Genomic DNA, 72,089 nt, shown 5'->3' with positions numbered 1-72,089 from the left:
TGGGAAAGAAATGAGAGATACCATCACCTCAGGTTCCCTCTCTTGCCTAGATAAGGCATCAACTACTAGGTTCTCCTTACTCTTTTTGTACTCAACTACGAAGTCGTACCCCATGTGCTTAGCAATCCATTTCTGCTGCATAACTGTCCCAACTCTCTGGTCAAGCAAGAACTTCAAACTTTGGTGATCCGTTTTGATAACAAATGGTTGGCCTAGAAGGTAATGGCGCCACTTTTGAACAGTAGAAACCAATGCCAAAAACTCTTTTTCATATGTAGAGAGTCGTAGGGATCTCCCTTTCAAATCCTGACTAAAAAATGAGAGGAGTCTCCCTTCTTGCATAAGTACTATACCAATGGCCTCACCCAAAGCGTCACACTCGATGATAAAGGGTTTTTGAAAGTTTGGTAGGGCTTGAACTGGAGGTTCAGTCATGATTGTTTTGAGCTTATCAAAGGCTGCCTGAGCTTCCACATCCCACGTGAAACTGTCTTTTTTTAGTAAATTGGTTAGTGTTGCAGCTATAGCTCCATAGCCTCTCACAAATCTCTGGTAGTAACCTGTGAGGCCTCAAATGCCTCTCAAGGCTTTAAGGGACTTAGGTGGTGGCCAGCTCAACATAGCCTTTATCTTCTCAGGATCTGCCCGTACTCCCTGGCCATAAATTAAATGTTCCAAGTATGCAATTTCTAAGCAACCAAAATCACATTTATTCAACTTAGCATAAAGTTGGTTGTCCCTTAGAATGTCAAAAGTGAGCTGTAGGTGGTGTAGGTGGGATTCCTCATCCCTGCTATAGATCAAAATGTCATAAAAAAACGAAAATAAACTTCCGTAAATGAGGTTTAAAAACCTGGTTCATTAAACTCTAGAAGGTTGATGGTGCGTTGGTTAAGACGAACGGCATAACCAAAAATTCGTAGTGCCCCTCGTGTGTACGAAATCCGGTTTTAGGGATGTCTTCAAGTTTCACCCTTATTTGATGATATCCCGACCTTAAGTCAAGTTTAGAAAACACTTTGCCCCCATGTAATTCATCCATTAATTCCTCCACCACCGGAATTGGATATATATCCTTTACTGTGACATGATTGAGGGCACGATAGTCTACACATAAACGCCATGTGCCATCAGCCTTCCTTACCAACAAAACAGGTGAGGAATAAGGACTTTGACTAGGTCTGATCACACCTGATTCCAGTAGCTCATTTATGATCTTTTCGATTTCATCTTTCTAAAAATAGGGGTAGCAACAGGGCCTAACAAAAATTGGTTGGGTTCCTAGTTGATATTGTGGTCGTGAGATCTAGTTGGAGGAAGGCCAGAAGGGAAGGCAAAGATGTCAAAGTGCAGGTCAAGTAGGTTCTATATAGGCTTAGGGATGATGGTAGATGGTTTGGTTTAAGGGATTTGTTCAATGAGCTGCAGTAGTACCCCTTTGCTTTCCAAAGCAGTAACTCTATTAAATGGCCCTTCTTCCATTAAAGTGTTGCCTCGCAGCCCCTTTAAAACAAACACAGTATCCTGGTATGTAAACCACATTGTGAGGTTGTGGAAATTCCATATGATCGACCCTAGCTCCAGTAACCACTAAACACCAATCAGAACATCGTACCCTTCCAGCATTAGCAAGTACATGTCAGTAGAAAATTTCATGTTTTGGACAACCATTGGTACATTTTTAATTCTGCCCTCATTTTGAACTTTGTCACCATTTGCAACTTTCACTCTAAACTTATCATCAGTCAGCACATGTAAGGATATTTTGGATAGTATAAAAGGATCTAGGAAGTTTTGAGTTCTTCCTGAATCAATGAGAATAGTGACTAGTTGGTTACCAATTCTGCCCACAACTCACATAGTCTTAGGGTTCAAGGACCCGATAATAGTATGCAAAGTAATATCTAGATTTTCACCAGTAACTGAAATTTGTTGTGTGTCAAGCTAGCCCCCTTCCTTATCAGTGCTCGTATCAATTACTTCGTAATTCTCATTTATCTCCTCAATTAAATATAGCTTTGGGCTTGAACACTTATGACCTAGGGCCTATTTAGAGTCACAAGAATAACACAGGCCTTTATCACTGCGCTCTCTCATCTCTTGTGGGCTAAGTTTATGGACTGAGACTATGGCTTTGGGTTGGTTTGGGAGGGTATTTGTGGTAGGAGGCTGTGGATAGGATTTAATGTAGGTTGAATCGTGGGTCTGTGTGGTTGTGCAGTAGGGATGGCTACGGTATGGAGGCTTTTCTGGAGACAAATCTTTTCCTCTTAAATTTTTGCAAGTGATCCATAAGTTGTGAATAGATCAGTGGGGGTAAACATTTTAATTGTTAACTTTATATCATCCCTAAGGCCATTGATAAAGCAGCTAAGCTTGTAATTCTCAGATAATCCACACAGCCTGTTGGATAAGGCTTCAAAATCAGCTTTGTAATCTTCAACACTACCATTCTGTCTCAACTTAGCCAATTGTTCCATAGGATCATCATAAGTGGTTGGGCCAAATATGACTATTAATGCATTAACAAAAGCATCCTAAGTAATTAATCCCCCAGATTGTTCCAAGTCCTGGAACCAAACTAGTGTCTTCCCTTCCATGTGTAATGAAACTAAACACAGTTTATTCTGAGGAGGAATATTATGATTTACCTTAAATAGCCAACCACGGGGGTTGTCCCCGTGAAAAACTGGAAAGTCCAAACAAATGGATCTGGGATGTATGTCTGAACCATGGGTTACGAGTTGGTCATTACTGAGTTCCTGCTGGTCATTGTGTTGTTGGTGACTAGAAGAATCTCCTGACAAAGTTGTTTTAAAATTATGCATGTCTGTTACCATCGCGGAAAATTGCTTCATCATCGTCTCCATTTGGCGTCTCATAGGCAACATTTCCACTCCGATTGTATTAAATTGGCTGTCAATGTTTTTGATAAGTTGGTCTGTAGTTTTTTCCTGAGCATTGAGTCCTTCTTGGAGATCTTTCATGCGGGTGTTTTCAGCCATGATAACAGGGCAGGAAAGGGGCTCTGGATACCACTTGTAATAGATCAAACTAGAAAGTAATGGAAAACAACAAATCTGATGGAAAAATTCATATGTATTCAGTAGAAAGGATAATGCTCTCTTCGAGGGAAAGCTCCACCATAGATGAAACAGAATAACAAATTGAATATCCGGTTCTTGATGCTTCCTTAGACGGTTACTACGCTAGATATAGTAGTGCTATTGTAAAGACATAATTGACCCTTATATTACTCTGTTACAAACTAAAAGAAATACAAGAGCATTCAAAAATAAAAGAATATAAGTAAATCATGGATCAAGCCCTGGGCCCATTCGAAGCCCACATAAGTCACATTCATTCTTCACTAGTCTTATCCCTTGCTTAAGGCTCACTGTCCTCACGTCGGCCCACTCCAAACTGTATCTTAACGCTTAGGAGAAAACCTTCGACCGAATCTTAAGGCTGCCGACATCTCTCACTCAACACTTCGACAATGCAGTTCTTTGCCTTTCCATTCGGCGTGTAACATTGACAAGGAACGCGTACATACGTGCATTAATTACATGATAAGCAAATAATTAATTAGGCACGTAGCTGTCCGTGGGTTGCAATATGCCAGGATAATTAATTAGGCACGTGGAAGGTGGGTTGCAATATGCCAGGCCACTCATGTAATTAATCCACGTACGTACGCGTCCCTTGATGCCATGGCGACGAATTATCAAACAGGTGCTATGCATGCAAAACTAGCGACCCATTTAACGCCACATCTCATGTACATTCGGACGAATGATTGATATAATATTAGCACTTCAATTCATAAGCTGAACTGAGATGTATTCTGACTTTCTTGGCCCCTTGTCTACGACTTTCCGTTCGTCTTAAATGCATGCGCCCCATGCATGATTTATTTTTCTGAGAATGTGGCCCGTGGGGTGGAAAAAATGTCTTGGCCATCATCCCAGCCAGCTCCCAGGTTTTTTGCTAAATGACCCACGTAAAAAGTTTCCGTCTAGAGTTTCATTAATTTTCATGAATTTAACTGGGGAAGAAAGTTTTACCGAGAGTCGTTGGATTTTTTTTTTTTTTTTTTTTAGCAAGGTTTTTCTTTGTAAAATTATGTTTATAAGTTGATACAAAAAACACATATATCATCTACGCCATGACTTACCTCTTACAAATTAAATCATACCATATTCAGCATACACCTCTGATCATATATATATACATATACATACATATATATATAATATATATATATGTATAATATATATATGTACATATATAATTTGCAAGTAAGAGATGCAAGGATTCTTGTTTGGGTGGCACTACAGCGCGCAGTACTACACTATCGAAAATTTCTCCCGAGATGTGTATTTCTTTTTTATTTTATGTATTTTTTTAATTATCTTAAACATTTTAAAAAAATTATAACATCACTATAAAAATAGTTTGTTAATTACTAAATAAAAAAATATTGCCGGATCCATTACGTACGGAATCCCGATCATTTTCCTTTTTGTTTCTTCGTCGTCCCACAATAATGAAACGAGCAATGTGAGCATGATCTCGACACTCATGCATGGGATAAATGTATAATAGGTGGTGTACCTCTAGCTTGGGAGAAACCTACAATAGTTACTTGCTTATATTTTCTTTTTAACAACCTTGTGAATACTTCCTCTATCAGTATGAATAAATATGGCGAAAGGGGATCATCTTGTCGAAGTCCTCTCTCCCCCTTAAAAAAGCCTTTAATAGTTCCATTCAGGAAGATGGAATACCACTTCGACATGATACATGTCTTGATCAACCCACAAACCTCTTCCAAAAAGCCAAAGGAAGCCAGATCATGCAGCAAGAAATTCCAATTCATGCGGCCATACGCTTTAGACATGTCTATCTTCAACATCACATTTCCCACGTTCATTTTTTTTATGGATGGATTGGGTCATTTCTTGAGTCAAGCTGATGTTTTGAAAGATACTCCTCTTGGGAATGTTCCGGAGATATCAACCTTGGCAATAGATGTGTAAGCCGTGCTACTATAATTTTTGGGCATATTTTATAGATCACGGAATATGGGCTTAAATTTATCAAACCCAGTAGGCTGCTGTATTTTGGGGATCAGGGCCACATAAGACGCCGTATAAAACCGTGAGAGCTGCTTTTCTTCGAAGAATTCTTTTACAATTCCCATCACATCACCTTGAATAAATTCCTAGCAATTTCTGAAAAATCTTGAACCAAATCCGTCCAACCCCGGACTACTCTCCACTCGAATAATGAAGAGAGCCAACCGAATATCTTCTACTGTGGGGCACTTAGAGATCTTTTTATTTTCTTCTTCCGTAATAACGTTTACTACAAGCAAACTCAAGTCTGGTAAACCCCCCAACACCACCACCCCCCCAACCGGGCGCCGGCATCTATGACCCAACAACTCTTGGAAGTATTGAACAGCTCCCTCATGAACTGCTTCAGGAGATTCGAATGAAGTGCCATCAGCTTTAAGCATTTGGTTAACTTGATTTTGCTGCCTTATCGTCAGAACCGAGTGTTATTATCCCTTCTCTTAGCCATTTGACTTGGCCTTCTACGCAAGCATGGACTCCTCTCTATTCTTCCATTTATCCATCTCAATTTTTTAGATGAGCAGATCATGTTCTACCATTTCCTCATATCCCTTCTGTAGGTGAGTATCTAGAGCTTCAATCCTCTGTTCTAACCCTCGGATCATTATTTCCACACGCCCAAATTTTTCCTTGTTCCACGTTTTGAGGACATGTTTAATGCGCTTCAGTTTAAAAGCCAGGTTCTCCAAACCTCTACCACGCCCCTCCTCCTCCCAGCTCCTTTTGACTAACAGAAAAAATTCTTGGTGCTCACCCACATTTGTTGGAAACGAAACGGGGATGACCCATACCTTTGGAAATTATGGACACAAGAGACTATCATTGGCGAGTGATCCGAAGTATTGTGCCCCAAATAAGTCAATGAAGTTAGTGGGAGCAATTCTAAGAACTCTGTGTTGATAAACCCTCTGTCTAGCTGAGCCCAACTCCTTGCTAATCCATCTTGTCTGTTGCACCAAGTTAGCCTTTTTCCTTGAGAATTAATTTCGAGTAGCCCACACCCATTGATCCGATTGTTAAATTCCTCCATTGCTATCATAGGGCGAGGAGCGCCCCAAACCCCCCCCCCCCCCCCCCCCCCCCCATGAGGTGAGTTTGTCTGCACCTCCTCTTCTAAGTCCCTCCATAGCTATCTTCATAGCCTGTAATTACATTTGTCATATACAAATGTAATTAGAGACTCCGTGCTCCCTTTCAACATTTTAACCGTAATAAATTGAACACTCATGCTAACAACACTCACTTTTACACTTTTATCCCAGAACAGCCAAAGTTTCCCAGCCTTAATTTGGTTAGTCCCCCCAATTTTAGAGCTCAAGCTAATTAATAGGTTTGGGTCCATAGTGTTGCATTAACCGCGCACTTGCACCTTTATTATATTTCTAATATGCAACTTTGATTCTTTATTACTCGCAAGTGTATATTTAATATATGACTTTGTACCTTTTTTAATTTGTAGTGTATGACTTTATACTTTTACGTAGAAGAAGGGCAATCTTTTTCATTAGTCAATCTAACCAGATAACTTGATTCTCAATGCCCCTTTTCTATGGCAATGCGCAAATTTTCATTGCTAATTCTTGGGTTCTCATTGCAAGACAAACGTACTTGAGAATCTGGTATGTTCTGGAACTACCTGGTGCCGACAAATAGTGAAGGCCGTGGCTGGAAAGGTGACTTGAGACGAGTACTTTATTATGTCTTCATCAAGCTTAATTACAGATTAACGATTAGCGTATATGAAAAATTCAAGAAAAGAGATGGGCACACTGTCATACAATATTTATTAATCATTTAATATCATCATTATGTGGATAGTAATCAATACTACAAGACCCATTCAAGTGCATTTTTTGTTGTGAAAAATGATTCAAGTAATGTAAAACAAGAAATCAATCACATAACACAAAAATTTACGTGATTCGGCAACTTGCTCAAGTCCACGGAGATGCAGAAGATTTTATTATCATGAGGAATGATAAAATACACTTTGGAGCAAAATACACTATCCCATACCGCCCATTTTGTTCATTAATTATATATTTATATGGTTGTACGGCGGAAATCCTAATTTCACAATTATTGGATTATTCGCTTGAACAAAGTATCGTGCGAGCCTCAAGTGAACTCTCTATCTAATGTCCTCCAGAGCAACATGTCAAACGAGTGTCAAAAAAACCCTCTACCTGAGCAGCTGAGCTTCACTCGAGCGACCTGTAGTGCGAGCGCGGAGCGAACTTTCTGTCTGAAGTTTTTCGAGTCACAAACAGGGTCAAAAAAAATTTTCGGGAAAGACCCCCACTAGGCTTGTCCATGTTCGCTTTGCTTTGGGCCTATCGACCACAACCTAATTGAAAATCTACCAAAAAAATCATAACGAATCCATGTCGTTTCATCAAATCAGGTAGCCACAAAAATAAACTACGCTTCACAAACCAAACAATTCTCCCACTTGGAGACTGGTATTTCCAACATATCACCAATGCCTCCCAAAAAACGGATTGCCTCCAAAAAAACCGATATCCTCCACCTTTGCAACTCATAGCCCCTATCTTCAAGGTAGAAGACCAACTAAAGTTGTTCACAACTTCAACTTCTCAAGTGTAACACTATTTTTAAACATATCAGCAGGGTTTTTGCTTCCATAGATATTCTCAAGTACCAATTGACCATCATCAACTAAGGATCGAATAAGATGATACTTGTTCTGAATATGCTTGGTCATCGAATGAAATGTAGGATTCTTGGCAATAAATATGGCACTCTAATTGTCACTGTAGAGAGTGACATTCTCATTCTTCTTGCCCAACTCTTCCAAGAAATTCTGTAACCAAATCATTTCATTTGAACCTTCCAAAACAACAACATTCTCAACCTCTATTGTAGAAAATGCAACTGTGTTTTATAAGTTTGAGCCCCAAGATACAGTAGTACCACCCAGACTGTATACAATGCCCATGGTACTTTTTTGGTAGTCAATGTCACCAGTTAAGCCACCATCAATATAACCCTATAGTTAGGGGTTGTAACGAAGCCGACGAAACTGACCGTCACCGATCAGAACAAGCCGACGGAGTCCTAATTGGCCAAAACCGATGGAGAACTGGTCGGTTGATGGTAGAAGATGTTAGAAACCAACATTAACCGGTTCGATTCTAGTTTGAACCAACCAGCGAACTGACCGATATAATATATATTATTTTTTATTTTTATATAACATGATGCTGTTTAACTTAAGTGAGTTAAACAACGCCGTTTTTTAACCATGTTTTAGAAAAAAAAAATTAATATGAAATGATGTTGTTTGGTTTAATACACCAAACAAAATCTTTTGAATTAGGGTTTAATAACTCTAAGGCCCTCCCCTCCTTTTTCTTTATCTCAATTCTCTTTCTCTCTCCTTTCTCATGCATCGTGCCACAACCGCACTGTCGTATCCTCTCTCTCTCGCACGCAACTCAGCCTACCCCCTTAGCCAGCTAGAGGCATCCATTCTGATTGGCCAAAACAAAGCTCTCTCACTCATCCCCTTTGTTACCGCTTATTTGATAGAATCCTGTGATTTGTCTAATGTCTCTCATCTCTTGGATTCCATTCACCACACCTCCATTCCACCAGTGGTGGCCTATATTTGTTGTGAGGTTGTCGATTGAAGTCTCTTTGACTAAGAGGTAACAAGTTTAGCGTGCTGTTTTTTTTCCCCCATTATAAAGTCTAACAAAATGCTCGATTTTGACATAGTTTTCATGTTTGATAATTAATTTTCCTATTATTTGATGTTTAACTCATTTATTTGTGTATGTACAAGCTTTTTAAAACTTTTGGAGCAAATTCTTGGTATTGTCATGGACTCAAGAGTAATCCGAGAGCCATTTTCCACTATGAGTGTGCTACATGTCCAATTTAATATTTTTTTTGCATGAAAAAAATTATTTTCGTTAATTTATTATGTTCTAATTGTATTGTAAAATTATTTTGATATAAATTGTGTAAAGATGAGTGAACTAAAATCTAGATTAGAGTCTTAGACTTGTAATGTTTGTCATGTTGCAAACTAGTTGCTATGTAATTGTGTTATGCACATTTTTGTATTGTTTTTCTTTATTTTTTAAATTTTTTGTATTTTGTAATAATTATGTATTTCACATCTTAGATGGATTCTTCAAAAACTTCAATTGATGTTGATTTAAACAAACCAACCATTAAGTTGGGAGATGATTTGAGAGGGAACAAAACATCAAGACCCTCTAGTACCCCCACCAATGGCACTTGTACGCTTTTATAATTTAATTATAGTATTTTCATCATCCCAATTCACAAATATTTAATGTTTTACTCTTATTAACGTTTCTATGTAGAGTTGGGCGCACAATCAAACGTTACAACTATTGAAGATTGAAAGCTGAAGTAGCAAACATGAAGATCACAAGTGACAAGAACGGTTGCCATTTTATTTATTGTATTTTTTTTTAATTGCATTGTTGCTTATAACACATTGTGTTTGTTTGTAATGTGTATTAAACATCTGGTGGGGCTGTTTTAATTTTCTTAATTATCTAATAATTAGAATAGTAATATATACTTACGCCATCACTATTTTACTATTGCTAATTTATTTATTTATTAAGCTAACATTACAAATGACATTAAAATTAAATTTAAATTTAAATATTTAAAATGGACTTTAACATCTTACTACATCAAATTTGGGTTTTAAAGCAACCCAAAAAAAGACCCAAAATGATCTAGAAATAGGGTAAAACAAACCCCAAAAAGGCCCAAACCGATCTCCAAATTGCTGAACCGGCCGAAAACTAGTCTAGTCGATTTTCCCCCACTCCATCGACTGGTTTTGGCGATATAAAAGTGTCAGTCACTCGGATTTTGGGCCAAAACTAAACCAACAAGTTTTGTTTCCACCCTTACCTAGAGTTTTAGATTTGCTCCAGTGAAACACAATACATGTTTCTGAGGGTGGTGACTCCAATCACCCCCAAGTTAAGTATCACCCCAAAACAGAATGATTGAAACCCCAAAATAGAATGGGGTTTTCCGGATTGAAATCCTAAACTTCCATGCACATTACACAATTTTTTTACACACAACAAACAAACAAATCTCCACAGCACACAATTCACAATCTCATCCTCAAACTCCTCAACTCAATCACATACTCCATAACTCAACAAAACTCAAAAAACAAAACAAAACAAAAATATTTGACTAGGGATCGATGGGATACATACCTTCGATCCTTCACTACGACGAAGCTAGCTTCAAGCAGTGACGGAGATGGCGATGGTCACAACATGCAAGTGTGAGTGAGAGAGAGAGAAAGAGTAGATCTAAGACTGAGAGAGTGAGACAAAGATGAGAGAGATCGAGGAACTTGAGAGTGAGAGTCTAAGGGAGGTTGGGAGGGATTCACAAGGGGATTGTTTTACATAATAAACAAAACGATGTCGTTTTGTAAACCCCAAAACGATGTTGTTTTGTTATATATAGGTTATATATATATATATAACTCTGCCCACCCCCCGCCCCATCTAGGGGCATCAGATGCTGGAGGAGTAGCGGGGTGTGGGGCCCCGTTGCCCAAACCTAGTACTGAGAGCCTCCAATAAATTGGGTTAGGGAAGGTCTCCATAAGTCTAGTGCTCTACCGCCCTTCAAAAAACTAACATTTTTCTATTTCCTCACAATACAACTCTCACACGTGTCTAGATCAACTGATTTCAACTCCGGTAGCTTACCCTTTGATAGTAATTCATTCATTCTTTTTTGACTCATATGGCCAAGCCCGCAGTGCCACAATTCTATGGTGATCTCTACTGCAGCAATAGCAATTATGTCACTCAATCTTGATGTCATGTACAAAGTACTAGTCTTCTTTCCACAAGCTAACACCATCGCTTCTCTTGTGACCTTTTAATTGTCATCCAAGAAAACCATTCAATGACTGCAATCGTCGAGTTGTCCTATAGAGATCAGATTTTTATTCAGCTCAAGAATGTGTATAACTTAATGCAAAGTCCACACATTCTTGTTTGGGAATACGATATCCATGTCTCCGACTCCTATTGCATCCAATGCCATTCCTTGAATCAAGTACACCTTCCCGAAGTCACCAGGAATGTAGTTCTGAATGACTTATCGGTGTGAAGAGGGGTGAAAAGAAGACCCAAAATCTAATACCCAACTGTAAATGTAACGCCCCGTCCCCGAGGGTCCGGAGAGTTAACTCATATAACCTGATAATCAACAAATTTATAGACTCCAAAATATAACGTCATCAGAATACTACAAAGTCTCTTAATAAAATCCGCCACTTCTCAAAAATCTTCTATGAGTAATCCACTATGCTTAAAAATCATCTCACCGATACTCTATAATTCTGATCCTTAGCTGGTCTGTTAAAAAATCATCTGAAAAATGAATGGAGATAAAGGGTGAGTTATCAACAACTCAGTAAGCAGAGGACATATACTAGTGTGTAAACATGAGCATTTTCACAGAGTTCAGAATGCAGAAACAAAACATTTCAGTATCAATATGCAAATCTCAAACAAATACGTTTTATCAGAAAATCAGAGCGATTTCTCAAATATTTCATATTCAGAAACCAACTTTTCATGTTCAAAGACTCCTTTGGCACAACATGACTGAACAACTTCGTCTTATCATATCATATCAGAACAGAGACCATGTTTAACCCCCGTGATAGGGTTGTGCATCCTGCGGAAAGCCAAGCAGAACATAAATCACCGTGTTACCAAAGCGATTGTACTTAGAACAGAAAACCACTATTATATCCCGTGGCGGGCCAGAGGTCACTATTATCTCCCGTGACAGGGCCAGAGGTCACTATTATATCCAGTGACAGGGCCACATATCAGAGCAAAACAGAATCAGAATCACCATATCAGAGTCAGAAAGTCATGCCAAAGGTTTTTCAGATGCCACATCATAACAGAGTACAAAACAGAACAGAATCAGATCACAAAACATACTTTATGCACAAAATTTCATATTCGCTCTCTTTTTCAAAGTTCAGAAACAGAATATCAGAAATAAGCTCATGTCTACACCAGTCATGACAGAAAATACTTTCTTCTTAAACAGAATCTTATGAGTAATGCAGAACAAATATCTGAGGTTGTTTTCAGATTTCTTTTCATAACCAAACATGCACATTTTCCAAGAAGGACCTTAGTTCATTTTATTTTAATGTAAAGTCTAGCATAGGAACCCCGCTTACCTAGACTTCTTAGCTTTTCAGAACTTTCCTCAAAAATACCAAACAAATATTAATCGTCACCTATAAAATAATCACGTAACTTCCATAAATTTCCAATCAACCACGTATTTCGATATTAAAACTTAAAAATGCTAAAAGAACCTATTTTAAGAACCTCAAAACCTAAAATTCTCATAATACCTAAAATACCAACATTTTCTAAGACCAACAATATTCACTTAATCGAAAATTGTACTGGAGAAGAAAATTTATCGAAAAAGTATTATGATACTTATAGAACTCAATAAAAATTAATATTCAAAATATCTAAAATACCAACAATATTTTATAAATAAAAAGAATACATTGATTACTAAACTTTTCCTAAAATAATTCATGAAAAACTCACCTCTTATGAAAAATAGATTTACTTACTTTAACTAACAATATTATCAAAATACAATATAATATTTATTAAAACTTAAAACAAAATCCTAATTAAATATAAACTCAACACACAAAAATTTCTTCTCAGCCGAAACTCAAACCGTGAACTTTCCTAATATATATTAGGTTAAAACTAGCAAGTGCCCAAGTTAAAACTATACTTATAAATACACACACACACACACACACACACACACACACACACACACACATATATATATATATATATAAGCACCCTATACGTAAAACAGACGATAAAGAAACAACAAAATAAATGAAAAACATGCAGCGGCGGCAGGGACTCACCGAGATGGTGAAGTGCGACGGTGCTGCATGCGACGGGAGGTGGTGCACTCGGTGGCTATGCACTGGACGAGAAAGAGAGAGAGAGATGCACGGTGAGAGAGAGCTTACGGGAGAGTAAACCAACGTGAGAGACAGAAAACAGAGAGGGAGATACCGTGCAGCGAGGCAGCAAGAGGCGGACTTGGGGTGACGGAAAACTTCACCGGCGGTTTCTGGAGCCGCAACGTGAAGAAGCTCACGGTGGTTAAAGGTTGCAATGGCTCACGGTAGGAGGAGAACCGTCCTCTGTTTCGGGAGTGAAAAATAGAGGCTGCGGGATGGCTATCGAAGGCTACGGGTTCACGGCTGGGTCACGGTGGCGGCGCATGGCAGCGTTGAGGAGGAGCAAGCGGCGACTTGACTTCCTTGGGAGGCTGCGGGGTAACTCAAGTTCACGCAGGCAGTAACTGGTTTGTGGTGGATTCTAGGTGCCTTCCGACTTGGTGCAGAGAAGATAAAAGAAAAAAAATAAAAATAAAATAAAGGTAGAGAGCATCGATCTACACGGTGAAGTTTATTGAGAAACCAAAACGCACGGGAAAAAGGGTGGTTACACGCATGGGGCAGCGGTTACATGCAGTTGCCGTGCTTGATGCGGGGAACTTCTTGTACGTGGGCATGAGGAACGGATGAGTGAGAGTTGGGAGTAAATAAAAAAATATATATGTATATTGACTGCGAGCTCTATGCTAGACCCGGGTGTCACAGTAAACTAGATTGTGAATAGCAAGAAGCAATGCACCCTATACTTCTTAAGTCATCACGTTTGCACCGTTATTCTCCATCTTCTTGGGATTTTCACAATTCCTTTTAATATGACTAGTTTTACCAAAATTTCAGCAAGTCTCTTGCAACCCAAACCTTGGCTTGCACTTGCCCCTATTTCTTGATTTTGATCTGCATCTATTTGAGTCCCTATCATGTGCTCTACCCTGAGCATCAACATTCAATTCGGAATTTGACCTCGAATTCTCTCTAGAATCCCTCCTGCGCACCTCCTCAACCATAATCAGATCTCGAATATAGTTGCATTTTAGTTTCATCTTCCCAGTAGAATTACTGACACCCATGAGATGGCCTCCCAACTATTTGGTAATGATGCCAACATGATCAATGCCCAAATCTAATCATCAAACTCAATTTCGATTGACGACAATTAGTTGGCGATAGTATTGTACTCATTCAAATGTTGAGCAAGTACCTACTACCATCTTCAGATTAAATAGTTTTTTCATCATATGCACATTATTATTCGTCTATGTGCGCTTTTTCATATATGCTAGACAAAGCCGTCAAGATCTCTCTCTGTTGTGATATTCTCCTTGATAATACCATGTGCAACTGATTTTGATAGGGTCAGCCAGATAACCCTAAAACCTATCGATCTAACGGGTTTCAATCAGCATCCTTCATGTTATCTGACTTATTTCCCAATAGTGGAAGATGTAGTCTATTCCAATAGAGGTAGTCCTTTATTTGTACCCTCTAGTACCTTTTGATGGGAACCTTTACTTCTTCTCTTGTCATCGTTCTCCCTTAGACCCGAACATATGCTTTGATACCCATTGTTATGAAAAATGATGACAGAAGAGTAAACAAAACAAGAAATCAATCACACAACACAAAGAATTACGTAGTTCGACAATGTGCCTTCATCCACAAAGCTAAAGATGATTTTAGTATCTTGAGGAATAACAAAATATACTTTGTCATATTGTTCCTTAATTATATATTTATAAAGTTATACGGTGGAAATCTTAATTTCATAATTATTAGATTATTCGCTTGAGCAAACTCTCTGCCTAAATTTGCTTAATCAACCTATATCGCAAAATTCTGTCCGGCATTTCTCAAGTCACAAACCAATTAAATTATCAGGTCGGAGTCTCAAATGGAGTCACCACAAAAATAAACCAACTCCACAAACCCACTTTGACACGACTGACTTGGATCCGAACAAAGCTGAACCAATTAAATTAGATACCGCCTACACCAGTAAGTCGCACCGACTCCAAAATGGACGGAGTCAAAAGCTGAAAGCAGCTGCAACATTGAACGGTTAAAGGATCCTCAAATATTAAATCACATAAAACTTCACAACCGTGTCAAAGTAAAACCAAAGTTAATACCTTCACCGGAGCCAAATCGTTCGCAAAATCGACTCCAAAATGGGTGAAGTCAGAGGTTCAAAGCGGCGTTGAAGAGTTTAGACCGGTTCCTAATTATTCTTCTTCGTTGGTGTGTGGATTTTTATTTCAGAACTCGTGACCTTGATTGCTCCCCCATTCTTTTCCTTTTTTAACTTCCTAGCTCCCGATGTTGATCCAGTTTTCAAGAAGAAATAGGAGTAAATATGGCTGCATCCGAGGGAGAAGGAAGCAGTACATCTCGCTCTCTCCAAGACACACCCGTCTGGGCTCTAGCCACCGTTTGCTTTGTCTTCATCTCCATCTCTATCTTTATGGAGCACTTGATCCATCTCCTTTCCAACGTAAGTAAACATACAAGAAAATGATGAAAATAAAGATAAGCTTTCACCTCGATCGGAAGTAGTAGTAGCAGTACTACTACTACTGTGTAGCTGCCGTATGGTCTGCAATAATTTGATGGAGGAACTAATTTTCTTACTTTTTGATGCTCAAAGAAACCATTTTTTAACGAGCGGGAAAAGCCCTTTACAAATACTAACTCATGAACGGCAGCTACTTGATGTTTGCCGTAAAGAAAGCTACTTTAAATTATGTTCTTAATTATGAAAATTTTTACAAATCCCAGCCTGTATTGGGTTTCTAATTGGTGCAGTGGCTCAGAAGTCACCGAAAAACTGCTTTGTTCGAGGCTCTGGAGAAGCTTAAATCTGGTAGGTTTTAGAATTGTAACAATTTATATGCTAATTGGAAACGGATCAGGTAAACGTTTGTGTTGACTAATTTGTATGTGGTGTCCTTGCAGTGTTGATTCTCTTGGGTTTCATGTCTCTCATATTAGCAGGAACTCAAAGATACATTTCCAAAATCTGTATACCGATTACAGTTGCAGATACCATGCTTCCTTGCCGTGTAAGAGTAACAACCAAAACTACCAAAGCACTAGGATTAATTGCTCATATATGGACTGGAACATCTGAATATTACTTGCCAGGAAAAGATGATCTTGAGAATGTTTCGTGGCAACCTGAAAGAAGATTGGCAGCAGCTGAAACCAGTACTTCTTCTGAATATTGTGATTCCAAGGTACGATATATAATATTGATCTTAATTAATTATTGATTTGGAAAAGAGGAAGCTCTCTGTCTCTCTCTCTCTCTCCCCATTTATCTGAATATTTCTTTAATTCGATTTATTTGCAGGGAAAGACATCATTTATATCACCAGAAGGGATTCTTCAGCTCAACAACTTCATATTTGTGTTAGCAGTTATGCAGATTGTCTATAGTGTTCTCACCATGGCTTTAGGAAGGGCAAAGGTACGTACGTATGCCCACTTGCTTTATAAATCTTCTCATATTAAGACAAGATTAGATTTGTATGCAAAATATTAGACATTCTGATCATTTCTACAGGATTATTAGAAATCCATGTATTACATCTTCCTATATTTTTCCCTAAAAGTTTTAAAATAATAAACATCATGTGCCGGCCGGCCACCACACAATACGCCGGGAGTGATCCGATCACTCCGGCACGAATCATGAGTGGTCTTTGCCACACCCAACGACCAAACAGTTCCTAACCAAACTATGCCTCATCAGAATATGAATATTAAGCCTATATATAGTTGAGTTTTTTGTCATAGCATTAATGGATTATCCTGCTAATAACATATAATAAGGACAAAGCAAGGCTATAGATCAATTTTGTTTGCCTTCTACGGTACGCAACACATTCAATACTTACCAAACCTAAAAAAGTTAGAGGTTTAATTGAGAAATAATATTTACCGTCATAGAGTATACAAGTGCGGCACACTTTTTTTGAACAAAATAAACAAATATAAGATCTGTATGAAAAAATTAACTTCTTAGTGGTGAACCGTACAGAAATACTCGACACTTGCACAACTCATAATTGTATCTAGCATTATTCAGATTAATTAGAAGAACATATGTAGTCGTTCATTATTTATATGAGAGTTTTGAATACCATCGACTTATAATAACTGCATAATTCAGGGTTCGAACTCATAAGTACTGATCCCAATTGTGGAGTACTTCATTGCCCCCGAAGACTGGGGTGGAGTACCATTTGGCGTGAAGTCAATATTGAGAGGCATTAGGTTTATTTATTTTAAACACAACGAATACTAGCTAGCAACCTCTCCCAATTAATCTATCTAGCTCTTGATTGTTCTTTGATTTTTTTCTCTTTAATTGCGACCGGATGTGGCCATGATGATGAATATTATTTGCATATGATCATTAGATGAGGCGCTGGGAAGCTTGGGAAAGAGAAACTGAGACAATCGAATATCAAGTGGCTAATGGTGAGATTAATCTCCTTGCAAACTTGTTTATTGAGCAAAAAAAACATCACTAGTTCTTTAATTCATAAAAAATAAATAAAAAAATAAAAAATTGTTAGCTGTTCTAAAAATATTTTAAAAATTAGTCTTCCCAAGAAATCGGGGTCTTCTTTAATTTATTAGCTTCTGCGTTAAGTCATTTTTCTGTGTCTGGTTGACCTTGACGGGAAATATAGCTTTCCGAGTCTCCAGCTTGTTATCCTTAGGCATGTTCTATCTGGTAAATATGAGAATTCTCGAATTTTTTTAAAATTTCTCATGATACGCATTTTAATTTTAAATTTTGAAAGTTTTCATCTAATCATAGTCAAACGTCACAAAAATCAATACGATTTTTATAAACTTCCAAATAAAAATTATATTCATACAACATTTTAACTTTATCTATTTATTTTGACAAATTTCAATACAATATTACTTATTTTAAAAAATATATTTTTATTCAATTTTTCCTCTCTCATTTTTCAAAACCCAGTAAATTAACATCTTCACTCAAACTATTTCACTTTGAGATATTTTAAACATTCAAACATGCCAAATTTACTAAAATTTAGACAGAATATCACAAGATCAGTACCATCATCTTCTTGTTCACTTTTTTTTTTTTTTTTTTTTTTTAATTTCCTAAACGTATACCTAGCTAGGTGGGTGCTCTTTGTTTATCTTCCATTTGATCTTTAACCCCAAATTAAATAAGGTCTCTGCTTTTTGTTTTCTTCCATTTCCCAATATTAGAGGGGGTGGAAACCTGGAAACCAACCAGTACGATTAATTTGTTTTTAAAAGCACAAAGCTTTAAATTATTAAAGCCTTTCGGTGAGCTGTAATTAAAGTTTGGCATTTTTATAATCGTATCTAGATGATCAGTGGCTAACGATATATCAACGACTAACCTCGACTTTTAGCTAAAGCTAGCAGAAGGTGGGGCATGCATCCCCATGATCCACTTGATTAGTCTTTTAAAGAATATGGGTTTAAATATGATTTTAATCCTTCCTTGAGTCATTATAATTAGAGTCCATCGAATAATTATAAAAGGCAAGATCTTCTTTTTTAAAAATAACGTACTGATAGTCTATTTTTGACCTTCCAATACTGTATTTTAGATGTGATTTATAAGTTTTTAATATGAGATTTGCTACTCATCATCTGATCACACACTATATACCGGCCCACACTTATTTTTTTTCATGTTAAACTAATTGAGTTATTGATCTGCTCATCATTCATATATTACAAACTTGTTAAGGAAAGAAAAATTAAAAATAAAAATAAAAAATTATGTGTGGTGTGTAATGTAAGCGGCCTGATGATAAATAGAATTTTTCTTCTAATATTGACGAATGAAATGCTTTGGTTGTGTTAGGATTCTAGTCATGAGATATAAAATTAGAGATTTTATATAAGTTTATATCTTATAATTAGAATCCTAACAAGTTTCTTGTTTAGGAAATAGAATATTCTAAACATGATTTTATCGCCAATTATCTCTCCATCATGTTTGCCTTATTACTCCTACGAGTTGAAAAATGATATATATAAATTGATCAAAATGTAAAAAGCCTCTCTAAAAATAAAAATAAAAATGAATCTCATCATAATTAAAAAGTGCAAAAAATTTACTTTTTAATAATAGAATTTATTTTTTTATAAAAAATTATACAACACTTGTTTATTTGAGAGTTTTTCTATAATTTATGGTGTTCAATGCTTTAAAATTTGATTTTTTTTTTTTTTGAATTTGTCTGACATCATGAGTACTGTCTATTTAGATCCTAATCGATTTAGATATACAAGACAAACGACGTTCGTGCGCCGACATATGAATTCTTTTACAAGAACATCCCTTCATCTTTGGATCGTAAGTAGTAATTATTCCTTTTCTTTCTTTTTATCAAATATGCTATATATTAATTTAGAGCATAGATATAGCAGAGTTACTTTTTTTTTCTTAAATTTTTATAGTGTCCATCATATATATTAATTATTGATGTTCAGGCACTTAAAATGTATTAAAATATAAAATAAAAGAACATTAATATTTATTTTTCTAATTCTGATCATACCGTCGTTTGCTCAAATTTGAATTGGAACAGAAATGCTTCTTCCGACAATTCTTCAATTCAGTGGCCAAAGTTGACTACCTAACTCTACGCCATGGTTTTATCTCAGTTAGTTTCTCCATCTTTTTTCTAAATTTCAACTCCTGTTGTTCAGATATTTGAGAAGTTGACGTAATATTAGGTATAATTTTGAGGTATATAAGTCTCGAATTAGTCTTTTTATGAAAAATATTAGGGTAATTGGAGCGTAAAGAAATGCTGCAGATATAAATTATAGATTACACAAAAGTAAACTGATCATAAAATAACGTGATTTTATGTGACTTGCTAGATCATTTACTTTATGATCATAAAAATAACTTAATTTACATTCTAATGTATCAGTATATCAAATCACGTTATTTTGTAGTTTTATTTTAAATAATCCCTTTACAGTAAAGTAGTGTTTCTCAAAACTTTATAAATAGTTTTCCAATTAAGAATATATAACTCAGTTCCACTGATTTTATAGGCCCATATGTCAACAAATAATTCCTTCGACTTCCAAAAGTACATACAACGTTCGCTGGACGAGGATTTCAAAGCTGTGGTTGGCATCAGGTTAATTGTTAATTTAATTATACTCCTATTCCATGAATATCTGATCATCTGTCTTTGCCCAATTTGGTTGATCCATGTTTTTGTTTATATCAAACGGTCTTCGGTCTATGATGCTAGCTAGACGTTTTGTAATTGGCAGTTATATATCACATAAAATTACTTAATAATCTCAATATTAAGCTGAGAAATGTTTAAGCCACAAAAAGATTTTACAAAAAAAAAAATTACAAATTGACGTGACTTGATGTGGTAAGTCAGATTGTAAAATATATTACTTCTATCTTAAAATAGATCTAACACATGAAACCAAGTACGTTAATTGTGAGTTTATTTTTGTTAAAATATCTTTGTAACTATAGAAGTTCTCTTAAGCATTGGTCACTCCTAATTCTTCCAGAATTTGTTAGAATTAAAATGAAAGAAAATGAACCGCTTATTAATGAATTACGATTTCAAGAAGAATGTGACAAAATTATGCTATGGTGATATAAATACTACTTCATGAAATTCTCTGTGCTGACCCCATGTAACCAATAGGATGCTAAAAATATATTAGTATGGAAAATGCTACTCTTTCTGCTGGGACATCCGATCCCGCTGGGATTTATTATTATTATTATTATTATTACGTAGTAATTAAGAAAGTGTTTAAAAAAATATTTAAAAGTGTTAAAAAAAATACATGTAAAAGAAATCAAAAAAATATATATATCCAAAATACACTGGCAGGATCCCTCAGTGCGGGAGCTCCCAACAGTAGCTGTCACTACAAGAAAACTGTTTATTTCTAATATTATATCAAAATGATGATGATCAATAATAAGATGATGAATAATGTATTTCTTCATTGTATGAGATCCAATTATAAGCTCATGATCATATTTTCACACTTTTGGACAGCCCTTCCATGTGGTTTATTGTCGTCGTCTTCATCCTTCTCGACGTGCATGGTGAGCAAAATGCCCTCTTTCTACTATATATATATGTGGAGAAAGAATGTTTTCGAATTTTTGTCCAAATTTAAAGGTCTCAAGTGAAAAAAGGATAAATACATGAAGAAATAAATCCTTCAACATTTATTATTAGTACCCTACGAATTTTTCAAACAGCACTAAATGTTCAATATGTTGTAAGATCATCAACTTCATGTATATATCAATTTATCCAGCATTATTAACTAATTAATGATATTTATGATCATCTTAATCAGGTTGGCATATGTATCTGTGGTTATCATTTCTCCCATTAATTGTACGTATTCAAAGTTAATTTAATATATATAATTACATGCAGATTAATTAGTAGTAATAGTCGACGATTTTGATATATTTATTATATTAATGTGCAGTTAGTGCTACTTCTTGGAACCAAACTGGAAGTAATTGTAGCAAGAATGGCTCTTCAACTCAAAGATCAGAACAGCGTAATCAAAGGAACACCTGTGGTGCAACTCAAGGACAGTCATTTCTGGTTCAATCGACCCAAATTCTTCTTGAACGTTCTGCATTTTACTTTGTTTACGGTAAAAATATTATATATCTGGCCTAGTACTCATCAATTACTTCCAAAAACAGAAAAAGATTCATCTTTAGTACTATGGATAATTGCACGATCCATTAGAATTAATGACTGTTTAAGTACTAATTGATCTATATTTGATTTAATTTCTTAACTATTTCCAGAATGCATTTGAGCTTGCTTTCTTCGTTTGGGTCACGGTATGCTTAATTGGCAGCTTAATTCCATTTGATCATGATCATGCTTTAAACTCAATGCAGTCGAGTGATTGTGCATGTGTGCATTTATTTGTTAACCAGTTCGATCATTCATGTTTGTTTAATCACTTTCTAATTTTCAGTGGCAATATGGGATCAAGTCTTGCTACCATGAAAATATCGAAATCATCGTTGTTCGGGTAGCATTAGCGTACGCGGGTTCGCTCTTTCTTCTTTTTATTTTTCTTCTTCTGTCTAATTAATATGTGATCTTATTTTGTCATGATCACCACCACCCAAGATTCATTCCCAAAGACAATACCATGTATATTAATTCAAGATTTATTGATCAAGATGCATCAATCCGTATACATATTATTAATCAAGTTTAAGAAAATGTTTATGTTCTGCATTTTATATTGTCATCTCTAGTCACACCACACCGACTGATGTGGCACATGATTTTCTGTTACTTTTTATTGAAATGGTTAGCTTATGAAATTAGTACTTTAACTTTATTTCATATATTACTCTCTGATCACTTATTAGCAATTATATATATGCGAGCCTTCATGCTACTTGAAATTAATGTGTTCACTAAAAGCTAGTTGTTTTGAATAATCTCTTCAGGGTGACAGTTCAAGTGTTGTGCAGTTATATTACTCTTCCCTCTACGCTCTTGTAACCCAGGTACATGGTGTGAAATGACCAAATAGATACTATATATACATATATATATATATACATATATATATATATATATATATATACATATATATCCATTTCAAGTGAAATATCATGGATGGCATGCATATTGCACATAGATTGCATCTTAAAGATAACATAATTATATATAAGTTGTCGTTGTACATGGTTATGCATAGATGGGATCACAATTCAAGAGCAGAGTCGGCCTAGAAGGCCAAACGGTGCATGCAATAAATCAATGGTATGTTGAAGCAAGGGAAAGGAGGAAAAAGAGGCAGGATGTTTCTGTACGATCAGGATCAAGCAGTAACAGAACCCTGGATTCGTTGGATTTGCCTTCTCATCATCATCACCGAGTGCTAACAATCTCTAACGAGGGCGAGATCGAAGCTCATGTTTCCAACGAATTAGCTGATGAAATTGTTGAAGAACAATATGATCAAGGAGTTCATGACCAAGATCATGATGAGGAAGGACTTGACCAAGCCATGGATTCAACGTCTGAAATTGTGCAGATCGAAATGTCAGAAGCTAGCATCTCTAACTCAAAAATATTAGAGAGTACTGGCATGATCTCATAGATATGAATTCTCTCATTGTATAGCTTTCGTTTTTTTTTTTTTTTTTTTTTGAAATATACCTCCTGTTATCATTTCATTCATAGTTCAATTGGTTACAAAGTTTATCATGTATAACTTTCTGTATACACTCTGGTGGAACACATTCCATCCACACAATTTCATTATCAAAAATTAAACCCAACTTTGCTAAACTATGTGCAAGTTCATTCCCTTCTCTGCGTACAAACTGTAAGCTCCATCCTCTACAAGCTTCTATTGCAGACCTCAGATCCCCACCAGTTGCCCTTTCCATGAATCATCATCTGAATCAGCATTCATTGCATCCACCACCACCTTAGCATCCCCTCAAAACAGGCATTACTAAATCCTAATTCTCTACAGAAATCCACAGCTCTCCATAAGGCATAGCACTCGGCTACAAAGGGGGAATTTACAAAAAAATTTTGTACACTCAAGGATGCTAAAACATCCCCTCTAAAATCCCTAATCACCGCACTAATTCCCATCTTTTGAGCTTGAAGATCCATAGCAGCATCGAAGTTTACTTTCACAGAGTTCACATCAGGCACTTCCATTTTTACTTTTGCAATGCATGTTCTGATCCTCTTCCTTCATTTCCTCCCTTCTTGTGCACTTCATGGAAGTCACTCAGGTTGACTAGTTCTCTTTGAACAACACAATCTGGACTTGAGAAGTTGCTGTCAAAGACCACTGAGTTTCTCCTTCCCCAAATTGAGTGCATGATTGCCACCACTTTTTCAACATCATCTTTTGCTAACTCACTAATTAGCCTTAACCACAGTTCGACAAAGTCTTCTATGCATGAATTCCACTTTTGAACAGGACCCCTTTACTGTCCACACATCCAAGGAAGCTGGACAGTTCCATAGTACATGGCCTACTGATTCCTCCTGCTACAGGCATATTGGACACATAGCCTCTTTTAGCACCTTTCTGCTTTTCAGATTCTCCCTGGTGGGAGGATGTTGTTCAAGGCCCTCCATATCATATGCTTCCATTCTCCTAGGACATGTAAGGCCCACAGCTGCTTCCATTTTTCCTTCCAATCCCTTACAGTAGATGATTGATTCCCATTCATTTCTCTATTTTTCTGATTTTCTGCATGATAAGTGTTCCTTACAGAGAACTTTCCATCTCTAGATAGCCCCAAAAGTGCTTTTCCTCTGCTCTAGTTTTACTAATAGGGATGGTACATATAGTATCTGCCTTTTCTGAACAAAAAACTTCCCTAATCAAGTCAACTTTTCATTCTCTTTTTTCTTCATCTATCAGATCACTTACTCGAGCATCAACACTCAACACCTTTACAGGAGACTGAATTGAGAAAGTTGTAGCTAATAGCTATATAATAGCTATATAATTAAGCCATTGTAATTATACTAAGTACTTAGTATGTACCTAGTATAATGGAATAAATATATTTACAAATAATATACTAAATATATTAATTAAAAGTATTATAATACTATTATTAGTTTTATTTTTATACTTTTGTATTTTGTAATATTAGTATTATTATATACTACTATTAGTAATATAATTATAAATATATTAATATAATTACCATTCGAACAGATATTTATCCAGTTAGAACGAGACGCCACGATCATTATAGACGTAGTTTGAATACAATTCCACAAAACACCCTCATTCGAATCAGCAACCGCCGAGAGCCTCCGAGTTCGCCCATATCTCCGCCGCGAAAACTGCCACTCAACCGCCGTAGCAACCCCACATTTGAACTTCTAAGAGGTATGGGTCAACTCTCCACATCTATTGTTTAGTTTTTTGCACGAATGGGTTGTGTTTGGGGGGTATGGATTTCGAATCCTAAATCCACCCATTTTGGTTTATTCGGTAGAAATAACATCAAAATAATCGGTAAATATGATTGGGCTTCACTCCTTAATCGTTTCTACCGATTAAAACAAAGGATAACATCTAGATAGGAAGTTTTTCAGTTCGGGGCTGAGTCGACTCAGCCATGGATGTTTGGCTTCTTCCCATTCTAATTAACTCTAGTCCGTTCAAACGCTTAGTTGTCAAACAACATTATATCTGTTTGAAAAAAATAAATTCGTTCGAATGAACAAAGATTTCTGGTTCGAATGAACAGAACAGTCCATTCGAATAGATTTGACTAGTTCGAACAGAATATGTTCCGTTCGAACGAATTATTTCAATTCATTTCAATATACTATAATTCTTCAATAATTTAATTTAAATATTATGGTTAATTATATTCTTACTTTCCTTATAGTTAAACAGTATATCAATGGCATCCAGTAGAAGAAAACGTGCGAAAGATCAGTCCAACCAAAGTAGTGGAGCAGTTCATGCTCAGGAGACAAGGCCTATACTTGTCGAGCATCCAGTCATTTTGTCTGACTTCTCCGATCTTTCATGGGAGGGATGGAGCATACATTCCATCTTCACCAAGCAGAGATGGAAACCGATCTGTGAGCAGCGGGGGACTGCATATCCATAGATGGTCGGTCAGTTCTACCATGCCATGGGAGAACTTAGCGCTGATGCTTTGTTCTACACCCTATCGGTCCGAGAAGTGAGTATTAATTTCTCTCCCATCATAATTGCTGAGTTCCTTGACATCACGTGTGTGGCTGACGCATATCCTGCAGCGGCTACACGGGGACCAGCGACTGCACCATCTGATTCCGACACACCGGCCGCATTCTCCACGCTAGCCCCTAATGTAGATTCGGATGCTAGTTTAGATGGTAGTGAAGATGAGGATCTACCTGATGATGGTCTCACAGACGATCATGTGTGTTAGCTAGTGCGAGACCCATCGGCTCCTCCATATGATGGGAGCAAGGTGATCCGATAGCCAATTGTATAGCGTTTTTTTGAATGCTTAATTTGATTGTTGGCTATAACATCGATCCGAAAAAATACAAGACTGATTTCGGGATCGATTGAACCAGATTTTTGCTGCAGATAGCATGAAGGATCCCATTGATCTGGTATCATATTTATTCCTCCGCATTCGATCGGAGTCACGATTTTCTAGTGGAGGTAGTCTACCATTTACACTGCTGATATCTAATCTCCTACTTCCGATTGAGGGTTACAGTGTTGGCTACTGAGCGGAGGTCGCCACAGATGGAGCCCCTTAACAAGATCACATTCAGCAAGAGCAAAGGACACTTGCGGAAGACTGCACCAGAACTGCGTAGTGATCCTCCCACAGATCCAGCTTCTAGTAGTGCTACTGCTGTTGAGAGATAACCTCATGGGGCTACTTTGGATCAGGTACGAACTATGTTTGTAGAGTTCGTTGAGCCAATATGGAGAAGCTTAGGGATCTGGAATGATTTATTAAAATGCTACAAGAGGATGTTGATCTACTAAGGACCCAATGATCATTTTAGTATTATTTTACTTTTTTATGTTGTATTAAACATTATATATTTGATATGTAATTAATGTATGGTTTTTATTTTTCGTATTTACTACTTTGTTTATTTTTTTTCATTTTACTTGCTATTCATAATAATATAAAAAAAGATACTATCTTTAAATTTATATTAATATAAAAGAAATCACTATAAAGTTTTGAAGTTAATTACATAAAATTAATTTATGAATTTATAAATATTTTAACTCACTGCAAATCATAATATATAATATATACACATTTTCATATTTTGAAAATGATAACAAATTAATGGGAAAAATATTTATTACTTTAATGGAAAAAATATATGCACAAATCTATACTAATAAAAAAATTAATTAAAAAAATTTCCGTTCGAACAAATAAATTTAAGTTCAAACGGTTATTAACTTTCCTTTAGAAAAATAAATTAATATCCCGCCAATATTAATAAATTATATACTGTTCGAACAGACATTAATTCCATGTTCGAATCTATTTTGTTCCGTTCAAACGGTTTTCTTTTTTTGAGACGATTTTGTTCGTCACAATATCTTGTTCAAATGGATAGTTTTCCGTTACTTTTAGGGACAAAATTTAATTCGTTCCTAACAAATTCCGTCCCTAAAGTCAAATTTCTTGTAGTGTGTATATATGATCACAGGTTTATGTGAATATAGTATGATTTAATTTGTAAGAGGTAAGTGATGTAGATGATATATGTGTTTTTCGTACCAACTTATAAACGTAATTCTTTTAAAAAAAATTAAACAAAGAAAAACTGGCTAAAAAAAAAAAAATCCAACGACTCTCGGTAAAACTTTCTTCCCCAGTTAAATTCATGAAAATTAATGAAACTCTAGACGGAAACTTTTTACGTAGGTCATTTAGCAAAAAACCTGGGAGCTGGCTGGGATGATGGCCAAGACATTTTTTCCCCCCACGAGCCACATTCTCAGGAAAATAAATCATGCATGGGCGCATGCATTTAAGACGAACGGAAAGTCGTTAGACAAGGGGCCAAGAAAGTCAGAATACATCTCAGTTCAGCTTATGAATTGAAATGCTAATATTATATCAATCATTCGTCTGATTGTGCATGAGATGTGGCGTTTAATGGGTCGCTAGTTTTGCATGCATAGCACCTGTTCGATAATTCGTCACCATGGCATCCTTGACTGTAATAGATCAAACTAGAAAGTAATGGAAAACAACAAATCTGATGGAAAAATTCATATTTATTCAGTAGAAAGGATAATGCTCTCTTCTAGGGAAAGCTCCTCCATAGATGAAACAGAATAACAAATTGAATACCAGGTTCTGGATGCTTCCTTAGACGGTTGCTACGCTAGATATAGTAGTGTTATTGTAAAGATAGAATTGACCCTTACATTACTCAGTTACAGACTAAAGGAAATAAAGAGCATACGGAAATAAAAGAGTATAAGTAAATCATGGATCAAGCCCTGGGCCATTCGAAGCCCACATAAGTCACGTTCATCCTTCACTGGCCTTACCCCTTACTTAAGGCCCATTGTCCTCACGTCGGCCCACTCCAACCCATGTCTTGACCTAAGGAGAAAACCTTCTAGAAGGACAAAACCCTAAGGCTGCCGACATCTCTATCTCACACTTCGACATGATGTTCTTCCCCTTTCCATTCAGCGTGTAACAACTCTCCTCCCCATCAAAACACCTTGCCCACAAGGTGTGGGTAATCGATGCAAAGTTGCATGTATGGTTCCCAGGAAGCCTCATCTTGAGTCTGACCATTCCAGCGAACCAAAAGCTCGACCATTGGTAAGTTTTGAACCTTCTTCAATCTAACGGTTGATAACTTCTTTTGGTTCTGGTTTCAAGATCCATCTTTGTCAGTGGATGGAAGGTGGGAATGATACTAACTTGTTTCCTAACTTCTTTTTCAATTCAGAGACATGGAAGGCATCTTGCAGTTGGGCCTATGGGGTAATTGAAACGGTAAGCTACTTTCCCGATTTGTTGCACCACCTAAAAAGGCCCATAAAAACGCGGTGAAGCTTCAGGTTTTGATGACGGTGAAGTGATGATTGTCTGTATGGTTGGAGTTTTAGGTAAGCCTAGTCGCCGATATAAAAATGTTGTTCCTTTCTATCTTTGTTTGCGTATTTCTTCATTCTCTCTTGGGATCTGACCAAATTTTGTTTCAATAGGGCCCAAAGTTGGTCTCTTTCACGCAAGGTAGTCTCAACCTCCTTTAATCTCGTTGTGCCTATTGTGTAGCTTGTTAGCTTAGGCGGTGCATAATAATATAGGGCCTGGAAAGGTGTTATTTTACTCAAGGCATGCTGGCTCGAGTTATAGCACCATTTTGCCAAGGCCACCCACTTAGACCACCCCTTAGATCAATCACAGACATAAGATATCAAGTAGTTTCTCCACCCGTTTGTTAACAGCTTTCAGTTTGCCAATCTATTTGCGGATGGTAAGTCGTGCTGAATGCTAACTTAACCTTTGTAAGGACAGTAGTTCTTGCTAGAATCTGCTAGCAAAAGTTGGGTGTTGGTCTAAGGTGATTGAGTTGGGCATCCCATGAAGTTTAAAAATGTGTTTGAGGAAGAGGTGGACGATAATTTTAGTACTATATGGATGGGAAATTGGTATAAAATTGGAGTATGTAGTGACCTATCAACTACTACCCAAAGGGCATTAAAACACCTGAGTTGGGCAAGCCTTCAATAAATCCATGGTTTTGAAGGAACTAGAAGGGGTTGCAGAAGCCCACTGATAAGTGTGTTATCCACCTTGACAGTTTGGCAAATATCGCACCCTTTCAAGAATTTCTCACATCAGATTTCTGTCCAAGCCAGTAAAAATCCCTCTTAACCCTATACAGGGTTTTGTCAAAGCCCAAGTGGCCCTAGGGGGCTGCCGTGTAATAAATCAGTAGCTTCTGTATGAAGGAGGAGTTGGCAGGGATGTCAATCTGCCTTATAAAATAGATGTCACTCTTCACTGTGTAAAGGGGCTGCAGCTACCCTGGCTTGTGTTTCTCCCAAAGAGCCTTATTCTGTCATCACTAGTGTATAAGGCCTTTATCTCAGTCATCCATTCCTAGTATGGGAAAGAAATGAGAGATACCATCACCTCAGGTTTCCTCTCTTGCCTAGATAAGCATCAACTACTAGGTTCTCCTTACTCTTTTTGTACTCACTACGAAGTCGTACCCATGTGCTTAGCAATCCATTTCTGCTGCATAACTGTCCAACTCTCTGGTCAAGCAAGAACTTCAAACTTTTGGTGATCCGTTTTGATAACAAATGGTTGGCCTAGAAGGTAATGGCGCACTTTTGAACAGTAGAAACCAATGCAAAACTCTTTTTCATATGTAGAGAGTCGTAGGGATCTCCCTTTCAAATCCTGACTAAAAATGAGAGGAGTCTCCTTCTTGCATAAGTACTATACCAATGGCCTCACCCAAAGCGTCACACTCGATGATAAAGGGTTTTTGAAAGTTTGGTAGGGTTGAACTGGAGGTTCAGTCATGATTGTTTTGAGCTTATCAAAGGCTGCCTGAGCTTCCACATCCCACGTGAAACTGTCTTTTTTTAGTAAATTGGTTAGTGTTGCAGCTATAGCTCCATAGCCTCTCACAAATCTCTGGTAGTAACCTGTGAGGCCTCAAATGCCTCTCAAGGCTTTAGGGACTTAGGTGGTGGCCAGCTCAACATAGCTTTATCTTCTCAGGATCTGCCCGTACTCCCTGGCCATAAATTAAATGTTCCAAGTATGCAATTTCTAAGCAACCAAAATCACATTTATTCAACTTAGCATAAAGTTGGTTGTCCCTTAGAATGTCAAAAGTGAGCTGTAGGTGGTGTAGGTGGGATTCCTCATCCCTGCTATAGATCAAATGTCATAAAAAAACGAAAATAAACTTCCGTAAATGAGGTTTAAAAACTGGTTCATTAAACTCTAGAAGGTTGATGGTGCGTTGGTTAAGACGAACGGCATAACCAAAATTCGTAGTGCCCTCGTGTGTACGAAATCCGGTTTTAGGGATGTCTTCAGTTTCACCCTTATTTGATGATATCCCGACCTTAAGTCAAGTTTGAAAACACTTTGGCCCCCATGTAATTCATCATTAATTCCTCCACCACGGAATTGGATATATATCCTTTACTGTGACATGATTGAGGGCACGATAGTCTACACATAAACGCCATGTGCCATCAGCCTTCCTTACCAACAAAACAGGTGAGGATAAGGACTTTGACTAGGTCTGATCACACCTGATTCAGTAGCTCATTTATGATCTTTTCGATTTCATCTTTCTAAAATAGGGGGTAGCAACAGGGCCTAACAAAATTGGTTGGGTTCCTAGTTGATATTGTGGTCGTGAGATCTAGTTGGAGAAGGCCAGAAGGAAGGCAAAGATGTCAAAGTGCAGGTCAAGTAGGTTCTATATAGGCTTAGGATGATGGTAGATGGTTTGGTTTAAGGGATTTGTTCAATGAGCTGCAGTAGTACCCTTTGCTTTCCAAAGCAGTAACTCTATTAAATGGCCCTTCTTCCATTAAAGTGTTGCCTCGCAGCCCCTTTAAAAACAACACAGTATCCTGGTATGTAAACCACATGTGAGTTGTGGAAATTCCATATGATCGACCCTAGCTCCAGTAACCACTAAACACCAATCAGAACATCGTACCCTTCCAGCATTAGCAAGTACATGTCAGTAGAAAATTTCATGTTTTGGACAACCATTGGTACATTTTAATTCTGCCCTCATTTTGAACTTTGTCACCATTTGCAACTTTCACTCTAAACTTATCATCAGTCAGCACATGTAAGGATATTTTGGATAGTATAAAAGGATCTAGGAAGTTTTGAGTTTCTTCCTGAATCAATGAGAATAGTGACTAGTTGGTTACCAATTCTGCCACAACTCACTAGTCTTAGGGTTCAAGGACCCGATAATAGTATGCAAAGTAATATCTAGATTTTCACCAGTAACTGAAATTTGTTGTGTGTCAAGCTAGCCCCCTTCCTTATCAGTGCTCGTATCAATTACTTCGTAATTCTCATTTATCTCCTCAATTAAATATAGCTTGGGCTTGAACACTTATGACCTAGGGCCTATTTAGAGTCACAAGAATAAACAGGCCTTTATCATGCGCTCTCTCATCTCTTGTGGGCTAAGTTTATGGACTGAGACTATGGCTTTGGGTGGTTTGGGAGGGTATTTGTGGTAGGAGGCTGTGGATAGGATTTAATGTAGGTTGAATCGTGGGTCTGTGTGTGTGCAGTAGGGATGGCTACGGTATGGAGGCTTTTCTGGAGACAAATCTTTTCTCTTAAATTTTTGCAAAGTGATCCATAAGTTGTGAATAGATCAGTGGGGTAAACATTTTAATTGTTAACTTTATATCATCCTAAGGCCATTGATAAAGCAGCTAAGCTTGTAATTCTCAGATAATCCACACAGCCTGTTGGATAGGCTTCAAAATCAGCTTTGTAATCTTCAACACTACCATTCTGTCTCAACTTAGCCAATTGTTCCATAGGATCATCAAGTGGTTGGGCAAATATGACTATTATGCATTAACAAAGCATCCTAAGTAATTAATCCCCAGATTGTTCCAAGTCCTGGAACCAAACTAGTGTTTCCTTCCATGTGTAATGAAACTAAACACAGTTTATTCTGAGGAGAATATTTATGATTTACCTTAAATAGCCAACCACGGGGGTTGTCCCGTGAAAAACTGGAAGTCCAAACAATGGATCTGGGATGTATGTCTGAACCATGGGTTACGAGTTGGTCCATTACTGAGTTCCTGCTGGTCATTGTGTTTGTTTGTGACTAGAAGAATCTCCTGACAAAGTTGTTTTAAAATTATGCATGTCTGTTACCATCGCGGAAAATTGCTTCATCATCGTCTCCATTTGGCGTCTCATAGGCAACATTTCACTCCGATTGTATTAAATTGGCTGTCAATGTTTTTGATAGTTGGTCTGTAGTTTTTTCCTGAGCATTGAGTCCTTCTTGGAGATCTTTCATGCGGGTGTTTCAGCCATGATAACAGGGCAGGAAAGGGGCTCTGGATACCACTTGTAATAGATCAAACTAGAAAGTAATGGAAAACAACAAATCTGATGGAAAAATTCATATGTATTCAGTAGAAAGGATAATGCTCTCTTCGAGGGAAAGCTCCACCATAGATGAAACAGATAACAAATTGAATATCCGGTTCTTGATGCTTCCTTAGACGGTTACTACGCTAGATATAGTAGTGCTATGTAAGACATAATTGACCCTTATATTACTCTGTTACAAACTAAGAAATACAAGAGCATTCAAAAATAAAGAATATAAGTAATATTGGATCAAGCCTGGGCCCATTCGAAGCCCACATAAGTCACATTCATTCTTCACTAGTCTTATCCCTTGCTTAAGGCTCCTGTCCTCACGTCGGCCACTCCAAACTGTATCTTAACGCTTAGGAGAAAACCTTCGACCGAATCTTAAGGCTGCCGACATCTCTCACTCACACTTCGACAATGCAGTTCTTTGCCTTTCCATTCGGCGTGTACATTGACAAGGACGCGTACATACGTGCATTAATTACATGATAAGCAAATAATTAATTAGGCACGTAGCTGTCCGTGGGTTGCAATATGCCAGGATAATTAATTAGGCACGTGGAAGGTGGGTTGCAATATGCCAGGCCACTCATGTAATTAATCCACGTACGTACGCGTCCCTTGATTGCCATGGCGACGAATTATCAAACAGGTGCTATGCATGCAAAACTAGCGACCCATTTAACGCACATCTCATGTACATTCGGACGAATGATTGATATAATATTAGCACTTCAATTCATAAGCTGAACTGAGATGTATTCTGACTTTCTTGGCCCTTGTCTACGACTTTCCGTTCGTCTTAAATGCATGCGCCCCATGCATGATTTATTTTTCTGAGAATGTGGCCCGTGGGTGGAAAAAATGTCTTGGCCATCATCCCAGCCAGCTCCCAGTTTTTTGCTAAATGACCAGTAAAAAGTTTCCGTCTAGAGTTTCATTAATTTTCATGAATTTAACTGGGGAAGAAAGTTTTACCGAGAGTCGTTGGATTTTTTTTTTTTTTTTTTTAGCAAGGTTTTTCTTTGTAAATTATGTTTATAAGTTGATACAAAAACACATATATCATCTACGCCATGACTTACCTCTTACAAATTAAATCATACCATATTCAGCATACACCTCTGATCATATATATATACATATACATACATATATATATAATATATATATATGTATAATATATATATGTACATATATAATTTGCAAGTAAGAGATGCAAGGATTCTTGTTTGGGTGGCACTACAGCGCGCAGTACTACACTATCGAAAATTTCTCCCGAGATGTGTATTTCTTTTTTATTTTATGTATTTTTTTAATTATCTTAACATTTTAAAAAATTATAACATCACTATAAAAATAGTTTGTTAATTACTAAATAAAAAAATATTGCCGGATCCATTACGTACGGATTCCCGATCATTTTTCCTTTTTGTTTCTTCGTCGTCCCACAATAATGAAACGAGCAATGTGAGCATGATCTCGACACTCATGCATGGGATAAATGTATAATAGGTGGTGTACCTCTAGCTTGGGAGAACCTACAATAGTTACTTGCTTATATTTTCTTTTTAACAACTTGTGATACTTCCTCTATCAGTATGAATAAATATGGCGAAAGGGGATCATCTTGTCGAAGTCCTCTCTCCCCCTTAAAAAGCCTTTAATAGTTCCATTCAGGAAGATGGAATACCACTTCGACATGATACATGTCTTGATCAACCACAAACCTCTTCCAAAAAGCCAAAGGAAGCCAGATCATGCAGCAAGAAATTCCAATTCATGCGGCATACGCTTTAGACATGTCTATCTTCAACATCACATTTCCCAGTTCATTTTTTTATGGATGGATGGGTCATTCTTGAGTCAAGCTGATGTTTTGAAAGATACTCTCTTGGGAATGTTCCGGAGATATCAACCTTGGCAATAGATGTGTAAGCCGTGCTAACTATAATTTTTGGGCATATTTTATAGATCACGGAATATGGGCTTAAATTTATCAACCCAGTAGGCTGCTGTATTTTGGGGATCAGGGCCAATAAGACGCCGTATAAACCGTGAGAGCTGCTTTTCTTCGAGAATTCTTTTACAATTCCATCACATCACCTTGAATAAATTCCTAGCAATTTCTGAAAATCTTGAACCAAATCCGTCCAACCCCGGACTACTCTCCACTCGAATAATGAAGAGAGCCAACCGAATATCTTCTACTGTGGGCACTTAGAGATCTTTTTATTTTCTTCTTCCGTAATAACGTTTACTACAAGCAAACTCAAGTCTGGTAAACCCCCCAACACCACCACCCCCCCAACCGGGCGCCGGCATCTATGACCAACAACTCTTGGAAGTATTGACAGCTCCCTCATGAACTGCTTCAGGAGATTCGAATGAAGTGCCATCAGCTTTAAGCATTTGGTTAACTTGATTTTGCTGCTTATCGTCAGAACCGAGTGTTATTATCCCTTCTCTTAGCCATTTGACTTGGCCTTGCTACGCAAGCATGGACTCTCTCTATTCTTCCATTTATCCATCTCATTTTTTAGATGAGCAGATCATGTTCTACCATTTCCTCATATCCCTTCTGTGGTGAGTATCTAGAGCTTCAATCTCTGTTCTAACCCTCGATCATTATTTCCACACGCCCAAATTTTTTCCTTGTTCCACGTTTTGAGGACATGTTTAATGCGCTTTCAGTTTAAAAGCCAGGTTCTCCAAACCTCTACCACGCCCCTCCTCCTCCCAGCTCTTTTGACTAACAGAAAAAATTCTTGGTGCTCACCCACATTTGTTGGAAACGAAACGGGGATGACCATACCTTTGGAAATTATGGACACAAGAGACTATCATTGGCGAGTGATCCGAAGTATTGTGCCCCAAATAAGTCAATGAAGTTAGTGGGAGCAATTCTAAGAACTCTGTGTTGATAAACCCTCTGTCTAGCTGAGCCAACTCCTTGCTATCATCTTGTCTGTTGCACCAAGTTAGCCTTTTTCCTTGAGAATTAATTTCGAGTAGCCACACCCATTGATCCGATTGTTAAATTCCTCCATTGCTATCATAGGGCGAGGAGCGCCCAAACCCCCCCCCCCCCCCCCCCCCCCCATGAGGTGAGTTTGTCTGCACCTCCTCTTCTAAGTCCCTCCATAGCTATCTTCATAGCTGTAATTACATTTGTCATATACAAATGTAATTAGAGACTCCGTGCTCCCTTTCAACATTTTAACCGTAATAAATTGAACACTCATGCTAACAACACTCACTTTTACACTTTTATCCCAGAACAGCCAAAAGTTTCCAGCCTTAATTTGGTTAGTCCCCCCAATTTTAGAGCTCAAGCTAATTAATAGGTTTGGGTCCATAGTGTTGCATTAACCGCGCACTTGCACCTTTATTATATTTCTAATATGCAACTTTGATTCTTTATTACTCGCAAGTGTTATTTAATATATGACTTTGTACCTTTTTTAATTTGTAGTGTATGACTTTATACTTTTACGTAGAAGAAGGGCAATCTTTTTCATTAGTCAATCTAACCAGATAACTTGATTCTCAATGCCCTTTTCTATGGCAATGCGCAAATTTTCATTGCTAATTCTTGGGTTCTCATTGCAAGACAAACGTACTTGAGAATCTGGTATGTTCTGGAACTACTGGTGCCGACAAATAGTGAAGGCCGTGGCTGGAAAGGTGACTTGAGACGAGTACTTTATTATGTCTTCATCAAGCTTAATTACAGATTAACGATTAGCGTATATGAAAAATTCAAGAAAGAGATGGGCACACTGTCATACAATATTTATTAATCATTTAATATCATCATTATGTGGATAGTAATCAATACTACAGACCATTCAAGTGCATTTTTTGTTGTGAAAAATGATTCAAGTAATGTAAAACAAGAAATCATCACATAACACAAAAATTTACGTGATTCGGCAACTTGCTCAAGTCCACGGAGATGCAGAAGATTTTATTATCATGAGGAATGATAAAATACACTTTGGAGCAAATACACTATCCATACCGCCCATTTTGTTCATTAATTATATATTTATATGGTTGTACGGCGGAAATCCTAATTTCACAATTATTGGATTATTCGCTTGAACAAAGTATCGTGCGAGCCTCAAGTGAACTCTCTATCTAATGTCCTCCAGAGCAACATGTCAAACGAGTGTCAAAAAAACCCTCTACCTGAGCAGCTGAGCTTCACTCGAGCGACCTGTAGTGCGAGCGCGGAGCGAACTTTCTGTCTGAAGTTTTTCGAGTCACAAACAGGGTCAAAAAAATTTTCGGGAAAGACCCCACTAGGCTTGTCCATGTTCGCTTTGCTTTGGGCCTATCGACCACAACTAATTGAAAATCTACCAAAAAAATCATAACGAATCCATGTCGTTTCATCAAATCAGGTAGCCACAAAAATAACTACGCTTCACAAACCAAACAATTCTCCCACTTGGAGACTGGTATTTCAACATATCACAATGCCTCCCAAAAAACGGATTGCCTCAAAAAACGATATCCTCCCTTTGCAACTCATAGCCCTATCTTCAAGGTAGAAGACCAACTAAAGTTGTTCACAACTTCAACTTCTCAAGTGTAACACTATTTTTAAACATATCAGCAGGGTTTTTGCTTCCATAGATATTCTCAAGTACCAATTGACCATCATCAACTAAGGATCGAATAAGATGATACTTGTTCTGAATATGCTTGGTCATCGAATGAAATGTAGGATTCTTGGCAATAATATGGCACTCTAATTGTCACTGTAGAGAGTGACATTCTCATTCTTCTGCCCAACTCTTCCAAGAAATTCTGTAACCAAATCATTTCATTTGAACCTTCCAAAACAACAACATTCTCAACCTCTATTGTAGAAAATGCAACTGTGTTTTATAAGTTTGAGCCCCAAGATACAGTAGTACACCCAGACTGTATACAATGCCCATGGTACTTTTTTGGTAGTCAATGTCACCAGTTAAGCCACCATCAATATAACCCTATAGTTAGGGGTTGTAACGAAGCCGACGAAACTGACCGTCACCGATCAGAACAAGCCGACGGAGTCCTAATTGGCCAAAACCGATGGAGAACTGGTCGGTTGATGGTAGAAGATGTTAGAACCAACATTAACCGGTTCGATTCTAGTTTGAACAACCAGCGAACTGACCGATATAATATATATTATTTTTTATTTTTATATAACATGATGCTGTTTAACTTAAGTGAGTTAAACAACGCCGTTTTTTAACCATGTTTTAGAAAAAAAAAATTAATATGAAATGATGTTGTTTGGTTTAATACACCAAACAAAATCTTTTGAATTAGGGTTTAATAACTCTAAGGCCCTCCCTCCTTTTTCTTTATCTCAATTCTCTTTCTCTCTCCTTTCTCATGCATCGTGCCACAACCGCACTGTCGTATCCTCTCTCTCTCGCACGCAACTCAGCCTACCCCTTAGCCAGCTAGAGGCATCCATTCTGATTGGCCAAAACAAAGCTCTCTCACTCATCCCCTTTGTTACCGCTTATTTGATAGAATCCTGTGATTTGTCTAATGTCTCTCATCTCTTGGATTCCATTCACCACACCTCCATTCCACCAGTGGTGGCCTATATTTGTTGTGAGGTTGTCGATTGAAGTCTCTTTGACTAAGAGGTAACAAGTTTAGCGTGCTGTTTTTTTTCCCCATTATAAAGTCTAACAAAATGCTCGATTTTGACATAGTTTTCATGTTTGATAATTAATTTTCCTATTATTTGATGTTTAACTCATTTATTTGTGTATGTACAAGCTTTTTAAAACTTTTGGAGCAAATTCTTGGTATTGTCATGGACTCAAGAGTAATCCGAGAGCCATTTTCCACTATGAGTGTGCTACATGTCCAATTTAATATTTTTTTTGCATGAAAAAAATTATTTTCGTTAATTTATTATGTTCTAATTGTATTGTAAAATTATTTTGATATAAATTGTGTAAAGATGAGTGAACTAAAATCTAGATTAGAGTCTTAGACTTGTAATGTTTGTCATGTTGCAAACTAGTTGCTATGTAATTGTGTTATGCACATTTTTGTATTGTTTTTCTTTATTTTTTAAATTTTTTGTATTTTGTAATAATTATGTATTTCACATCTTAGATGGATTCTTCAAAAACTTCAATTGATGTTGATTTAAACAAACCAACCATTAAGTTGGGAGATGATTTGAGAGGGAACAAAACATCAAGACCCTCTAGTACCCCACCAATGGCACTTGTACGCTTTTATAATTTAATTATAGTATTTTCATCATCCAATTCACAAATATTTAATGTTTTACTCTTATTAACGTTTCTATGTAGAGTTGGGCGCACAATCAAACGTTACAACTATTGAAGATTGAAAGCTGAAGTAGCAAACATGAAGATCACAAGTGACAAGAACGGTTGCCATTTTATTTATTGTATTTTTTTTTAATTGCATTGTTGCTTATAACACATTGTGTTTGTTTGTAATGTGTATTAAACATCTGGTGGGGCTGTTTTAATTTTCTTAATTATCTAATAATTAGAATAGTAATATATACTTACGCCATCACTATTTTACTATTGCTAATTTATTTATTTATTAAGCTAACATTACAAATGACATTAAAATTAAATTTAAATTTAAATATTTAAAATGGACTTTAACATCTTACTACATCAAATTTGGGTTTTAAAGCAACCCAAAAAAAGACCCAAAATGATCTAGAAATAGGGTAAAACAAACCCCAAAAAGGCCCAAACCGATCTCCAAATTGCTGAACCGGCCGAAAACTAGTCTAGTCGATTTTCCCCACTCCATCGACTGGTTTTGGCGATATAAAAGTGTCAGTCACTCGGATTTTGGGCCAAAACTAAACCAACAAGTTTTGTTTCCACCTTACTAGAGTTTTAGATTTGCTCCAGTGAAACACAATACATGTTTCTGAGGGTGGTGACTCCAATCACCCCCAAGTTAAGTATCACCCAAAACAGAATGATTGAAACCCCAAAATAGAATGGGGTTTTCCGGATTGAAATCCTAAACTTCCATGCACATTACACAATTTTTTTACACACAACAAACAAACAAATCTCCACAGCACACAATTCACAATCTCATCCTCAAACTCCTCAACTCAATCACATACTCCATAACTCAACAAAACTCAAAAAACAAAACAAAACAAAAATATTTGACTAGGGATCGATGGGATACATACCTTCGATCCTTCACTACGACGAAGCTAGCTTCAAGCAGTGACGGAGATGGCGATGGTCACAACATGCAAGTGTGAGTGAGAGAGAGAGAAAGAGTAGATCTAAGACTGAGAGAGTGAGACAAAGATGAGAGAGATCGAGGAACTTGAGAGTGAGAGTCTAAGGGAGGTTGGGAGGGATTCACAAGGGGATTGTTTTACATAATAAACAAAACGATGTCGTTTTGTAAACCCAAAACGATGTTGTTTTGTTATATATAGGTTATATATATATATATAACTCTGCCCACCCCCGCCCATCTAGGGGCATCAGATGCTGGAGGAGTAGCGGGGTGTGGGGCCCGTTGCCCAAACCTAGTACTGAGAGCCTCCAATAAATTGGGTTAGGGAAGGTCTCCATAAGTCTAGTGCTCTACCGCCCTTCAAAAAACTAACATTTTTCTATTTCCTCACAATACAACTCTCACACGTGTCTAGATCAACTGATTTCAACTCCGGTAGCTTACCCTTTGATAGTAATTCATTCATTCTTTTTTGACTCATATGGCCAAGCCGCAGTGCCACAATTCTATGGTGATCTCTACTGCAGCAATAGCAATTATGTCACTCAATCTTGATGTCATGTACAAAGTACTAGTCTTCTTTCCACAAGCTAACACCATCGCTTCTCTTGTGACCTTTTAATTGTCATCCAAGAAAACCATTCAATGACTGCAATCGTCGAGTTGTCCTATAGAGATCAGATTTTTATTCAGCTCAAGAATGTGTATAACTTAATGCAAAGTCCACACATTCTTGTTTGGGAATACGATATCCATGTCTCCGACTCCTATTGCATCCAATGCCATTCCTTGAATCAAGTACACCTTCCCGAAGTCACCAGGAATGTAGTTCTGAATGACTTATCGGTGTGAAGAGGGGTGAAAAGAAGACCCAAAATCTAATACCCAACTGTAAATGTAACGCCCCGTCCCGAGGGTCCGGAGAGTTAACTCATATAACCTGATAATCAACAAATTTATAGACTCCAAAATATAACGTCATCAGAATACTACAAAGTCTCTTAATAAAATCCGCCACTTCTCAAAAATCTTCTATGAGTAATCCACTATGCTTAAAAATCATCTCACCGATACTCTATAATTCTGATCCTTAGCTGGTCTGTTAAAAAATCATCTGAAAAATGAATGGAGATAAAGGGTGAGTTATCAACAACTCAGTAAGCAGAGGACATATACTAGTGTGTAAACATGAGCATTTTCACAGAGTTCAGAATGCAGAAACAAAACATTTCAGTATCAATATGCAAATCTCAAACAAATACGTTTTATCAGAAAATCAGAGCGATTTCTCAAATATTTCATATTCAGAAACCAACTTTTCATGTTCAAAGACTCCTTTGGCACAACATGACTGAACAACTTCGTCTTATCATATCATATCAGAACAGAGACCATGTTTAACCCCGTGATAGGGTTGTGCATCCTGCGGAAAGCCAAGCAGAACATAAATCACCGTGTTACCAAAGCGATTGTACTTAGAACAGAAAACCACTATTATATCCGTGGCGGGCCAGAGGTCACTATTATCTCCCGTGACAGGGCCAGAGGTCACTATTATATCCAGTGACAGGGCCACATATCAGAGCAAAACAGAATCAGAATCACCATATCAGAGTCAGAAAGTCATGCCAAAGGTTTTTCAGATGCCACATCATAACAGAGTACAAAACAGAACAGAATCATATCACAAAACATACTTTATGCACAAAATTTCATATTCGCTCTCTTTTTCAAAGTTCAGAAACAGAATATCAGAAATAAGCTCATGTCTACACCAGTCATGACAGAAAATACTTTCTTCTTAAACAGAATCTTATGAGTAATGCAGAACAAATATCTGAGGTTGTTTTCAGATTTCTTTTCATAACCAAACATGCACATTTTCCAAGAAGGACCTTAGTTCATTTTATTTTAATGTAAAGTCTAGCATAGGAACCCCGCTTACCTAGACTTCTTAGCTTTTCAGAACTTTCCTCAAAAATACCAAACAAATATTAATCGTCACCTATAAAATAATCACGTAACTTCCATAAATTTCCAATCAACCACGTATTTCGATATTAAAACTTAAAAATGCTAAAAGAACCTATTTTAAGAACCTCAAAACCTAAAATTCTCATAATACCTAAAATACCAACATTTTCTAAGACCAACAATATTCACTTAATCGAAAATTGTACTGGAGAAGAAAATTTATCGAAAAAGTATTATGATACTTATAGAACTCAATAAAAATTAATATTCAAAATATCTAAAATACCAACAATATTTTATAAATAAAAAGAATACATTGATTACTAAACTTTTCCTAAAATAATTCATGAAAAACTCACCTCTTATGAAAAATAGATTTACTTACTTTAACTAACAATATTATCAAAATACAATATAATATTTATTAAAACTTAAAACAAAATCCTAATTAAATATAAACTCAACACACAAAAATTTCTTCTCAGCCGAAACTCAAACCGTGAACTTTCCTAATATATATTAGGTTAAAACTAGCAAGTGCCCAAGTTAAAACTATACTTATAAATACACACACACACACACACACACACACACACACATATATATATATATATATATATATAAGCACCCTATACGTAAAACAGACGATAAAGAAACAACAAAATAAATGAAAAACATGCAGCGGCGGCAGGGACTCACCGAGATGGTGAAGTGCGACGGTGCTGCATGCGACGGGAGGTGGTGCACTCGGTGGCTATGCACTGGACGAGAAAGAGAGAGAGAGATGCACGGTGAGAGAGAGCTTACGGGAGAGTAAACCAACGTGAGAGACAGAAAACAGAGAGGGAGATACCGTGCGGCGAGGCAGCAAGAGGCGGACTTGGGGTGACGGAAAACTTCACCGGCGGTTTCTGGAGCCGCAACGTGAAGAAGCTCACGGTGGTTAAAGGTTGCAATGGCTCACGGTAGGAGGAGAACCGTCCTCTGTTTCGGGAGTGAAAAATAGAGGCTGCGGGATGGCTATCGAAGGCTACGGGTTCACGGCTGGGTCACGGTGGCGGCGCATGGCAGCGTTGAGGAGGAGCAAGCGGCGACTTGACTTCCTTGGGAGGCTGCGGGGTAACTCAAGTTCACGCAGGCAGTAACTGGTTTGTGGTGGATTCTAGGTGCCTTCCGACTTGGTGCAGAGAAGATAAAAGAAAAAAAATAAAAATAAAATAAAGGTAGAGAGCATCGATCTACACGGTGAAGTTTATTGAGAAACCAAAACGCACGGGAAAAAGGGTGGTTACACGCATGGGGCAGCGGTTACATGCAGTTGCCGTGCTTGATGCGGGGAACTTCTTGTACGTGGGCATGAGGAACGGATGAGTGAGAGTTGGGAGTAAATAAAAAAATATATATGTATATTGACTGCGAGCTCTATGCTAGACCCGGGTGTCACAGTAAACTAGATTGTGAATAGCAAGAAGCAATGCACCCTATACTTCTTAAGTCATCACGTTTGCACCGTTATTCTCCATCTTCTTGGGATTTTCACAATTCCTTTTAATATGACTAGTTTTACCAAAATTTCAGCAAGTCTCTTGCAACCCAAACCTTGGCTTGCACTTGCCCTATTTCTTGATTTTGATCTGCATCTATTTGAGTCCCTATCATGTGCTCTACCCTGAGCATCAACATTCAATTCGGAATTTGACCTCGAATTCTCTCTAGAATCCCTCCTGCGCACCTCCTCAACCATAATCAGATCTCGAATATAGTTGCATTTTAGTTTCATCTTCCCAGTAGAATTACTGACACCCATGAGATGGCCTCCCAACTATTTGGTAATGATGCCAACATGATCAATGCCCAAATCTAATCATCAAACTCAATTTCGATTGACGACAATTAGTTGGCGATAGTATTGTACTCATTCAAATGTTGAGCAAGTACCTACTACCATCTTCAGATTAAATAGTTTTTTCATCATATGCACATTATTATTCGTCTATGTGCGCTTTTTCATATATGCTAGACAAAGCCGTCAAGATCTCTCTCTGTTGTGATATTCTCCTTGATAATACCATGTGCAACTGATTTTGATAGGGTCAGCCAGATAACCCCTAAAACCTATCGATCTAACGGGTTTCAATCAGCATCCTTCATGTTATCTGACTTATTTCCCAATAGTGGAAGATGTAGTCTATTCCAATAGAGGTAGTCCTTTATTTGTACCCTCTAGTACCTTTTGATGGGAACCTTTACTTCTTCTCTTGTCATCGTTCTCCCTTAGACCCGAACATATGCTTTGATACCCATTGTTATGAAAAATGATGACAGAAGAGTAAACAAAACAAGAAATCAATCACACAACACAAAGAATTACGTAGTTCGACAATGTGCCTTCATCCACAAAGCTAAAGATGATTTTAGTATCTTGAGGAATAACAAAATATACTTTGTCATATTGTTCCTTAATTATATATTTATAAAGTTATACGGTGGAAATCTTAATTTCATAATTATTAGATTATTCGCTTGAGCAAACTCTCTGCCTAAATTTGCTTAATCAACCTATATCGCAAAATTCTGTCCGGCATTTCTCAAGTCACAAACCAATTAAATTATCAGGTCGGAGTCTCAAATGGAGTCACCACAAAAATAAACCAACTCCACAAACCCACTTTGACACGACTGACTTGGATCCGAACAAAGCTGAACCAATTAAATTAGATACCGCCTACACCAGTAAGTCGCACCGACTCCAAAATGGACGGAGTCAAAAGCTGAAAGCAGCTGCAACATTGAACGGTTAAAGGATCCTCAAATATTAAATCACATAAAACTTCACAACCGTGTCAAAGTAAAACCAAAGTTAATACCTTCACCGGAGCCAAATCGTTCGCAAAATCGACTCCAAAATGGGTGAAGTCAGAGGTTCAAAGCGGCGTTGAAGAGTTTAGACCGGTTCCTAATTATTCTTCTTCGTTGGTGTGTGGATTTTTATTTCAGAACTCGTGACCTTGATTGCTCCCCATTCTTTTCCTTTTTTAACTTCCTAGCTCCCGATGTTGATCCAGTTTTCAAGAAGAAATAGGAGTAAATATGGCTGCATCCGAGGGAGAAGGAAGCAGTACATCTCGCTCTCTCCAAGACACACCCGTCTGGGCTCTAGCCACCGTTTGCTTTGTCTTCATCTCCATCTCTATCTTTATGGAGCACTTGATCCATCTCCTTTCCAACGTAAGTAAACATACAAGAAAATGATGAAAATAAAGATAAGCTTTCACCTCGATCGGAAGTAGTAGTAGCAGTACTACTACTACTGTGTAGCTGCCGTATGGTCTGCAATAATTTGATGGAGGAACTAATTTTCTTACTTTTTGATGCTCAAAGAAACCATTTTTTAACGAGCGGGAAAAGCCCTTTACAAATACTAACTCATGAACGGCAGCTACTTGATGTTTGCCGTAAAGAAAGCTACTTTAAATTATGTTCTTAATTATGAAAATTTTTACAAATCCCAGCCTGTATTGGGTTTCTAATTGGTGCAGTGGCTCAGAAGTCACCGAAAAACTGCTTTGTTCGAGGCTCTGGAGAAGCTTAAATCTGGTAGGTTTTAGAATTGTAACAATTTATATGCTAATTGGAAACGGATCAGGTAAACGTTTGTGTTGACTAATTTGTATGTGGTGTCCTTGCAGTGTTGATTCTCTTGGGTTTCATGTCTCTCATATTAGCAGGAACTCAAAGATACATTTCCAAAATCTGTATACCGATTACAGTTGCAGATACCATGCTTCCTTGCCGTGTAAGAGTAACAACCAAAACTACCAAAGCACTAGGATTAATTGCTCATATATGGACTGGAACATCTGAATATTACTTGCCAGGAAAAGATGATCTTGAGAATGTTTCGTGGCAACCTGAAAGAAGATTGGCAGCAGCTGAAACCAGTACTTCTTCTGAATATTGTGATTCCAAGGTACGATATATAATATTGATCTTAATTAATTATTGATTTGGAAAAGAGGAAGCTCTCTGTCTCTCTCTCTCTCTCCCCATTTATCTGAATATTTCTTTAATTCGATTTATTTGCAGGGAAAGACATCATTTATATCACCAGAAGGGATTCTTCAGCTCAACAACTTCATATTTGTGTTAGCAGTTATGCAGATTGTCTATAGTGTTCTCACCATGGCTTTAGGAAGGGCAAAGGTACGTACGTATGCCCACTTGCTTTATAAATCTTCTCATATTAAGACAAGATTAGATTTGTATGCAAAATATTAGACATTCTGATCATTTCTACAGGATTATTAGAAATCCATGTATTACATCTTCCTATATTTTTCCCTAAAAGTTTTAAAATAATAAACATCATGTGCCGGCCGGCCACCACACAATACGCCGGGAGTGATCCGATCACTCCGGCACGAATCATGAGTGGTCTTTGCCACACCCAACGACCAAACAGTTCCTAACCAAACTATGCCTCATCAGAATATGAATATTAAGCCTATATATAGTTGAGTTTTTTGTCATAGCATTAATGGATTATCCTGCTAATAACATATAATAAGGACAAAGCAAGGCTATAGATCAATTTTGTTTGCCTTCTACGGTACGCAACACATTCAATACTTACCAAACCTAAAAAAGTTAGAGGTTTAATTGAGAAATAATATTTACCGTCATAGAGTATACAAGTGCGGCACACTTTTTTTGAACAAAATAAACAAATATAAGATCTGTATGAAAAAATTAACTTCTTAGTGGTGAACCGTACAGAAATACTCGACACTTGCACAACTCATAATTGTATCTAGCATTATTCAGATTAATTAGAAGAACATATGTAGTCGTTCATTATTTATATGAGAGTTTTGAATACCATCGACTTATAATAACTGCATAATTCAGGGTTCGAACTCATAAGTACTGATCCCAATTGTGGAGTACTTCATTGCCCCCGAAGACTGGGGTGGAGTACCATTTGGCGTGAAGTCAATATTGAGAGGCATTAGGTTTATTTATTTTAAACACAACGAATACTAGCTAGCAACCTCTCCCAATTAATCTATCTAGCTCTTGATTGTTCTTTGATTTTTTTCTCTTTAATTGCGACCGGATGTGGCCATGATGATGAATATTATTTGCATATGATCATTAGATGAGGCGCTGGGAAGCTTGGGAAAGAGAAACTGAGACAATCGAATATCAAGTGGCTAATGGTGAGATTAATCTCCTTGCAAACTTGTTTATTGAGCAAAAAAAACATCACTAGTTCTTTAATTCATAAAAAATAAATAAAAAAATAAAAAATTGTTAGCTGTTCTAAAAATATTTTAAAAATTAGTCTTCCCAAGAAATCGGGGTCTTCTTTAATTTATTAGCTTCTGCGTTAAGTCATTTTTCTGTGTCTGGTTGACCTTGACGGGAAATATAGCTTTCCGAGTCTCCAGCTTGTTATCCTTAGGCATGTTCTATCTGGTAAATATGAGAATTCTCGAATTTTTTTAAAATTTCTCATGATACGCATTTTAATTTTAAATTTTGAAAGTTTTCATCTAATCATAGTCAAACGTCACAAAAATCAATACGATTTTTATAAACTTCCAAATAAAAATTATATTCATACAACATTTTAACTTTATCTATTTATTTTGACAAATTTCAATACAATATTACTTATTTTAAAAAATATATTTTTATTCAATTTTTCCTCTCTCATTTTTCAAAACCCAGTAAATTAACATCTTCACTCAAACTATTTCACTTTGAGATATTTTAAACATTCAAACATGCCAAATTTACTAAAATTTAGACAGAATATCACAAGATCAGTACCATCATCTTCTTGTTCACTTTTTTTTTTTTTTTTTTTTTTTAATTTCCTAAACGTATACCTAGCTAGGTGGGTGCTCTTTGTTTATCTTCCATTTGATCTTTAACCCCAAATTAAATAAGGTCTCTGCTTTTTGTTTTCTTCCATTTCCCAATATTAGAGGGGGTGGAAACCTGGAAACCAACCAGTACGATTAATTTGTTTTTAAAAGCACAAAGCTTTAAATTATTAAAGCCTTTCGGTGAGCTGTAATTAAAGTTTGGCATTTTTATAATCGTATCTAGATGATCAGTGGCTAACGATATATCAACGACTAACCTCGACTTTTAGCTAAAGCTAGCAGAAGGTGGGGCATGCATCCCCATGATCCACTTGATTAGTCTTTTAAAGAATATGGGTTTAAATATGATTTTAATCCTTCCTTGAGTCATTATAATTAGAGTCCATCGAATAATTATAAAAGGCAAGATCTTCTTTTTTAAAAATAACGTACTGATAGTCTATTTTTGACCTTCCAATACTGTATTTTAGATGTGATTTATAAGTTTTTAATATGAGATTTGCTACTCATCATCTGATCACACACTATATACCGGCCCACACTTATTTTTTTTCATGTTAAACTAATTGAGTTATTGATCTGCTCATCATTCATATATTACAAACTTGTTAAGGAAAGAAAAATTAAAAATAAAAATAAAAAATTATGTGTGGTGTGTAATGTAAGCGGCCTGATGATAAATAGAATTTTTCTTCTAATATTGACGAATGAAATGCTTTGGTTGTGTTAGGATTCTAGTCATGAGATATAAAATTAGAGATTTTATATAAGTTTATATCTTATAATTAGAATCCTAACAAGTTTCTTGTTTAGGAAATAGAATATTCTAAACATGATTTTATCGCCAATTATCTCTCCATCATGTTTGCCTTATTACTCCTACGAGTTGAAAAATGATATATATAAATTGATCAAAATGTAAAAAGCCTCTCTAAAAATAAAAATAAAAATGAATCTCATCATAATTAAAAAGTGCAAAAAATTTACTTTTTAATAATAGAATTTATTTTTTTATAAAAAATTATACAACACTTGTTTATTTGAGAGTTTTTCTATAATTTATGGTGTTCAATGCTTTAAAATTTGATTTTTTTTTTTTTTGAATTTGTCTGACATCATGAGTACTGTCTATTTAGATCCTAATCGATTTAGATATACAAGACAAACGACGTTCGTGCGCCGACATATGAATTCTTTTACAAGAACATCCCTTCATCTTTGGATCGTAAGTAGTAATTATTCCTTTTCTTTCTTTTTATCAAATATGCTATATATTAATTTAGAGCATAGATATAGCAGAGTTACTTTTTTTTTCTTAAATTTTTATAGTGTCCATCATATATATTAATTATTGATGTTCAGGCACTTAAAATGTATTAAAATATAAAATAAAAGAACATTAATATTTATTTTTCTAATTCTGATCATACCGTCGTTTGCTCAAATTTGAATTGGAACAGAAATGCTTCTTCCGACAATTCTTCAATTCAGTGGCCAAAGTTGACTACCTAACTCTACGCCATGGTTTTATCTCAGTTAGTTTCTCCATCTTTTTTCTAAATTTCAACTCCTGTTGTTCAGATATTTGAGAAGTTGACGTAATATTAGGTATAATTTTGAGGTATATAAGTCTCGAATTAGTCTTTTTATGAAAAATATTAGGGTAATTGGAGCGTAAAGAAATGCTGCAGATATAAATTATAGATTACACAAAAGTAAACTGATCATAAAATAACGTGATTTTATGTGACTTGCTAGATCATTTACTTTATGATCATAAAAATAACTTAATTTACATTCTAATGTATCAGTATATCAAATCACGTTATTTTGTAGTTTTATTTTAAATAATCCCTTTACAGTAAAGTAGTGTTTCTCAAAACTTTATAAATAGTTTTCCAATTAAGAATATATAACTCAGTTCCACTGATTTTATAGGCCCATATGTCAACAAATAATTCCTTCGACTTCCAAAAGTACATACAACGTTCGCTGGACGAGGATTTCAAAGCTGTGGTTGGCATCAGGTTAATTGTTAATTTAATTATACTCCTATTCCATGAATATCTGATCATCTTTCTTTGCCCAATTTGGTTGATCCATGTTTTTGTTTATATCAAACGGTCTTCGGTCTATGATGCTAGCTAGACGTTTTGTAATTGGCAGTTATATATCACATAAAATTACTTAATAATCTCAATATTAAGCTGAGAAATGTTTAAGCCACAAAAAGACTTTACAAAAAAAAAAATTACAAATTGACGTGACTTGATGTGATAAGTCAGATTGTAAAATATATTACTTCTATCTTAAAATAGATCTAACACATGAAACCAAGTACGTTAATTGTGAGTTTATTTTTGTTAAAATATCTTTGTAACTATTGAAGTTCTCTTAAGCATTGGTCACTCCTAATTCTTCCAGAATTTGTTAGAATTAAAATGAAAGAAAATGAACCGCTTATTAATGAATTACGATTTCAAGAAGAATGTGACAAAATTATGCTATGGTGATATAAATACTACTTCATGAAATTCTCTGTGCTGACCCCATGTAACCAATAGGATGCTAAAAATATATTAGTATGGAAAATGCTACTCTTTCCGCTGGGACATCCGATCCCGCTGGGATTTTTTATTATTATTATTATTTTTACGTAGTAATTAAGAAAGTGTTTAAAAAAATATTTAAAAGTGTTAAAAAAATACATGTAAAAGAAATCAAAAAAATATATATATCCAAAATACACTGGCAGGAGCCCTCAGTGCAGGAGCTCCCAACAGTAGCTGTCACTACAAGAAAACTGTTTATTTCTAATATTATATCAAAATGATGATGATCAATAATAAGATGATGAATAATGTATTTCTTCATTGTATGAGATCCAATTATAAGCTCATGATCATATTTTCACACTTTTGGACAGCCCTTCCATGTGGTTTATTGTCGTCGTCTTCATCCTTCTCGACGTGCATGGTGAGCAAAATGCCCTCTTTCTACTATATATATATATATATGGAGAAAGAATGTTTTCGAATTTTTGTCCAAATTTAAAGGTCTCAAGTGAAAAAAGGATAAATACATGAAGAAATAAATCCTTCAACATTTATTATTAGTACCCTACGAATTTTTCAAACAGCACTAAATGTTCAATATGTTGTAAGATCATCAACTTCATGTATATATCAATTTATCCAGCATTATTAACTAATTAATGATATTTATGATCATCTTAATCAGGTTGGCATATGTATCTGTGGTTATCATTTCTCCCATTAATTGTACGTATTCAAAGTTAATTTAATATATATAATTACATGCAGATTAATTAGTTTTCAATTAGTAGTAATAGTCGACGATTTTGATATATTTATTATATTAATGTGCAGTTAGTGCTACTTCTTGGAACCAAACTGGAAGTGATTGTAGCAAGAATGGCTCTTCAACTCAAAGATCAGAATAGCGTAATCAAAGGAACACCTGTGGTGCAACTCAAGGACAGTCATTTCTGGTTCAATCGACCCAAATTCTTCTTGAACGTTCTGCATTTTACTTTGTTTACGGTAAAAATATTATAGATCTGGCCTAGTACTCATCAATTACTTCCAAAAACAGAAAAAGATTCATCTTTTGTACTGTGGATAATTGCACGATCCATTAGAATTAATGACTGTTTAAGTACTAATTGATCTATATTTGATTTCATTTCTTAACTATTTCCAGAATGCATTTGAGCTTGCTTTCTTCGTTTGGGTCACGGTATGCTTAATTGGCAGCTTAATTCCATTTGATCATGATCATGCTTTAAACTCAATGCAGTCGAGTGATTGTGCATGTGTGCATTTATTTGTTAACCAGTTCGATCATTCATGTTTGTTTAATCACTTTCTAATTTTCAGTGGCAATATGGGATCAAGTCTTGCTACCATGAAAATATCGAAATCATTGTTGTTCGGGTAGCATTAGCGTACGTGGGTTCGCTCTTTCTTCTTTTTATTTTTCTTCTTCTATCTGATTAATGTGTGATCTTATTTTGTCATGATCACCACCACCCAAGATTCATTCCCAAAGAAAATTTCACAATACCATGTATATTAATTCAAGATTTATTGATCAAGATGCATCGATCCGTATACATATTATTAATCAAGTTTAAGAAAATGTTAATGTTCTGCATTTTAAATTATGTCATCTCTAGTCACACCACACCGACTGATGTGGCACATGATTTTCTGTTACTTTTTATTGAAATGGTTAGCTTATGAAATTAGTACTTTTAACTTTATTTCATATATTACTCTCTGATCACTTATTAGCAATTATATATATGCGAGCCTTCATGCTCCTTGAAATTAATGTGTTCACTAAAAGCTAGTTGTTTTGAATAATCTCTTCAGGGTGACAGTTCAAGTGTTGTGCAGTTATATTACTCTTCCCCTCTACGCTCTTGTAACCCAGGTACATGGTGTGAAATGACCAAAATGCCTATTATTTTATACTAAATAGATACTATATATATATATATATATATATATCCATTTCAAGTGAAATATCATGGATGGCATGCATATTGCACATAGATTGCATCTTAAAGATAACATAATTATATATAAGTTGTCGTTGTACATGGTTATGCACAGATGGGATCACAATTCAAGAGCAGAGTCGGCCTAGAAGGCCAAACGGTGCATGCAATAAATCAATGGTATGTTGAAGCAAGGGAAAGGAGGAAAAAGGGGCAGGATGTTTCTGTACGATCAGGATCAAGCAGTAACAGAACCCTGGATTCGTTGGATTTGCCTTCTCATCATCATCACCCAGTGCTAACAATCTCTAACGAGGGCGAGATCAAAGCTCATGTTTCCAACGAATTAGCTGATGAAATAGTTGAAGAACAATATGATCAAGGAGTTCATGACCAAGATCATGATGAGGAAGGACTTGACCATGCCATGGATTCAACGTCTGAAATTGTGCAGATCGAAATGTCAGAAGCTAGCATCTCTAACTCAAAAATATTAGAGAGTACTGGCATGATCTCATAGATATGAATTCTCTCATTGTATAGCTTTTGTTTTTTTTTATGAAATATACCTCCTGTTATCATTTCATTCATAGTTCAATTGGTTACAAAGTTTATCATGTACAACTTTCTGTATACACTCTGGTGGAACACATTCCATCCACACAATTTCATTATCAAAAATTAAACCCAACTTCGCTAAACTATGTGCAAGTTCATTCCCTTCTCTGTGTATAAACTGTAAGCTCCATCCTCTCCAAGCTTCTATTGCAGACCTCAGATCCCCCACCAGTTGCCCTTTCCATGAATCATCATCTGAATCAGCATTCATTGCATCCACCACCACCTTAGCATCCCCCTCAAAACAGGCATTAGTAAATCCAAATTCTCTACAGAAATCCACAGCTCTCCATAAGGCATGGCACTCGGCTACAAAGGGGGAATTTACAAAAAAATTTTGTACACTCAAGGATGCTAAAACATCCCTTCTAAAATCCCTAATCACCGCACTATTTCCCATCTTTTGAGCTTGAAGATCCATAGCAGCATCGAAGTTTACTTTCACAGAGTTCACATCAGGCACTTCCATTTTTTCCTTTGCAATGCATGTTCTGATCCTCTCCCTTCATTTCCTCCCTTCTTGTGCACTTCATGTGGAAGTCACTCAGGTTGACTAGTTCTCTTTGAACAACACAATCTGGACTGGAGAAGTTGCTGTCAAAGACCACTGAGTTTCTCCTTCCCCAAATTGAGTGCATGATTGCCACCACTTTTTCAACATCATCTTTTGCTAACTCACTAATTAGCCTTGACCACAGTTCAACAAAGTCTTCTATGCATGAATTCCACTTTTGAACAGGGCCCCTTTACTGTCCACACATCCAAGGAAGCTGGACAGTTCCATAGTACATGGCCTACTGATTCCTCCTGCTACAGGCATATTGGACACATAGCCTCTTTTAGCACCTTTCTGCTTTTCAGATTCTCCCTGGTGGGGAGGATGTTGTTCAAGGCCCTCCATATCATATGCTTTCATTCTCCTAGGACATGTAAGGCCCACAGCTGCTTCCATTTTTCCTTCCCATCCCTTACAGTAGATGATTGATTCCCCATTCATTTCTCTATTTTTCTGATTTTCTGCATGATAAGTGTTTCTTACAGAGAACTTTCCATCTCTAGATAGCCCCCAAAAGTGCTTTTCCTCTGCCCTAGTTTTACTAATAGGGATGGTACATATAGTATCTGCCTTTTCTGAACAAAAAACTTCCCTAATCAAGTCAACTTTCCATTCTCTTTTTTCTTCATCTATCAGATCACTTACTCGAGCATCAACACTCAACACCTTTACAGGAGACTGAATTGAGAAAATTGTAGGCACTGGCAACCACTTACACCCCGAGATTCAGATCTTCTTTTCATTACCAACCCTCCACCTCTTCCCATTTTTATCCACATCTTTAACAAACCACAAACTCCTCCAGATATAAGAAGGCATGTGTCCCAACTTTGCATCAGTAAATAAACCACCCTTAAGATACATTTCATTATAGATCCTAACCACAAGGTAATTCTTCATTTTCATTAGCCTCCATCCTTGTTTAGCTAGCATGGCTTTATTAAAATTCTCCATATCTCTAAAGCCAAGTCCACCCATTTCTTTTGTGTCACCCAGTCTCCCCCACTTCCACCAATGAATTCTTGTTTCCTTCTTTCCTTGTCTCCACCAAAATCTGGCCATTAAAGCCTCCAAATCCACACAAAGCTTCTTAGGCATCCTAAACACACTCATAGAGTTTGTGGGAATTGCTTGTAGGACTGCCTTAATCATGATTTCTTTCCCAGCTTTTGACAGGAAGATATTTTTCCAGATCTGGATCTTTTGCCACACCCTATCTTTAATAGCCTAGAAAATATTGTACTTACTTCTTCCCACTACAGCTGGTAATCCCAGATACTTATCATAATTGTTACAACCAGTGGCCCCAACCTCCCTGGTGATCAAGCTCTTTACAGAAGCCTTAGTGTTGCTACTAAAAAAAATAGCAGTTTTCTGCTTGCTAATGGTTTGACCTAAAGCTAGCTCATAGGTACACAGAATTCCCTCTATTCTTCTCCATTCCTCTAGCTGAGCTCTACAAAACACCACACAATCATCTGCAAACATAAGGTGATTAATTTTGATACCACCTCTAGCCACAAATACACCTTTGATCCTCCCCCCTTCCTCAGCTTTATTAAGTAACTGACTTAGGCCCTCTCCACAGATAAGAAATAGGTAAGGGGACATGGGATCCCCTTGCCTAATTCCTCTAGTTGGGTTTATAACTCTACCAGGTTGTCCATTGACAAACACTGAGTAGCTAACAGAACTCACACATTCCATTATCAAGGAAGTTAACTTCTCACCAAAACCAATCATCAACAGCATAGACTTTAATTAAGCCCACTCAACCCTATCGTATGCCTTGACCATGTCAAGTTTGCTTGCCATACTCCCAACCCTTCCTTTCTGCTTTGTCTTCATTGAATACGTTAGTTCATTAGCAATCATAATATTGTTAGAAATTAACCTCTCTGGGATGAATGCACTTTGATTTTGGGAGATGCACCCATCCAAGGCCTCTTTAATTCTACTGGCCAGCACCTTTGATATTAACTTGTACAGCACATTACATAGGCTTATGGGCCTAAAGTCCTTAACAAATTGTGGAGAGTTCACTTTAGGAATTAGAACCAGAAAAGTGTGGTTCATCTTCTTGCACAAAACTCCCCCATTTAGAAAATCCAAGACTGCATCACAGGTCTCCTTTCCGACCAGCTCCCAATATTTTTGTAGAAACCCACCCCAAAACCATCTGGACCAGGTGATTTAAGCGCAGACATTTGCTTTAAGGCTCTCTCTACTTCCTCGGGTAAAAAGACTCCATCTTCCTCTTTATTTCCTCACTTATTCTCACCTCTACATTCTGAACACAATTATCAACATGTCCATCTGCAGGGTTGGAAGAGGTGAAAATCTCTTTGAAATAGGTACTGAAAGCTGCTTCCAGTTTCTCCGTACCCATCACCCATCTCCCCTCAACATCTTGGATCCTCTCAACTGCATTTTTCCTCTTTCTTTGGTTTGCACAGGTATGAAAATACCTGGTATTCCTATCCCCTTGCCTTAGCCAGTGCTTTTTAGCACGTATCTTCCATCTCAAGTTTTCTTGCTCAAGCAACAACTCAAGCTCTCTGCTTCTCTCTTTTATCTCCTCAAAAGGCCATGAACCCTCAGTTTCTTGTAGTTTCTTTAACTGCTCAGATTTTTCCTTAATCAACAGCTCTCTGTCCCTTGTAACATTCCTGCTCCATTGGCTTAGAACTCCCCTACACCCAGCCAAAAGTTCTTGTATTTTTGCCAGAGGCCTCACTTACCTCCTTTCTCTACCCCATTCATATTGTACTACTTCTTTGCGCCCTTCAACTAGGTCCCAACTGATATCATATTTGAACTGTCTGCCTCTTCGAAACCCCACACTACTATTTTCAGCACAGCAACTCAAAAGTAGTGGGCAGTGATCAGAACACAAGGCCACCATGACCTCCACCTTTACATCAGCATACTTGCTCAACCATGTGTAATTGGCCACAACACAATCAAGCCTTTCTCTGATAATAGAGCCATCCTCATGCCCATTACACCAAGTGTATTTGTTACCCACCTAGCCAAGATCTGGCAGGCTACAACTTTCCAGCATTCTTCAAAAGTCATCCATCTACTCCTCTCTTCTCATTCTCCCCCATTATTTCTCACTTTGACACACTATCTCACTCAAGTCCCCCACCACACACCAACCCTTATTACTTTCATATTCAAAGGAAGACAGAAATTCCCATGAACCTCTTCTTTTATTTGAATCAAGATTTCCATATATTTCAGTTAGTAGTCATTTCTGTCCCTCCCAACCTTCCTCAATCCACACATTAATGTGACTTTGTGAGAAGTTAACAAGCATCTCTTTCTTTTTCCACAGCAATAGTAAACCACCACTGTGACCTCTAGAATCCAACCCAACAATCCCTTCAAATCCCATTTTCCTTAGGAACACCATTGCTCTACTCACTTTTAATCTTATTTCCATTAAGAAAACAAAATTAGGCCACTTCTCCTTTACTAATAAGTAAAGGGCTTGAACTGTGCAGGGGCTGCCAAGCCTCCGACAATTCCAACTTAAGGTTATCATGGCTCTTGACGGAGCTGCCTCACAGCCTCCGCCAATTCTTTCATTGTAGCTCCCCCCAAACAAACTTCTACACATTTCATTTTTTTCAGTGCCTGTTTTCTCTCTCTTCCCCCCCCCCCCCCCCCCCCCCCCCCCCCCCCTCTCATCATCAAGCTCAAACTGCAACCTCTTTTTAATGTCACTTGGGACTTGGGGAGTAGGCAGTGTACCTCTCTTCCTTGCCCTACCTTACATTTCCACAGGGACAATAGTATTCATGCTGAGCAAACATATAATGAAGTATATTTTGTGCGAGGAACTTGTTTATGAAAGGGCTATTTACGCAACCAAGAAAAGAAACAAGAAAAGTATATTTATGTATTGATTTGGAGTGTATTAATGATGAATGGTTTGGATCTTTTCTCTATTTCTTTTTTTTTTTTTTTTTTTTTGAATAGTTTTCTTAATTCTTGAAAGCTTAAAAGAAATGGAAATTGAAAGAAATGAGAAAAGAAATGAATGCTAGAGAAATGGTTGCAAGGAATTAGGAATTACAGAAAAATAAACACCTAAGCTGCAGTTTTCATCCTTTCACAGATTGACAATGAAAATGCTAAAATCCCTCTTCTACTCAACCACTAACCCATACGAAAGGAGCATAATCGGAAAATGTAATAAATCAAGCACAAGTTATATCTTAGTCCCAAATTCCCTACTGAGTTGTAAAGCCAGTTGAACAATAAAAGAAGACTATCAAAATCTTAAATCAGATCAAGCATCAGTTGTGCCTAGCACCTACAACAGATCAAAATGCATGAGAAAGAATTTCAAACTCCTCCAAATATAACAGCATTACAACTCAATAAGATGTGAAATGAAAATCAATGGGAAAATGAGCAAAGTCAAGCCAATCCATTTCTGGATTACTCCCCACAACCTAGGCTTAGAAATTTAGCCGAACATCTTTGAATCCTAATACTTCATCCACATTCTTGAATCTAACCGAAAATAAATAAATAACATTAATCTCCCCAAAACAGGGGTCTGAAACCGAAAACCCAAAAGAAAATCAAACTAAGAGAGGCCAAAAAAAATAAAACTAAAAACTGCTAAAAAAAGAGAGAGCCCCCGCACGGAAAAATGCTTTCTTTTTATACTGTACGTGACCTCGTTCCAGCCCCTGCGTTTCAGTTCTCCAGCCCAGCGTTTCGCATCTCGTTGCTTGTCCTACGTTCCGCGTCTTGTTGCTTGTGAGGCCACGTTTCAGGTTCCTGCCCGCGTGAGTTACTCTGCACCAACGTTGAAGCCACGATCCAGCCCCTGCCCTCGTGCTGCTCTGCACCAGCATTGAAGCCAAGATCTGCATGCATGAGTTTTCTAGAAGCTGCTCCACTTCACACCGGTGGATATATGTCCCTTAGTGAATCCCTGGCTCTTAATTTCAAAATTACCCCTACAACAATTAGTTAAGTGTTCAGTAAATAAGGGTAAAATAGATAGATTAACTCTAGTGTGTCTTAACAAAGTGAGTATGCCAGCTGCATTACAAGCTTTTTAAGTGCAAAATATCATGATTTAACAATTGACCCCAGTTTATAATTTACTGCATAATTAAATGTTTAATTCATTTTTTGTTAAATAATTTAGTCACTTTATCAACCTAACTATGCAGTTTTGACACTTTATCACACCTTCCAACTAATTTTTTGCTAGTCTCTAACAAATAATGCGATCAAAGAATAAAAGATCCAAGAGTGGGCTACTGAACTCAAAAATCTCTACAAAAGATCTATCATATTGAAATCCTAGGCATTAGAATGTAGTCAGGTCAGGTCATAGCTCAACACAAAAGCTTATAAAATTCTCAAGAGCTCAAACAAGGGAAATGTATTTAAGCTGAAGATCTTTGAGTGCATCAAGTGTGTGAACAGATTACCATTTGTTGGTTTCAAGATTTCTCACAATAGTTTCAGCCTAGCAACTTTTTCAAGAAAAATCAAAAGGTCTTTACTCCAATTCAAAGCCATTACATTGGCGGCTTTCTCGCTATCACACTTTAAAAGACCCTTTTTTTTTTAACAGATCCCGGTGATAGGTAGCCTTTTCCAATGTACTTGCACCATTTTTTTTTTTTATCTCTAGCCTGTCCCTTTTCTCATGTATTTTTACCACTATTTTTTTTTTTTTTTGCATGTATCATACTTTTCCTAGGCTATTAAGATATGGTTCATTGTAGTTCTTGCTAGTTGCTTAGATGAAAACCACTGATTGACATCAAACAAACAACAAAAGTATCTGTCTTGTGTCCATTAGGGTCATCAATCAATAGCTTTGAAATACATTTCCTAAGTTTGAGTTGCTAAGACTTATCATAAGGTCCTGTGTTGAACTTAAACCTAAACGAATGGGAATTAGTGTAGCCCAAGACAGCAACTATTTGATCTTAAGTAGAGAAGTGTGAAAACAATAACTTGGCGGCAAGAAAGAAAAAAAATTCAGATCCCACAATTATAAATCCTGAGAGACTAAATGATAGAAGACTCTCATTATCCCCCAACTAAAAATGGGCAATGTCCTCACTATAAATCATGAATAAAACAAGGCATGAAAGAAAATAGGGCTGAAGGAAAATACCTGAGATGGCTAAAGGGATCATGAACATAAAAATGAAACCAGAAAAAAAAATAAAAAATAAATAGTGCTGAACCTGAAAAGATAGACTGAAGAAAAAGAAAAAGAAAGAAAGAACAAAAAGAAAAGAACAAAACATAGAAGTGAAACAAATAAAAGTAGAAAAAGAAAAGAAAAATTAAAGAAAAACAGAAATAAACTAGGGATCATGAGAATAAGTGGGATCTTCCAAAGGAATGGAAGTATCCTCATGTGAAAGTTTTGCCAAAAAATGTTTATGTCGTTGGCCATAGACTTTGAAAGTATTTCCATTTTGATGATTAGTAATCTCAACAGTTCCATATGGAAACACAGCCTTAACTCATAAGGACCACTCCATCTCGATCTTAATTTGCCTGAAAAAAGATGGAGGCAAGAATTGTAAAGTAAGACTTGTTCATTAGGCTCAAAATTCTTTCTCTGTATGTGCTTGTCATGTAACACCTTCGTGCGCTCCTATGACAATTTAGAATTGTCATATGCATCTCACCTAAGCTCATCCAATTCTAAAATCTGAAACTTTCTCACAGAACCAACATGGTCAATGGAAAAAATAAATTGTTTAATAGCCCAATATGCCTTATGTTCAAGCTCAACGGGAAGATGACATGATTTTCCATATATCAAGCGATAAGAGGACATGTTAAGAGAGCTTTTAAAGGATGTCCTATAAGCCCAAAGTGCATCAGTCAGCCTTAAAGACCAATCTTTTCTGTTGGGGTTGACTGTTTTCTAAGATGTGCTTAAGCTCCCTATTAACTAATTCAACTTGCCCATTCGTTTGAGAGTGATATGGAGTGGAAACCTTATGGTGTATACCATATTTTTTCATAAGGACAACAAAGGGTTTGTTGCAAAAATGGGTTTCATTATCACTATTGATAGCACTATGCATGCCAAATCTAGCAAAAATGTTTTCTTTCAATAACTTAAGCACTACCTTATAATCATTTGTTTTACATGAGATGGCTTAACTCACTTGGAAACATAATCAACAGCCACTGGGATATACAAATAACCAAAAGAAGATGAAAATGGCCCCATAAAATCAATCCCCCAACAATAAAAAATCTCAGTGACCAAAATGGATTGTAAATGCATCATGTTTCTCTTAATGATTGTGCCTAGTTTTTGACATGGCTCACAAGTTTTGCAAAAATTATATGCATCCTTAAATATATGCGGCTAATAAAATACACTTTGTAAAATTTTTACAACTGTTTTATGTGAAGAAAAATGTCCCCCACAGGCCTCATTATGACAAAAAGAAAGAACAGCTTGTATTTCATGATCAGGCACACATTTCCTTATGATTTGGTCAGAACAATATTTAAACAAGTACGGATCATCATAAAAGAATGACTTTACCTCATGCTTGAATTTTCGTACGTCTCGAGCACTCCAATTGGGTGGAGTTTGTCCTAACACCAAAAAATTAACTATGTCAGCAAACCAAGGCAAATTTTCAACTGACATTAATTGTTCATCAGGAAAAGAGTCAAGGATAGGGACAGTGTGCTCATTTTCAACAAATGTAAGCCGAGACAAGTGGTCGGCGACTACATTTTCAGCACCCTTTTTGTCCTTAATGATAAGGTCGAATTCTTGGAGAAGAAGAATCCATCAAATTAATTGTGGTTTAGCATCCTTTTTCGACAAGAAATACTTTAACGCTGCATGGTCAGTGAAAATAATCACAGGAGAACCAAGAATATAAGTTCGAAACTTGTCTAATGCAAAAACTACAACAAGCTGTTCCTTTTCTGTGGTAAAATAATTTCTTTGGGCCCCATTTAGAGTTCTACTTGCATAAGAAATGACATGTGAGAACTTATTTCTACGCTATCCAAGAACAGCTCCTATGGCTACATCGCTATTTCTACGCTATCTGTTTTCCTTTACTGTTTTGGGTATAGGAAGCTTGGAGATAAGCTCAATCTTAGTTTTATCAACCTTAATACCTCGGGATGAGACTATGTGACCAAGAACTATGCCTTGTTGAACCATGAAATGACAATTTTCTCAATTGAGAAGCAAATGCTTCTCTTCACACCTGGCTAACACAGCTTGTAAGTTAGTCAAACATGCATCAAAAGAACTACCAAATACTGAAAAATCATTCATGAATACTTCCAAACAGTTTTCAATCATATTGCTAAAAATACTAAGCATACATCTTTAGAAAGTGGCTGGTGCGTTACATAGTCCAAAAGACATTCTTCTAAATGCAAAAGTGCCAAACGGGCAGGTAAAAGTTGTTTTCTCTTGATCTTCAGGTGCTATTTCTATTTGGTAGAAACCAGAAAATCCATCAAGAAAGCAATAGAAAATGACCAACAACTTTTTTTAACACTTGATCAAGAAATGGCAAAGGGAAGTGATCTTTCCTAGTGGCGGCATTCAACTTTCTATAATCTATACACATTCGCCAACCAGTAGAAATCCTAGTAGGAATTAGTTCATTTTTCTCATTTTTCACAATAGTAAGTCCAGATTTTTTTGGAATTACATGAATGGGACTTACCCACTTGTTGTCCACAATAGGGTAGATAATTCTCACGTTAAGTAGTTTCAAAATCTCTAATTTTACTACCTCTTTCATGGTAGGATTTAGTCTCATTTGCATCTCCTTAGAGAGTTTAGCATTTTCTTCTAAATAAATCCTATGAGTGCACATAAGAGGATTTATACTTTTTATATTCGTGATTGTCCATCCAATAGCACCTTTATGCTGCCTTAAGACCTCCATTAGTTTCCCTTATTGGTTATGAGTGAGCTGGGCTGAAATCACCATTGGGAAAGTGCTGTCAGGACCTAGAAATGCATACTCCAGGTCATTCGGCAATGGCTTCAGCTCTAGCGTTAGGATTTCATTTGCTGAAGGCTTCAAACTTGCTGTCCATGGTGGGAGCTGCTCAATTTTAGGCCTCCATTTAGCCTAAAATTTTTTTTTGTAATAAAAACAGGAGAAACATCAATGGGGGTGTCATCAATGATAAGATCACAAATATTTTCTAACTCAAACAGTAGATCAGAGGGCTGGTATGCCAAATAAGCCTCTTCCTCAAGGATGCTTTCCAGCAAATTTACTTCTTGTACATCTTCCAAGTCTTGAGGTTGCCTACAAATATTAAAAATGTTTAGTTCAAGGGCCATGTTCCCAAAACTCAGCTTTAAAACATCACTCCTACAGTTTATTAATGCATTTGAAGTAGCAAGAAATGGTCTCCCAAGAATCACAGGTGCTTGAAAAGAAGATTTTGGTGTCAAGTGAACATCCAACACAACAAAATCTACGGGGTAAAAAAATTTATCCACTTGAACTAAGAAATCCTCAACAACCCCTCTTGGCATTTTAATCGATCTGTCCACTAGTTGTAAAATGATAGGAGTTGGTTTTAATTCCCTCAAACCAAGCTGCTCATATACATTATAAGGCAGTAAATTCACACTTGAACCTAGATCTAACAATGCTTGGCCAATTTTTGAACTTCCTATAACACAAGCAATTGTTGGCGAACTGGGGTCTTTATATTTTGGTGGAGTATTGCTCTGAATTATGGCACTGACCTGCTCAGTAAGAAAGGTTTTCTTTTGCACATTTAATTTTCTTTTAACTGTACACAAATCTTTTAGAAACTTAGCATATGTGGGAATTTGTTGAATAGCATCCAACAAAGGGATGTTAATCCTAACTTGCTTGAATATTTCTAAAATTTCATATTGGTATTTGTCTTTATGCAAGGGAGCCAATCTTTGAGGAAAATGAGCAGGTACAGGACATGAAATCTTTTCAGTTTCATTTTCAATTTCATTTTATTCAACCTCACTCTTTTCAGCCTCATTTTGTACGGGTTTAGAGACCTTACCAGCCTTGTCTGAACCTTGAGCCAGAATGTTCACCACCTTACCATTTCTCAAAGTGATGACTGCCTTCACTTGCATTACATTTGAACTCTTAACTGCTTCTTGAAGTGGCTGACTTTGTGCATTGGGTTGATATTGTGTAGGAAATTTTCCTTTTTCTTGGGAGCTCCAAGCCGTAGTCATCTTTGTAAGTGTGCTCCAAATGTCATTTATTGCTTGAGAGTTTTGATTGTTGATTATTGCTTGACCTTGCATAAACTGCTGCAAGGTGTTTGAAAGCTGCTACACCGTCTCCTCAAGTCCCTTCTTTTGCATTGGAGGTGCTTGAATTGTGAGTTGAGAGGGCCCCAGAGCCAAGGCTGCTGGAGCTACATGCTGGTCACTCCTCCACCCAAAATTTGGGTGGTTTATGTATCATATTTACAGTATTAGATTGGTCCAACAATACTTCTTTAAACTCGGGGATCATGGGATATTCATTAGTTGAATGCCCATGATCTTCATGTATGCCACACTTCTCAGAAATTTTAGGGACAGCATGCACTTCATTTACTTTTTTCAATTCCATGGCTTCCATTTTTCTGGACAACAAGGCTAATTTAGCACGCAAATCATCATCTTCCTTTAAAGTATATTTTCCATGACCAGACTCAACTTGCCTAGACCTATCATGCACATCAACTATGTCCCAAGATTGAGCATTTTTAGCAAGGTAATCAAAATATTCAAATGCTTCCTCAGGCTCTTTGTCGAAAAATTCTCCATTACACATGGTTTGAACAAATTGGTGCATTTTAGGTGTCAAACTTTTATAAAAAAAACTTATCACTCGCCAATTTTTATAACCATGATGAGGACAAGCATTTAAAAGATCCTTGAACCTTTTCCAGCTTTGATGAAAAGTTTCAGGATCTTTTTGGGTAAAGTTCATGATTTGTCTTTTAAGCACATTTGTCCTATGTATTGGAAAGAATTTCTTTAAAAATTCAGTTTGCATTTCTTGCCATGTGCCTATGGTTCTAGATCTTAATGAATTCAACCATGTTTTGGCCTTATCTTTCAAGGAAAATGGAAACAATTTTAGTCTAATAACCTCCTCAGTGCATGTCCGGTCCATGAATGTAGAACAAACCTCTTCAAACTCTTTGATATGAGGATAAGGGTTCTCAGATTCCATGCCATGAAAATGTGGAATCAATGGAATCATTCCGGATTTGAAATTAAAGGCGTTTGCATTCAAAGATTGGATTATGCATGAGGGTGTGCTAGTTCTGACAGGTTGTAAGTAATCTCTAAGTGTCCTGTTCTGATTTACTACTTCCCTATCATAATTCTTATTTTCAGCCATGGTGCTATTACTGTCAGAAGATGACTCAAGAGAAAATGATGCTGAGGTAAAAGATGCTAGTGATTATGTTCTAACCAACCGTGAAGTTTGGTCCCTAGTCCAACCAGTCATACAAACAAGAGCAGAAAATAAAAGAATATGTAAGACAAAAGGGAAAAGGAAAAAAATAAAATAAAACAAAGAAGAACGTCACCCAAGCTGTAAAAAGGTTCACATCACTACAAACATCTTCTCAACAGTATGAGAATGCTCTGATAAACACTAGTTGTCCTCGGCAACGGCGCAAAAAACTTGATGGTTTTCTAAATCTATCTTCCAAGTGCAGAAGCTATCAAAGTAGTACATGGATGAGTTCCATGGTCATTTCCATAGGGACAATAGTATTCATGCTGAGCAAACATATAATGAAGTATATTTTGTGTGAGGAACACTTAACTACGTTCCATGTCTCGTTGCTTGTGAGGCCACGTTCCAGGTTCCTGCCCATGTGAACTGCTCTACACCAGCGTTGAAGCCATGATCCAGCCCCCACATGCGTGCTACTCTACACCAACGTTAAAGCCACGATCCGCGTGCGTGAGTTTGCCAGAAGCTTGCTCCACTTCACACCAGTGGATATATGTCCCTTGCTGAATATAAACATAGGCATATCACGGAGGTTGGACTTACTATGCTATTTCATTCTCATGCCCCACCATCAGTATGGGTTGAGGCTTTTTCTATTGATGCATTCACCATCAACCGTCTCCCAACACCAGTGTCCTACGAGGTCAATCACCTTATAAGGTCTTGTATGGTTAAAAGCACTCTTACTCCATTTTATAGAGACACCAATTTTCTCCCCATAAAAGGCTTTTTAAGCAATGAGCAATGAACAATCATATCTTGTAGAACCAGTTTTATGATATGAGTTAGGTCCATGAAGTTCTTCATGGTATTAGAGCATGTCACAAGACGAATAGGGGCCCACACTACTTATCACATGACAAGGATCAGAAAAAAATATTGACATGCATGTAAGATTGAGGAATAATAATCTCATGTTGCCTGTGGACAAGGTCTTGAGCATGTTTATAAAGAATGAGCAATCCTCTCTTGTAGAACCGATTTTAATGAGATGAGTTAAGCTCATAAATTTCTTCATGGTATCAGAGTCTGCTACAGGACGAATATGGGCCCAAACTACTTACCCTGTGACAAGGACTAGAAAAAAATATTGACATGTACGTGAGGGAGGGTGTTGAGGAATAATCTCACATTATCTATAAACAAAGCATTTATAGATGTCCGTGTGTTTTTATTGGATACATGAGTTATGTTCACGAAGGATTTCAATGTCTAGATGGCACCACCCAACGATTATATTCCCATCTACCTCGTTAGCATTTATTATTATTATTATTATTATTATTATTATTATTATTATTATTATCATGCCTAGTTTGATTTCGCAAATATTTTTAATTTATCTCATCTCATCTGATCATTATAATTTTTTCAAATTTTTAAAAAAAATAAAATAATAAAAACTCTATGTGCAGTCATTTTTGTGTACTATTTGCACACTCCACTGATGTGATTGGCCAAATCAATTATTTTATATTAGTAGAGTGCGCAAGAAGTACGTAAAAATAACTGTATGTATCAAAACTCATAAAATAAAGAAGAAAAATACTAAATGTACTTAAGAAAAACTTACAAAAAACTTAATTTTTCACATGTCAATTGTTGATATGTTGAAAATCATGAATTTTGAATTTCAAAAGAAAACTAACAAAATGAGTCTTGTAAGTAAAACTTTAAGTATATATAGCAGTACTCAATAAACAATTTAACTTTTTTAAATTTCAAAATAAAAATAATATTAAAAAAATATATTCTAATAATATTTTATTTAATTTTTAACTTTTATTTCAACTTATCTGTGAAAACAAAATCTGATTAAAATTTAAGAAAGACTCCCTCAATCCGAATCCGATGAATCCAAAAGTGTGAATACTATATTACAATCGTAAATTTAAAAGGTCTCGTTTGTTTTCAAAAATGATAAAAAGTTGAATAAAATATTATTAGAATATATTTTTTAATATTTTTTTTATTTTGAGGTTTGAAAAAATTAAATTATTTAATTTATTTTATATAAAAATTTAAAAAAATTATAATAATTAGATCGAAAGTTTTTAAAATTTTTAAAATTTTAGATTTTACTCGTGAAGACAAACCAGCCACATAGGACTCAAACCCAGAACTAAGTACACCAACCTGGCCTTATCAGTCGTTACTTAACGTTTGTTACCCATGAACTTGCATTGGGCGTTGTGTCCTAATTATCCTGGACAATGATGGGCTTGTGCCACTCAGTTTCCTTCGCCTTTATTTGTCCTTTTTTTTTTTTCTTACCAACCTTTTGCATCTGCAGCTATGATATTTCATTAATATATCATCACTTGCTTAATAAAAATAAACGCTGTGTTTTGTTATAATGTATAGCTGTTGGTAGGCCAGGCAAACTTAACTGTGCATGAATTTATTAGTTGAATACTTGATTATATATAAGCTTTGTGATGGAGATAACCATAACCTTATGCTCGGCAATAAGGCCATCAATCACAGTAATGCATGATCCAGATTTGCGATAACTTGCGCATGAGAGCTGGCTCACTTGCCGACAAGGGTAGAACAGCATGAGCCAGAGATGAAAGTTCTAAAGGCGGGGGAGCTCATCCATGCCGCGTATATGATAGCTTGTGAGACTCACATATAAGTAAAGCCCGGGTTTTAGATAACAAAGACAAGTAGCACTAAGACAAATGTGGTAACCCTCCTTGACAATGTGCTCCCTACCTCCCGTACCATATCATGTTCATAAAAAAGATAAACTTTAAAACGACAAGCTAGCCCACTGAATTGGCCATGCCATTATGAGCAATTTTAAGCAATTACCATGCATGCAGCCTGATGAAACCCTGGTTTTCAGTTTTGGAAACGAACATGTTGCCAACAAGATGTTGGAAATTTTAACCCTAGACACAAGACAAAGACAAAAGTCTTCCACCTGAAACATTTGAAGGGAAAGTCCACTCATTTCCCGATCATGCCTATATAGTACATGATATCAGATACCCCCGATTTGTGAATGGAACTAAATCATGCATTCGACAAAACAAAGAAATAATTGGAGCTAGCGCTCCACTTTCTGATGAAAGTTATCAAAAACATGTTGGCCCAGTAATGCAAGTGCAGTTAGAGCTAAAAACCTGCCACAGGATTTGACCAAAACAGGAACTTAATACACTACTCGCTGGCCCAAAAGGCAGGCAAAATAAAAAAAAATAAAAAAATGGTCACTCTTGTTTATCATTTATAAAGCAAAATACATCAATGTAAGGTTAACATGGTTGATCATCAAAACTTCAAAAGCCAGTTGGAATTTGGTTAAGTTCAGTGGCTTCCAGTTATGCTGATCAAAGCTTCTTAATTCATTCTGCACAAAACAAAACATCTTTTCAAGCTTGTAGCCAGCCAATTACTATAGAGGAGAGATTAGGACCCCAAAACCAGACCAGGAATGACCATTAGTTTTTGTCAGGTAGCCCAAAGATTTGATGGGTATAACAGTTGAGGATGATGTTATAACCAATTTGCAAGAGGAGATTTGCAAAGATATGAGACTGCATGGATCTTATTCCCAAAAGGACATGGTCACATGAAAAGGGGTCACACACCTTCCTTTGTGTCTGGAAATCAGGGAATCCATGTTTTGGACATCTAAAAGGTCACACACACACAGACACAGTTTTGTTTTGTTTGAAGGTTGTATTATATATAGGTACCATGGAAGCAGGGAAACAAAAGAGATAGCAAGCTCTGCCATAAGCCTGATGGAAACTGGTTTCCCTGCAAGGCTAAAGCCAACCCAACATAATAACGCAATGCTTTTCCTTTCAATCGACCAAAACGGCCCCTCCCAATTAGAGTAACCCCCTGCAAGCTCCCTTTGCTTATGGAAAATTACAAGGAAACAGTTGTCTTCGACAACGCCCACTTGGGGCCTGTCCTACATAGTATTATATACCTTTTCTATTGATTTTTTTAATGTGAAATTCTGATCCTAATGATGTCATTCACCCAAAGGTCATATCCAAACTAACGTATAAATCGATGTCTTTGTTTTTTACTTTGTCCAATGAAAATAATAAAAAATATTATACGTATATTATTATTACTCTTCTCAAATTATCAAACCGACAGAGGATTGTTATGGTTATGAATCTTTTCCTTTTGTCATAAAAAACATATCTTAGCCCCAGACCACAAGATCTTTTATCCATAACAATGTTTTTCAATTCTGTATTATCCTTAAAAAATCAATGATGAATAATAAGGTGACCTTTACTTTAATTTTCTTTTTCGTCAAATATTAAACTTTGCTAAAAGCAGCTTAGCTAGTTTATATGTCTGTGAGGCTCCAATTGCAAGTTTGCTATAATGGGGATACCATTTGTCCCCCCTAAAAGAGGCCCACAGGGTCTATTTTGGGAATCGGACAGGCACCTTAACCTAACTAAATCGGCTTTTTAAGCTGCACTGCAACAACCGATCTTCAGGTTGGGTCTTTTTTCTTTCCTAAATAAGATAAAATTAACTAAAATTAAAAGAAAGTTATATACTTGTAATTTTTTTTTTTATAATTCTTAACACAATTATGTTTTAATAATAGATGTTTTTATAAAATTAACTTATAAAAATAACATCGTTTTACAAAAATATCATCAATTTAAAATATGATTATATAAAAGATTGTAAAATTGATTATAGGTGTATCATTACTCAAAATTAAAACTGTATTAAGCAGAGAATTAAAATTCCAACAAATACTTCATGCATGGAATAATTCTAACAAATGCTCCTTGCATAGATTGAAAAAAATATTTGTACCAAAAAAAAAAGTCTTGTTAAAGATCTCCAGTCCTGCCTCTATAAATAAGTGTGAAATTACCACTTATTTTTAAATCTTAAACTTGTTGGAAATGGTAGATTTCGTTATTTATATTTATATTTTAACATTTCACTCACGTGTAGGTCAAACTCTTCTTTAATAAGTGGATCCAATGGTCCACACATAAAATACTTAATTAAATGAATGAAATCAATACTTAGTATAAAAGTTTAAAAGTGATGAAAAGAAATAGATTTTATTATTTATATTTATGTTTTAATAACAAGAGAGTATAGGTTGATATCTCATGACAAAAGAGGCTTCCAATATCACTCAAAAAGAGTGGTATATTAAGGTTAGGTTTAGATAGTGAGTTGAGATGAAAGTTAAAAGTTGAATAAAATATTGTTAAAATATTATTTTTTAATATTATTATTATTTTAAGATTTGAAAAAGTTAAATTTTTTATTGTATTTTATGTGAAAAATTTTAAAAGTTATAATAAAGAAATAAGATGAGATGGATTGAGAGTATTTCTCAATCTAAACTGAAGTGTGATTTGAAACTCCAAAAGCACAAACAAGCCACCAGAGGTGAGGGCGAAAGGCAGCCACCAAAAGTGGGTAGGCTGGCTTGCGCTGCTAGAATGGTGGCCTCAGCGATGTGGTATGGTGAAACTAACGGGCTGCAAATATGGTGGAACGACACATACCATAAGGCAATTGTTTAAAACAAGCCACAGATTTAGGACATGTTAAGAGCATTCTCATTGGACTATGCAAATGCAAATTCAAAGGAGTATTTGGCTAATAGAGTCTCAAAATGTGTTATATTGTATTATGCAAATGTAAAAGTGGATGACTTTTTGCTACAGTAAGTTAGTGTTGTAGGTCAAATTTGATAGTTACTGTAGCATGGCCAAAAGGAATAATTTTATTCCTTACTTCCTACCATAATTTGGTTGTAACAGTTTTTTGACAACTATAATATTATTACTAATTATCATATAATCAGTAGAATGGTAAAATATAATAAAATAAAATAATTTTAAATTTTTTAAAAAATAAATTAATATTGTAATTTTGTAAACAGTAAAATAATAATTTGAGTGAAAATGTACTTTTATTGAGTTTTAGATAAGGAGAGAAAAAAAATTAAATAAAGCTATTATAAGGTTAAAAAATTGTTTAAATATAATTTTTATTTTGAAGTTTTTAAAAATTGGATTAATTTTTGTGTTTAAATAATAATTAGATAAAAAATGTGAAAATTTAAAATTGAAAATATTTTTATGTTTGATTGATGTTTAAGAATGAAGTTTTGAGAATTTCCGTATAATCCAAACAGACTTAATCCAACAAAAAAAGAAGAAATTAGAATAAAGAAACAAGAAAAATTAGAAAAGAAGAAAAGAGAGAACATATTGAAGGAAAAAAGTTACTTTGCCTCTTAATTTTGATTGCTCTATTTGACTGTTAGTTAAAAATTATTATTTTTTATTTAGTGATTAAAAAAATAATTTTAAATATATTGATATATTTTTTTATTTTTTAAAAATATTAAAAATATATAATAAAAAAATATTAAACGGTACCTCAGCGGTAAGAGTGGATGGCAGAGTCCCGAATTGAAGAGGGATCCAATCTCAAATAGGGTTGAAAGGGTATGGAAAAGTACGATTCAATGACGGCTCATCCGTGCAAGTTAAAAGAGAACGAGTCATAATAGGTCTAAACTTTATTTCAAACAAAATGAGAGAAAATGTGAAAAATGGAGAAGGGAAAAAGAACGAAAATGAATGACTTTGATTTGAAGGCAGTGGGAAGGGAGAGAATGAAGGAAAATGCAACTTTCTCCTTCCTTCCCTCCGGGGAAATAAATTGCTATAGATCAGCTTTCCAAACAAGCAGAAGATTTTCTCTCATGTTCGGTATTTATTTTAGTTGCAAGACCATTTTTACAACTTTAGTACGTCGAGCGAAATTGAAA

At 36.3% G+C, this 72,089-nt stretch overlaps 2 protein-coding genes, 1 non-coding gene and 1 pseudogene across 6 annotated transcripts; 3 read left to right on the top strand and 1 right to left on the bottom strand.

The window, feature by feature from the left end:
* Positions 1–15,237: 15,237 nt before the first annotated feature.
* Positions 15,238–23,549, top strand: LOC121238279 (annotated as a pseudogene).
* A 21,397-nt stretch (positions 23,550–44,946) lies between these two features.
* Positions 44,947–53,274, top strand: LOC121238280 (MLO-like protein 3). Of its 4 annotated transcripts, none has more exons than XM_041135111.1 (16): positions 44,947–45,096; positions 45,202–45,382; positions 45,694–45,751; positions 45,844–46,124; positions 46,241–46,357; positions 47,313–47,373; positions 49,185–49,273; positions 49,509–49,583; positions 49,987–50,075; positions 50,975–51,024; positions 51,289–51,329; positions 51,438–51,611; positions 51,772–51,807; positions 51,948–52,015; positions 52,446–52,506; positions 52,689–53,274. In XM_041135111.1, exons 2-16 carry the CDS (start codon positions 45,245–45,247, stop codon positions 53,091–53,093), a joined length of 1,743 nt encoding a protein of 580 aa, XP_040991045.1. In that variant the 5' UTR covers positions 44,947–45,096; positions 45,202–45,244; the 3' UTR covers positions 53,094–53,274. The 4 variants fall into 4 exon arrangements, with proteins under 4 accessions (XP_040991045.1, XP_040991046.1, XP_040991043.1 ...); XM_041135109.1 differs by having other exon boundaries at positions 44,959–45,130; positions 45,220–45,382; XM_041135110.1 differs by having other exon boundaries at positions 44,962–45,096; positions 45,220–45,382.
* Positions 53,275–53,903: 629 nt separating this feature from the next.
* Positions 53,904–55,454, bottom strand: LOC121238128. The gene is made up of 3 exons (XM_041134973.1): positions 54,995–55,454; positions 54,498–54,913; positions 53,904–54,425 (listed from the first exon to the last, which is right to left on the bottom strand). Exons 1-3 carry the CDS (start codon positions 55,452–55,454, stop codon positions 53,904–53,906), a joined length of 1,398 nt encoding a protein of 465 aa, XP_040990907.1.
* A 9,201-nt stretch (positions 55,455–64,655) lies between these two features.
* On the top strand, positions 64,656–64,762 carry LOC121240134. The gene has a single exon (XR_005935463.1). It is a non-coding gene; the product is annotated as a small nucleolar RNA R71 (small nucleolar RNA).
* Positions 64,763–72,089: the final 7,327 nt, after the last annotated feature.

This window comes from Juglans microcarpa x Juglans regia, chromosome 7D (genome assembly GCF_004785595.1).
Source record: "Juglans microcarpa x Juglans regia isolate MS1-56 chromosome 7D, Jm3101_v1.0, whole genome shotgun sequence".
Taxonomy (NCBI): domain Eukaryota; kingdom Viridiplantae; phylum Streptophyta; class Magnoliopsida; order Fagales; family Juglandaceae; genus Juglans; species Juglans microcarpa x Juglans regia.
This window is presented reverse-complemented; position numbering and strand designations above follow the sequence as displayed.

What these genes read in the sequence shown, in the direction of transcription:
- LOC121238280 (XM_041135111.1), top strand. Translation starts at nt 45,245, where the DNA reads ATGGCTGCATCCGAGGGAGAAGGAAGCAGTACATCTCGCTCTCTCCAA. An exon ending in CTGAATATTGTGATTCCAAG is followed by an intron (nt 46,125 to 46,240) that starts GTACGATATATA and finishes ATTTATTTGCAG; the next exon opens with GGAAAGACATCATTTATATC. An exon ending in GTTGTTCGGGTAGCATTAGC is followed by an intron (nt 52,016 to 52,445) that starts GTACGTGGGTTC and finishes TAATCTCTTCAG; the next exon opens with GGTGACAGTTCAAGTGTTGT.
- LOC121238128 (XM_041134973.1), bottom strand. Translation starts at nt 55,454, where the DNA reads ATGGAATGTGTGAGTTCTGTTAGCTACTCAGTGTTTGTCAATGGACAA. An exon ending in ACCAGCTGTAGTGGGAAGAA is followed by an intron (nt 54,914 to 54,994) that starts GTAAGTACAATA and finishes TCCTGTCAAAAG; the next exon opens with CTGGGAAAGAAATCATGATT. An exon ending in AAAATGGGAAGAGGTGGAGG is followed by an intron (nt 54,426 to 54,497) that starts GTTGGTAATGAA and finishes TTCTCAATTCAG; the next exon opens with TCTCCTGTAAAGGTGTTGAG.